General features: G+C 27.4%; 1 long non-coding RNA gene across 1 annotated transcript; it reads left to right on the top strand.

The window, feature by feature from the left end:
* The first annotated feature begins 23,716 nt into the window (after window positions 1-23,716).
* On the top strand, window positions 23,717-46,416 carry LOC122268980 (uncharacterized). The gene is made up of 3 exons (XR_006224834.2): window positions 23,717-24,436; window positions 38,925-39,008; window positions 40,987-46,416. It is a non-coding gene; the product is annotated as an uncharacterized lncRNA (long non-coding RNA).
* The last annotated feature ends 25,673 nt before the right edge of the window (window positions 46,417-72,089 follow it).

Raw genomic sequence — 72,089 nt, 5'->3', positions numbered from 1 at the left:
GATCCAGGAGTTTCCTTGTCTTCTGGATTGGGTTCGAAATTACAAGACTTCGGAGTTAAACATCGGTAGTTGTAAACCCAAAATTGGGTCGGCTGTTCAACGACGGTTGTAAAATAAAAAATTATTTAAAAAAATCCGTTTTTATTAACTTGTTTTTGGTATGCAGAAAAGGAATCAAGAAATAAAAATTCAGTCCGTTTCCCGACTCGTTAGAGCATTCAGATCCTCAACCGGAGGTCCGTTTCCGATGACAATGCAAATTTCAATCGTTTCAAGTTCGCAACAAATAAAATATATCGCGATGTTATCGTCAAAGGAAATTTATAGTTAATACAATTTCTCATACTTAAAAAAATATATACAGACTCAAATTTTGCTTAGAACTCTATGTTAGATGACGATATCAGTTTAAACCACCATGAAGAGTTTTTCCTTAAGAACAATCGTTCTTGATTGAATTGAACAATTGAACAATTGTCGTTAAACGGAATTTCGCCTCCCTAGAAAGAAATAATGAAAATATAATTATTTCCTAAATGTTGCTTGAAACATTTATCCCCTTTGATTATCGTAATTATGACAGTTTTTTTTTCTTTTGGTATAAGCAGATTAGTAAACAATTAAAGAGAAAAATAATTAAAGGAAATTAAAATTTTAAAATCTTCATTCCTCAATTAAAAGAATCTGAGTTGTATTTGATGCTCAACCGTTAAATTGAAATCTGATTATATAATTTTTAATGAGAATCAAACGAAACTTTAAACAAAAATAAGAATAATTGCCAGAACCAGATGGAGATAGATCGTGAAAGCCGTACTAGCATTTAATGATCAGAATAATAAGGATTTGGAAGGAGAAAAAAAAAATGCATCTCTATTTAAGAAGTCTTCTGAAATTACCAAACGGTCTTCAATCTGCTAGATCAAAATTTCTCAAGGTCAGACAACTGGTTCATTCATAAGACAAAACCAGTCATAAAATTACGTTTATAAAAGAATGACCGTTTTCAGTGAAAGGGAAAAAGATATAGGAAGAAAAAAAAAGGGTTAATAATTTCAAGATTTTTTTTTCTTTCGTTAATATTGAAAAGGATTTTTTTTATAAAAAATAAATAGACGAAAGCGAGTTTTGCCAGAACTGTTTTGAATATTAAGAAAAGCACAAGAATATTTTTATTGATTAATCGGCAGACAATATATTTTTAGCAGCAGACGATATATATATATTTTTTTTTTGGAATCTCAATTTATTTTATCTTAATCATTTAATACGTTGTTAAATCCATATCATGTTTCTAAAAAGAAATAGGAGAAAAAAAATACAAGCAGAATTCTTTTTAAATAAATAATCCCTAGAAACTGAAGCGCAAATATATACTTGATTAAAAACTTCCTCTGCTTCAAAAAATATGATGATAATACCATTTTCTTATTTTTGAAGCCAATGAATATTTTAATAAACTAAGGAATTCTTTTTAGTACATTTTAAATATATTTTAAGAACATTGAAGACATCTTAAAGGCATCTTTTTAGTATATTTTAAGTGACTAATAACATCAGCTTTCATAGAAAAAACTGCTTTATGCCAAAGAAACAACAATATTTGCGAAGCCGCCCCTAATTCAATGATAATCTCTGCTGTTGAAGAAATTTAGTCGTGTTGAAATTATTTTTGGATAGTTTTTTTCCTTTTAACAAGAGATTAAATGTTGTTCAAAGATTTGTACTACATTTTTCTTTATGGAAAATATGACAGCAGATTCGCTCATACTTAAACATTCGAAGACCGTTCACGCGAGTATGATATGCTTCAATGAAGTAGCTGGATTGTACGTAATGAAAAGCAGAACGGTATTTAATGATTTAATGTAAGATACATGTATTGATACATGACTAAGGAAAAAGAATGGTATAAGTCTATGAATGCTGATTCGAAGGAAAAAAAACAACTTTCCGCGCCGGCAGGAAATATTTTTAAAACAGTACGGTTCATCTTCATTGAGTAATAACTCTCGGGGAAAACCGATTTATTACGTTACTGATTTGTGAAAACTTACTCATTTTCAAAAGTTGTTGATTATATCGTCATTTTTTGTGAAAAGAGCGACTTATGCCCCATAAGTCGCTCTTCCCCCTTGGTTTTTATATGACTAAAATTAAATAATTTAATATTTTCATAAGCCAGTTAAATTTTTTAAACGCGAGTTTCCTGCAACCAAGGAATATTAGTAAAATAATAGTATGAAAAAATAAACAAAACAAAACAAGCACTGAAAAAAAGGGGGGGAATTAAAAAAAAAGCGAAAAAAACAAAGGATGAAAAACAAGTTGTTTAGAATTCATCTCATCTGTTGTTAATCTAAATTTGTTACATTGTATCTAGTTGAGCGAATGGGGCTCATGTTTTATATTCTAATTGGGATAAAACGGATTCTCAGATACTTTTAAAGCACTTACTGCCTGTTTAGAAAAAAGCGTGGACATCATTTTTTTTCTTCTCTAAAGTGCTTATAAAGATACATTGTAAAGAGTATGACAAAACTACAAAATTTCCAATGAAAATAAAATTGAGGATTATCTTTCTAAATTATGCATTATTCACGAAACAATTCAATTAAGGATTGAGTGATGCGAATGCATAATAGTTCTAATCGGTTTATTTTTATCATGCATGCATATTTGTAACGCTTTGATGCTTCTATGAAATATTTATTTTATTCTCGGGTTTTAAAATGATATAGGTATATTATATGTTTATGCAGACTTATGATCTGAGGCAAAGGGATAGCCTAAAAAGCAATATTAACATATTTAATGATACAAATTTTATACTAAAAATCCTAAATTCACAGATTTTATAATCAGGTTTTAAACTTTTTGTCACATTATATACTTCTGCAATTTAATTATATCGCAAAAAGAAAGCTTAAAAAGTGAGTTAATAGCTTATAATATAATAGCTTATTCAAAAGAAAAAAGAGCCTCAATACTAAATTCAAAATTTATCTAATTTATTTTTAAATATTAAAGTGTTATACTCATCACTTATTTTTGTATGCAAGCTTATTCTAAAGCAGAAAGAAAGAATATATAAAGTTACATAATATAGACGATATTAAATAATATCAAAAGCATATTTCAAAGAGAAAAAGTTAAATAATTTTAAATTCACAGATTTTAGTTTATAATTGATATCTATATATTTATAATTGATATCCATATATTTATAATTGATATCTATATATTTATAATTGATATCATTGATATCATACCAATATCAATATTGATATCATAAAGATATCAATTAAAAATATCTTATTATGATATCCTTTCATAGCATAAATTTTTCTCGTAATTTTCCATTGACGCTTTAAATTTTACATGTCTCTACTTTTAAATAATTTTTTGCATACTGTTTATGATGTCATATAAACGAGCACATTTAAAATAAAAATCCAAAATCGATCACGATAGGATTTACCAAAAAAACAAAAAAAACTATAACTAACTAAAATTTGATCGACTTTTACTAGTAAATTTCAAGACCATCCTTCGGTAAATATCAAAGCATACGCCAGATTTGATTTGATACTAACTTATTATTCGATATTTAAATATTTATTCTATATTTTAGTGTCCAATTATAATAGATTAGGAAAAGTATCAGTGTTGGAATACTTGGTGTGGAAATAATAACCGATATTCTATACCCTACGTTTTTTAAAATATATAATAAGATCTTTGCCCGGTATTCTCAACGCTGACGTTTTGCTTTTAAATTTCAGTGGTATTTCCTAGTATTTTCCACACTGGTGTTTTTTGTTTTTTCAATTAAGTTTCAACCGAAATGCCTTATATACTTTGTTCGGCATTCCCTACAATGATATTGATGTGTTTTAAAGTTAAGTGCTCTCTCCCGGAATATATTTGCCCAGTTTTTCCCACACTGATACTTTTTTAGGGTTAAGTGCTATTGTCTGGCATATATTTTCCCGGTATTCCCGAAACTGATGTTTTTCCAAAATGAACATTAAAAATATCAATGAATAAGCTAATATCAGATCAGACATAATTTTTCGGACATTTATAATAGCTTCTATATGATTGTTGACATTCACCGGTGAAAGTCTTTCCCGATTACATATTACATACAACAAATATGTTGACAACTTTCTAAAACATATTCAAATCATTCATGAAATCGGAAATATATTAGTTAAGTGAACAAAATCAACTTTATTTAATTACAAAATCAACAAAATTTTTACCGACAACTAGCTTTTAAGAGAAGTTTCAAAAGTTACTCAAAAATTAACTCCGTCAAATATCTAAAACAACTCACTATTTTCAGTTAAAAAGTATACAATTCATACACCTAAATATTTGTCCCATTTGTGACTTTCCTTTAATAATTAAATAGAAAGAGGGGGAAATTTTGTACTTTTAAGTATTTCAAAATCTATTAAAATATGAATTAATGAAATAATTTGTACGAGAAAAAACTTTCAATACTGAGCCACAAAATTACAAAATCCCAATGAGAGTTTTTCTAAATAGTTTTATAAAACTTTCATTCCTGCAAGTTGGTAATTTGAATTAAACTGCTGATAGAAACATTGAATAAAATTTTTAAAAAAATTGGAAATAAAAAAATTAACACGAAGAAAGAAAAAAAATAAATTTGAACTTGTTATTTTATTAAATGGTACCATGCCCATTTCCCTCAATAATAATTTTTAAAAAGTGAAAAAAAATGGTACAAATCAGAATTCTAATTGCAATTAATACTTCAGTAACTCCAATTCAACAAGTAATAATGGGATACCTGCAAGTGACGTAGTGTGGCTATGTCGATCTTGATTGGTTGTTGAAACATGGCATTTGTTTACGTTTGCAACTGTTATTTCCATTCTATTTCGACTAAATCAAGTCAGTCAAGTATCAATTTTCTCAAGTGACGCGTTCTATATTCTTTCGCAAAGATTTTAATTCTCTCTATATATATTTCTTACTTAACACAAAAACAGACATAAAGTCCTGTAGAACATAAATTTATTATGCATCGAAGTTTCCAGATACACAAAACAAAAATATATTTCGGCTACAATAAAATACATAAACAAATAATAAATCTAAGTTAAGTAAAAGACGCAGACGAAAAGGAGTTACGTTTCTATCAATTCGCTGTTCTATAAGATATTGTATTTAATTAACTTTACGTTAATTAACTTACGTTAATTAATATTCTAACTTATGTGGAGAAACTTTGCTCACTTTAACTCGCCATTTTGCTTATAAACGATCAGCTGGCACTGACGTCGAAGGTTACACAAGTGGGTATCCGTGATCTTTTTCTTGGAAATACAAGTACCCAATTGGGAAAAGTCTTCGAAATTTCAGTAAACATGTAGGAAACAGTTGAAGGGCTGTAACTCGTCGGCCAAGCATGTACGTCACATACTCTTATCGGATTGAAGTGAGGTGAGAGTGCAGGCCATTCCGAAAGGATGATAAATATATTCTCAGATTTAAGGGATTCGTTTACGATATTTGTTCAGTTTTTCATTTGTTTGCCTTCCATAAACATAAATTCTGCGCCAATGGCACCCCTACACATTGTGCTAGAATGAGATCCCAATAAATTTGATCTATCATGGTTCCTATTTGAACACGCATATCAGTTCTGAAGCTCAATATAATTATACCCCAAACCAGCAATCCTGCACCACCACAACAGCGTCATAGAATGATATCTTATGGTAACGGGTACCTGGCTTTCTAAATATGAATGTATGACATGAATCAAACTGCAAACTAAAACTGGACTTTTCTACACTGTGATGACGTCAACATTGCATGTTCTTTACTCCTGGTTAATCTCTGGCAACGGTTGCCGAAAATGGAAGACAACCGACAGGTCTACGAGCATACTAGACCAATATTTCCCAAACATCTGCACACGGTCTGCCTTGAAACTGTGGTACCCGTGGCTGCAGATAACTGCAAAGACAGATTGGATGCTGCTTTCTATTTGCTTCATTTGGCGATTTTTGCAAAATAACGTCTTCGTTCGGTGTTGTAACTTAAGAGCGACCTGTATTGTAACTTCTACTAACATTTCTATCCTCTTGGAATTGTTGTTAAAATTTAGACATGGTACTTCGGGCAATTTCAAGTTCCTCGGATTCTTACATTTGAGTACGCCCATATTACAGGCGGCCGATAATTCGACTACAAAAAAAATCATCCAGCATGCGTTCTCTGTATCATAATTATTCGGTTATGGCGCTTGTGAACAATTTTACTTCTTTGCCGCCATTCCTTTTGTACCCCTCTCTTACATTCTCGTCATTGTGACGTATTATCGACGTCATCAGGTTTCATTCCGTGATATGTATATTATTCTTGAAGATGTGTGTGATAGTTTTGCAGGGAAAATCTTTATTTCAGAGTTCAATTTCCACTTGTTTCTGAATTATCTTCAATTTATGGACAAGAGTGTAATCAATATCAAGTTTCAATCAAAATCAAGTTTCTAAGCTTTTTTTTTTAGTTTTATCGCAACAAAGCAAAATTTAATGTTAAGTGGACATCTGAAACAGTGGCGGTGACGGTTCTTATGATTCTTCAATTCAAAGCGAAATTTGGAATTCGATTGACATCTGTAAAAACAAAGCAATTAAAATTCGAAGTATACGACAGAATGATTTCCGTAGCAGATAGTGTCTAAACGGTATCAAAGTCAATACAAAATTATTTTTTATAAGACCTCAACGCTAAATCTATTGTCGTATTAGAATCACAATTCTGCAAGTTTGTCTACCACGGTTAGATAAAATTATAGCTGAAATCTAAAAGTGTATCATATGATTTTTTTTTAAATTTTTATCTCTTAAAATATTTACATTGCAGAACTAACTTGCAAAAATTGCTGTGAACGTTAACACAAGTTAACTTTTCCTTATAAAAAAATAAAAAGAAAGAAAACTTGAGATTCGTGAACCATTTTTTTTTGCTTAGAAATCCCTTATTTCCTTATATGGATTTAATATTAAAAAAAAAGGTGATCTTATGTTTCAAACAACAATTTTCTATAATAACAAATATCTTACGGATGGTCAATATGGGCTTTAATACGAGTCATGTATATTATATATAGATGACTCGTAATACTATTTCCTTTTTTTACTGTTTTTAGCTTCATCATCATTATAAAGTCTTAAAGGTAGGTCGTTAGCTTAATTGCGGTAATAGAATAAAATTAATTCGATAGAAGCTTTTATTTTTATGAAAAAGACACTAATTAACTCACTAAAAATAGGACATAAGGAGGTAACTGATAAGCCATCAATTTATTTCAGATAATTCTTTTTTATACATTCTTGATATGAATTATTGCTACATGAGAGCTTGTAGTTAATATTATACTTGTATTTACGTACTTATTATAGGGCAATAAATTAATTTTGTACCTACATTTTATAAAATAATTTTTTATTTATCTAGCAGATGTCTATAAGTTTGAATGGGAACAAGTTTTCTTTAATCACTATCTTTCCGCTTAATGCATTCAGACGTGCATAAGAACCTGATTAATGAAAGAAAAGTCATAATTCTCTTCTAGATTTGAATATCTATGACAATTTTCTAAAGAATGGCGTAGCAGTTTCCTCTAGCGCTGACAAAATAATTTGAATTAATAACACTGAGGAACAAATTTTTTGTTGCATTCATTCAAATATTTGATCTTGCCTGATTCGGGTGTGGGGATTTCAAATCTTATATTAGTTTTGCTTCTAAAGCTGCAGATTTTTTTTAAAATGACGTTTTTATTCTATTTTCGACGTAATGTTTAAAAACGTTGTATGTAACAGGAGGTCGCGTAAATGTTGCGACAAACTTCTAGAGGAGTTAGGACACATCATCAGGATTAAAATTGTTTAGTAATCCGTGCCTGAAAATGTCGTCGTACTCGCCTAGGGGCGCTTCCCTATTATGACCTATTCAGAAGCATAAGAGGAATTAGCTTGAAGAGAAAAATCAGAGATACGAAAGTATTTAAGATCTGTTAAATACTCTCACGTAACAGGAGAAAAAAATTGTTTTTTCGTGTTATCTATTATAAATAATAAAGGAAAATTAAAGAATTACTTGCAATATATAAGTGTCTCATTTGGTCTTTAGAATCGTAATGTTTGATTTTGTCACAAATCTATCGGTTGTTAATTTAATTCATATTTTTTAATTTGTTAAAAATCAGCTCTTAAATTGTGATTGACTTACTGACTGTTCATGTAAAACAATTGACAGCTTAAAATTGACAGTAATTTGCCAAATATTTATATAAAAAAGCAATAAGAATAAGAATAATAAATAAATAAAATAATATTCAACAAATAGTAAGAGTCAAACTTTTAATCTCAATATAGCAACATTTTTTAATCGTTTTCTAATTTTCAATTTTGAACCTTTCTTTTATTTTAATGTAATGAAAGATAATTACACATTTTTTTTTTGAACTATTGAAGAATAATTACGAATAAATTATTCTGCAATAAACGATTCTAAGTTGCGTAAAAGTTGAATACTAGTTTATTTTCTTCTTGAATTCTGATTAAATTCGATACATATGTGCCTGAATTTTCCAAACTAAGCGCTTATGAGTTTCAACTGGGAATCATGAAAATTGAATATAGTGGAGATATAGAGTGCTAAAGAAGTTTAGAAATAATATGGTTTACTTATCCTCTTTCTGGAATCTAGGAGCTATCGCGACAAGGGGTTAACTCTCAAATTTCTTATAAATACTTAGAGTCTCAGCCCATTGCTTACACCGTTTACCAACCTCCGTAACTACTTCATATTCATCTTTATTTTCTCTTAAAAGTCGATATTTCCCAAGCAACAAAGAATATTTTGTTAGTAAAATATAAACTTTTTAATATAATTTTATGAAAGAATATTTTGTTACGATGTAAATCGTAATGAAATGATATCTTTAATGGAAAAAAAAGAATGGCCAAAATGCTCATTGGCTAGTTAAATTAGCAAAAAAATACGATGATTTTATAACTTCAGAGCATAGCATAAAAACTATTTATTTGGTTAGATGTACTTTTCAGCTTTGTATTTTTTACTAAATAGAAGTAAAATTTGGAAAACCAGAATTTCTGGTAAACCGTTACAATATGAACAGGAAAATTAACAATTAAAGATTTAAATACCATACATATTTTTACTGACCAGTTGAAATTATTTTATCTCTTTATAAAACTTAAGAAATTTCAATATAAAATGCTATTGGCATCTCTTCATTTCGATAATTACTTACTAATTATAATTCATAAATTTTTTCCATAAAATTATCACTATTCCAGAAAATTCGTAGATCCCCGACTTTTGTAATCCCTATTATTCAATGAACGTAGTAAAAAAAAATCCAATCTTTCATGCATTAAAAAGTTTAAAATAGTTTTAAAATAATGAGTAGAGTTTCCGACAAACCAAATACAATCTTAAATTGTATATTTTAATAATGCTTTGTATGGAATTTGCAAGTAACTATGTTAAAGCAAACTATCAATATGCATGGTTTATATCACCGATTAGAATGAAAACTACATATAGTTAAAACATTCTGCTCCAATTTAAAGGACTACCCAATTCCCTTGTCTTTTGGATATGTAGTCTTAGTAATTACTCGTCCAATGCAAAATTACAATTCTGTTGTCCTCTTTGTAAATGCCTGAATGAATACCACTTACAGAACTAATAAACTGACTTCTCTTTCCATACTTTGGCGTTCAATTTAATCACCAAATCGGGATAGGGCGGAATTCGAACTGAGAAGTTAATGTTTTGAGTTCAAATGCTTGGTAGATTGTACTGTCTATTCTTAGGTTTGCAATTTCGGAAACTATGAATAATTAATTTCAAATATGAAATTTGATTTACATCAAATATTTCATAGAACAAATAATCCAGATGTTTTGCATAGAGTAAGATTAAATTGGGATGCTTTAGTGAGATATTTTTTGTTGGCTTTATTATGATTTTTTTTTTAAATACAAGAAAATTAACATAAATTAGGAATATTTTTCTAATCACAATACTACACATTTAGAATCCGTTTCGAAATATGCAAATCTGGAAGTTACAAATTCCAGAAACAAACAACAAAAAGTAGTTTTCATCTTCATCTTCAAATCAAAATAATTCAAAGCTCAAAAATGTACATTTCGTTTCTCTGTACTAATCAGATTGACTTCTTTTGCTTTTAGCATAAAAATAAAATTTTAAGGATTTTATGAAAGTTGTATTGATAGAATTTAGTGAAACTATAACAAGTGCATGTAAATTGAATTTTACAACATTTTAATTTCTAACCAAAAATTGAAATAGATATACCTTGGCTAAAGGAAAATATATCATAATAATAATATAAATAAATAAATATAATCATCATATAAATAAATATTAATACTAGAGATAAGTCAAATATTCCCGACACTTAAGCGTCCAATAAATATTAATAATAAATTGATAAAAACTAATTACATAATAAATTAAAATTATTTAATTCGAGTCTAAATCGGAATAAATAAGTAACTATTTTATTTGAAACAATAAATAGTTCAATGGAATTTACTCTAACAATACTGGTGTCGAGAATATTTGGCACTTTTGACTGATCAACCCCTCATGTTTGACATTTCTGATAGATCACTTTCAACATCTATAGAACGAGTTGTTACTCCCCTCGTTAACTTCAGTTTAGCACCCTTGTAGTTTACGAACGCGGTAAATCCGCTTTTACACTACTTCTTTAGAAATATTTTAGCATTGAAATATATTTATTTTTATTTCGATTGTCAACGAAATAAATTTAAAAAATGTAGATAAATTTGACGAGCTTTAATTAAAATTTATCGCTTGTGAAGATGATCTCGAAAAATTTAATGACATATAAAAACAATTTAGTATTACATATCAAATAAAAAACCAACAAAAATGTGGGCGAGCGTAAGCGAGTTTTGAACAATTTTGGACTCCATTCCTCTTCATTCAGCAATAAGAAAAAAAAATATTAAAAAAAAAATCACAATTCACAAACTCCTAAAATATGTAAGCAAGACCGGGATAGCCTGGTCGGTAGGGTGCTGGGCCCATGTCCAAGAGGTCGTGGGTTCGATCCTCGCCGACCGAAGACTCCCCGTGTAGTAAATGGTGACTGATGCACGCTAAATCTGTCGAGTCTCAAAGTCCTCCATGTTCCCACAACAAATCAATACCTCTGGGGGTACTGATCCAGGAGTTTCCTTGTCTTCTGGATTGGTTCAAAATTACAAGGCTACGGAGTTGAACATTAGTAGTCGTAAACCCATGAAATTGGGTCGGCTGTTCAACGACAGTTATAAAATAAAATAAAAAATATGTAAGCCTACAACTTACATGCTTATGAATGAAAGTGACAACTCCCGTTTTATCTTTTGCTTTAACTTTGACTTTTACAATTATAATCTAATTTAATGATTAAATTCAAATAAATTATGTGATTTTGTATGAAGAAAAATTTGTGTTTCATTTTAAAATTTTGCGTGGAATATCTATCAGGAATCCTATGTGTTTTCAATTCCACAATTCCATAGTTCTTTTAAAAGAAATTTTTTCCCAACATTTTCTTTCCCATAGCTTAACTTTTAAAAACGAAGAAATTAAGAAAATTACGAAGTTTTATTTACTGCGTATAAGCTGCAAGCATATAGAACTCATAACATAAGTTTAAAATGTAGAGAAAACATGGAAAATAATTAAGATTAAGTAGAGAGAAGAAGAAAAATTATTAAAATGAAATATTTTTTAAAAATATTTATAAAAAGAATTTCATTAATTTTTTAAGAAAACAAAATAGTTAAAAGATATAATCTCGTCATCAGCTCCCACGATTATATCCGCAAAAAGGAGTGCTTTCTAATATTGTATTAACACAGCCAAAGCAAAATATATCAATAGTGTGAAAAGCACTCAAAAAATTGAAACGAAAATAGAACACATTAAGTAAAAATATATATACGAAACAAAACAAATCAAGCAAATAACAGAAAATAAAATGTAAGAAAAATGCAGAACAAAACAATAAGGCGAGTAGCGAACTCACACGTACCGGAATCCTTCAATAATGATAAAAATATTTTAAGATTGCCAGATTACAAAATATGAAAATAGAAGCGCAAATAGAATTTGAAGGGTAAATAGAGGAATCTCTTACGGAGAGTTCTCACTACAGTGATAAAGCGCGTTCGATTTGTTAGTTGCCTTGGATTGGTCCGAAAATGGACGTGCGCTAGGTAATACTATTATGCTGGATAATTTAAAGTTTATAATTAATAAGATTGATATTTAATTATACAATTTTAATGATTTTAGAAACATTTGTTGAAAACATTGTTGTTAACATTTGTTGAAAAAAGAGACATGATTTGCCTGGTTTGCATAGATTTTTAGCCACAGATTTACCAGAACTGGATTTGCACATGGTAAAAATATAAATTTAGCAAGCAAAAAATTTTTTAGTAAATTAATTAATAATAGTTACAATTAATTCAATGATTTTATATAGAATCTTATTTTATTAGTTAGGTGTCCATTGCTTTTTTATGAAATTTTTAAAGAGTTCTTGTGTCAATTTTTGAATTCCTATAAAATTTAGAACAATCACATGTGGGTTTAATATTTACCTATTTAAACTTGACACCATTTTCTCTCTAACTACTTAAATAAAATAACAATATTATTAAAGAAGGTTTTTCTTGGGTTATCACTAATTATCTACCAATTTTAGAATTTACTAAACAAAATAAAATTAATTCTATTGCAAATTTTGATTTCTAGTATCTCTTCAATAGCATTCCCTTTTCAAAACTAAAAGATGTTCTTTTGAGTTATTACTATAATTGTAAAAATATCCTTAATTGCGATTTTGATTATTCGGAAATTCTAATTAATTTTTGTCTTATTAAAAATTGTCTTTATAGTGAAAAACATATTTTTATTTAAATTGGTGGAATATACAAGAATCTAATTTTTCATCTCTCTTAGCTAACTTACTTTATACTATTATGAAAAAAAATTATACTGTTGATAATAAATTTGTCTTTAGACTTATTGATGATTTAATTGTCTCTACTTTTCAAGATTATACAATTTTATTAAATAATATTTAGCCTGAGACAGATACGCGGCTATAGAAGGTAGGGGAGCCCTCATATATAAAAGATAATATTTATCAGTTTTTTAAATTTTTCATTTTTTCTAAAATTTATAAATAAACTAAACGGATTTTTGTATGTTTGCTTACTTTGAAAGAAACCTGATAATGAAACCTAAGTGTAACCTGAAGACTTTTTCATAACCTGAGTGTAACCTGAAAACTTTTTCATAACCTGAGTGTAACCTAAAGACTTTTTCATAATCTAAGCTTAATTCCTCTCTAGCGACAATGTAACGAAAAGAAGAAATTTTCATGAACTCAAATAAAGTTCAATTGTCAAAACATATAACAGAAATGTTACAATTTATGTTGCATGTCTGTAGTTATGCATATACTTTTTATTCTTCTTTTTTTATAGTTCTGATTGATACGAAAGCAAGTAGAAATTTTACCTCTTTTATCTAATATTTCAATCACGTGTATTTGCACGAAAGTGTTAAGAAAAAAAAATTTTTTTTTTCTCAACTCTTTATCCACGTTTTGAAGCGGCTAGTTTGAACACACCTGCTAACACCAATAGGCGGGAGAAGAAAAAAATTGTTGCCATTTCTCACTTTTAAAATCTTAGTTTCTTAACACCTGCGTGCCTGACCTATATCGTTTGCTAACTTCTTAAGATTGCAATGTTCTTAATCATACTTTGTAAAATAAATTGGTGGGCATTCCCTTGTCTGAAACAATCTCATCGACAAATTATCGTTTTTTTTTTTGTTCACCTCTTTCTTCGATTTGAGAATCGATTTTAAGAAAAACGAAAGGATGTGCATCAGAAAGAAAGCGATAATTAGAAAATGGAATTGTTGAAAAATAAGGGTTACAAATGGAATTAAAAAAATATATGTTAGCATTCGAACAAAGAGGGTGGCGCAATATTTAAGCTGCTAGAGCTTCCACTTATGATTACCGCAGGTGGTAAAGAAAAAAATGACATTCGAGAAAATTAAAAATTGAAAGCGGAAAGGGTTGACAGTGATCAGCTGAATTACCCTGCGGTGGCGGAAATATAAATTGGAAGATAGGCATATTGAATAAAAGGAAATGCATACTTTTAATGATATGGACAATTATTATTGTAAGGAACGCGTAAAAAAATAAAATTATAATCACTACATCTAATTTGATTGATGCTCCTTAGTTATAAAAATAAATATTTAAGAAACAAACACACTGCACAAATTGTTTTAAATCTCATCAACTAATCCTTATGCCTTTTTGTTTAAACCATAAGAGTCAACAGTTCAATAGTTCGACATCGGACTTTTCTGAGAGCTCGCGTTCGGCTTATATTCTATTAAAATTTTACCCGGATTCAAGTAAAGTATTAACGCTTTTTTTGTTTTTTATTTTCGATTGTTTTTGTAATAAAAAGAATTTTTTGACTTAGTTACAGTTAAATCTTTCGGGAGCGACGACTCTCTGTTCCACAGTAAAATGGCAGTTAATGGAGATTGGTCGTTCTTAGAAGTTACCTGCATTGTTTTCATAATATTATCGAAGATACATGATTTTCCCCAAAAGATTTTAATTTTAGTTAATGTCATTTTCTTGGAGCGGAAATGCCACTTGTGTTCGCGTCATGAGGAAATTTAGCGTCAATAAAAAAAAGATCTCTACTGATATGAGTATGGATAAAAACAAATTTACCAATTATGAATTATAGAACTATTTAAAATGAACAATTATATTTTTTGTTTTTTGTATTTAATTTTATATCATTAAATTAGTTTGCTTTAAAATATGAGAAGAGGTTTGATTATTAAATATGCTTAGTTTTTTATTAAAATGACTCTTTTTCTCAATTAACTTCCAACTCTAAAATAATCGTCTTTAGGGCACTCTGATTGCAACATGAAGCTGTAGATCCCTTTCAGAAATCGTCAAAAAATACTCTCTAAATACTTTGAATACATTTATATTTTGATTACACTTATTTGTATTCTAATTATTTTTGTTTTTTCGTGTTTCCTTATTTGGCCTTTTTTACATTTGATGCAAAGCTTTGCCCGGTCGCTGGGAGAGGTTTTGATGATCTCTCCTAAAGGTTTTCTTCAACATAAAACTTATTAAAAAAATTCCGTGCCTCCCAAAAGTGGTCGAAAGCGAGGAGGTCGCTACACAGAGGTGGTCTTTTCTGGAGTTCACTGTAAAATTTTGTAACAATTACACAAGTAATAAATCACAAAATGTTAAATATTTTTCTAAATAATTTTTCATCTCTCAAAAATATTCTAAATTTCCTTCTCCTCACTTGTAGGACTTAACTTTTAACTAACCGGAGTCGGAGTCGATTGAATACTTTTGACTCCGACTCCAGCAAAATTTTCTTCGACTCCGAATTCAAACCTGAATATTTAATTTTGGTTAAGTCAAGTAGATAAACACAAACTTCTTTAATCAGTATTAGTTATTCATAATTGATACACGGAGAAAAAATTCCGGTAAAATTACCTTACTATAGTAATAACATTTCTGGTAAAAAAAAAATTCTGATTAATAAAACCAAAACATATGGTTCACTGATTTGGTAATTTTTCCGTTGATATGGGAGCAGTTCATCGGAAATTCTGGTCATTAAAATTGTTTTTCGTATTACCACACATTTAGTAACAAGTGCAAAACTGAAAAAGACATTTAACCGTATAAATGTTGTTTATGCCATGTCCTAAGGAATTGTGATAAAATTACCAATTTTTACCATATTTACCAAATTTTAATCACATGTTTTAAAGCCATATTTTATTGTCAATTTTACTAAAATAATTACCAAAGCAATTTGGGAAAAATTACCTAGCTTTTTCGTGTTTCCATAGAGCCAGAAACACGGTAAATTTTCCATATTCCGGAAGTTATGACCATATTTTTTCCCAGCGTGGAATTCTTTAGAGCTTTTTTTATGTAAGCAGCTTTATCAGTTTATATTTAAAATAAGTGTTTCTGCTATTCCTTAAAATTTACAATCAAATCAAATAAAAGAATATTTCACATCATTCATAATAATAAAGAACAAAATAATTTTCAAGTAGTTGAATTCAGATTGTTAAAGCTTTATATTTAAAGCAACTCAAAATCAATCGATGATCATATAAAAAGTTGAATCATTAACTTATTATATTACTTTGAAAAAAAGTGTGGAAAAGTTCCTTGATAATCCCTAATGATTCTCTTAAAGAGTAAATAAATATCACATTTCTTGCACAAGCAAATACATAATTATACAAATAGTGCATAATTATATAACTATTCTATATCTTTATATAATATATAATGAATATAACTATTTATATAAAGATAATGAATATAACTATTCATTATCTTTATTTAATCATTAGAATTAAGAAGAAAAAAACACACATTTATTTATCTTTATTTCTTTATTTCACCACAATTATAGAATTAAGAAACACACATTTATTTATAATTCAAACAATATCTTGCTAGGCTATAAGTATTTTTATTAAAAATAATACATTAAAGTGAAAAAAGTAACTAATTCGCAAGATTAGTTTCATTTCAAAATCTCAGCGCATGGCAACACACATTTATTTATCTTTATTTCATTACAATTATAGAATTAAGAAACACACATTTAAGAAACAACACATAAAAACACACACATTTATTTGTAATTCAAACAATATCTTGCTAGGCTATAAGTATTTTTATTAAAAATAATACATTAAAGTGAAAAAAGTAACTAATTCGCAAGATTAGTTTCATTTCAAAATCAAGCGCATGGCAACACACAGGAAAAACTGCATAAAACTTCTTAAATCCAGTTTTTGTCGCCAGTATGGCTGAGACGAAAACGATGATGTATTAACGTGATTTATACAAAAATAAAAGAAAAAAACTCTGTGGAAAAAAATGGAATAAATTACTGTGAAAGTCACAACTGAACGAAGAGAGAGAGAGAGATGAACTTTTTTTTTCCAACTTGAGGCTAAGAAACCTTGACCTTGCATATACCGAACAGAAAGGAAGTATCTTTTAGTAAATAAAATATAATAATTATGGATTTATTCATTAGAGCTCTTCTTAAAAGTGTTAATGGCTTCAAAAGCCACGAAATGAAATAGAGACTCTGTAAAAAAAATTGTACACCGTTATCCCAATATCATGTTCTTCTTAATTTTTAAATTTATTTTGATTTTAGTTCAATATTCGTAGAGATTGATACAGGAATATGTTTAATAATATATGTTTAATAATATATATATATATATATATATATATATATATATATTATATATATTCAAATTAATTTACCTATCATTCAAAATGAAGATAATCGGTCACATTTAAATGGAAAAAAAATGCTAGAAATGTTCAAAATAATGAAACTAAGAAGAAAAAAAAATATGGTCAAAACTATCAGAAAATGGTAAAATTTACCGGGTTTCTGGCTCTATGGGAACACCAAAAAGATCGTTAATGATTTGTGACTGACAACAAAATATGCTAATTTTTTTGGTAAATTCAGAAATATGTTTTCGGCAATGATTTTGCTAAAATTAACAATAAAATTTGGTTTTATAATACGCGATAAAATTTGTACAAATGAGGAAAAATTGGATAATTTTATCTTGATACCTTAGAACATGTCATAAAAACCATTTATTTGATAAAATTTACTTTTCTGTTTCGTATTTTTTTATGAAATGTGGGGAAATAAGAAATTTAATTTTGAATATTAGAATAATTTGGTAAACTGTTACCATATGAACAAAAAAATTACTTAATAAATAGTTTTAATATTGTATATTTCAGTTTTGTTATGAAAATTATGAGGTTTTTTTTTTTCTTCTTCTTTTTTTTTTACCAAAAGCGTCATTACCAAGCAATACATGTAATTTTACTCGCTTTTTTTTATCCATGCAGAAATGACAGGTGTCTTCTAAAATTAAAATTTATAAAAACTTTGCCATCGTCTTTGCCATTACATGTTATGTGCTTTTTCACTTCCCTTTTTAGTTTTATATTTTTTACGAAAAGCGTGGTAGTAAGAGCCATAATTTTAAAAACCAGAATTTTCGGTAAACCATTGCCATATGAACGGAAAAATTACCAAACGAATGGTTCAATGTACTGTAAAATTTGGTTTCCTTAATTAGAACATGTTTTTTTTTTTACCGGAAATGCCTTTACCATACAGTACAGTAATTTTCAAGATTTTTTTCCTTATGTAAGTTCTTTTACCCAATTTATAAATACTTTTCCCACCCCTCTTCTTTACATGTTTTGCAAATCTGGAAAATTCTCTAAAATATGTTTCTGCCCTTAACTCTCCATACTGTAATATTTTTAAATACTGCTATTATAGGACAAAGATGGGGTTAATTTATATCATTTAAACAAATGTATAGATGGGTGGACAGGAAAAAAAATGTAAATACCTTTTTAACGTCCACTTTATTTTTTAAAAAAAATTCGCGTATCTAGAATTGTAAAACATGTGTTGTGGTCTGATCCGATTTTTTTTTACACAACTTTGTGGTTTAAGCTAACGGTGTTCTTGCATTACTTAATTTGACAGCTGTAACTGGTTACATTACTCTTCCTGCTTTGCGGTTTTGATTGTTTTCTAAAATAAGATGTAGATTTTATGATGTTTTTTTCTTCCTTTTTTGTGTTTACTTAATCTCATGTGTTGCGGTTTGGGATAATAATTGGTTTCAGCTAATTACAGTTATATGATTGAAATGATTTTAAACATACCATTATATTAAGTACCATTTTGTCACCTTTGATGTAATACATTAACACTCATTTTTTTTTCTTTAATGTTGTGGTTTTTCTGTCCATTATTTAGATCGTTCTATAGAATGACGTTACAGTTAGCTTTAAATTTAGCGGAATAAAAACAGAGCTTTTCAGATCTTGTTAGCTTGTCAGTCAAGCAACATTTTAATCGATATTTTTTTTTTTTTCATTATCTAAAGAGTGACTCAAAGAATACAACTTAAAAAAATATTTTCGATTTCTTAGCCTTTTTTACTATTCCTTTAAACTATTCTTTTTTTTAGTAATAGGATTTCGAAAGCTTTATTAGTTTAATTCAGTAAAATACTAAGTAAATAAAATAGTTAGCTAGTTTTTTCTTTGATGTTTCATCCTGAAGAAAATTGTGAGAAAAGAATATGTTGAATCCCTTTTCTCATTTCCAATGAAGAAATTGGTAAAAGTAAAATACGTACTTTAAAGATATAACTTAAATATCGTCTATCTGCACTAATACATTGGCATATTCGAGGTCATCCGCCTGAACTATTAAGATTGAGTCCTGGAACACGAAGATCCAATTATTAGATCAAAAGTTATTCAGGGTGGTCCGTTTTTTATTTTACGTACTGTATATAAAATACTGTTGTGTCCGATAATTTAATGCCTTAGTAATATTAAACGTCTATCGCATTTTAGTAAAAAGAAAAACATTAAAAATTTAAAATCATTAACTCCATAACTACGTCACTTTTTGAATCACGTGTTCGAAATGCATTCTTTTCTCATTATGAAACTTAATAAATGGACGAATATCAGGAAATTTTAAATATTCTCCATCAAAATGCCTAGAAAGTATAAAATTTGAAATACAGAAAATATGCAAGTAAATGTTTCTTGTACTTCCATTCTCATTAAAGAACAGGTTTAAGAGTTTCAGCAATTAAATATACCTATGAATTTCTGTAGTATTTACTCCAAAGTAGCAGTTAAAGATTTAAAAAAAAAGAAAAAGAAGCTTTAACACTCTTTTTGAGTCTCTTTCGTCTCATGAATAATATGCTATTTTACTATCGTTCTCTTTACTTAACAGTTATTCAAAATTGTTCAAATTTTGTCACCCTATAAAGAGCGTTTCTTCTACTAGACCTGAAAATTTAAATGTTCAGTTAGTAGCCAGTGGCGGGTAGACTTTAACTTAGTAGCAGCCACATTTCCCCCTTCGCCTTCCATGGCTGATTGATGCGAATTCCGCACCCGGCTCTCACCGACCACAGTGCTGACCTGAAATATCCTCAGTGGTAGACGGATCATGGGTTAGAGTCCCCTATTGCCCTCAGGCTAACCATGGGAGGTTTTCGTGGTTTTCCTCCAAATGTAACGCAAATGAGGGTTAGTTCCATCAAAATGTCCTCCACTAAGGCAAATTTCTCCCGATACTTGATCCAGGAATTCTCCTGTCTTCTGGATTGGGCTCAAAATTACAAGGCTACGGAGGTAAACATTAGTTGTCGTAAACCCAACAAATTGGGTTGACTGTTCAACGACGGTTATAAAATAAAATAAAAACCTTTTGAGTTTGTATCTGATATCGATAGATTCTTTTCATTTATTAGCCACTTTTCTTATACTTTATTTATTTATTTTTTTTGATTAATTTATATATATTTAAAAAAAAATCATATTAGAAATAATCTACGACTATAAAGAAATTTATTTTACAATAAAAATGACATAAAAATATGACAAAATTTAATTAAACATACTGATTTTAAGGAAATCTGTTTAAAAATATTTGGGGAAGTGAAATACATTTACATGTATGCAAGACAACTTTGAAATAAGTGAATTCTTAAAAAAAAAAAAAAAAAAAAAAAAAAAAAAAAACTTTTTTACCACACGAATTTTTTCAACACAATTCTAAAGCATCAAAATTTTGATCTAAAGGAATTCTAAAAGTATCTAAAGGATTCTAAAGGATCAAAATTTTGATCTAAAGGAATTCTAAANAAAAAAAAGAAAGAAAAAACTCTTTTACCACACGAATTTTTTCAACACAAATCTAAAGCATCAAAATTTTGATCTAAAGGAATTCTAAAAGGATCTAAAGGATTCTAAAGGATCAAAATTTTGAATGGAGTCATTGGATATCTTAATGAAAATTTTGTTTTCCAGAGTCTTTCTGCATTGATCATTAAACTAGTTGATCGTTAACTATCATTAAACTATTCTCAAAACAAATAAACGAATAATAAATAAATAAGTAATAAATAGAAATGAATAAATAAGAGCACTGTGGGAAAAAGGGACCAATTGTTTATTTAATTCTAGTCGACACTTTCTTTTGTTAACTCGCCACTCGGCGAGGGGTTATTTTCAGGTCTTCCTTATACTGATGAAAATAATATCATGAAATGTCAATATAAAGAGAATCCAGTTTTATTACCTCGCTTTTATTTTATTTTAAGAAAAAGGGGGGGTTGGAGGAGATAGAGGTCGCATCAGGTCTACATTTTTAATGTTGAAAAGTCATTAAATTATTACATTGCTTTGTCTCATAAAATCATACAAAGGGAAAAATTATTGTTTTTAATAATTTTCATTTAATATAAAAAAATTTCAAAATTAATTTTAAATATTTATTGTTTTAAAGCCAAGTCAACTAATGCTAAATAATATTCTATAATATTCTATAGCTATTTCATGCTAAATAATATTCTTTATGTTCCACTGCACTCATAATGACAATTTTCTTCTCTAAACATGATAATAAAAGATACTGAAAAATTTGCCGATACTATTATTCATGTTATTTGGGTATTATCGCGTAATAAAAATTTCAATATTCATATTTCAATATTTCGAACCAAATATTATATTCATTTTGCTGAATTTACCGTAACAGTATAAAAGACTTAGAAAAAAAGATAAGATTTCATTTAAGCTACACTATCCTTGTTTCCATAATAATAAAAAAACTTTATTAAAACAAAGTTATTTTGTTTATTATCCACATTATTTGAATCTTACCTAATAATAATTTAAAAATAACAGAAATCTGAAAANTTTTTTTTTTTTTGAAAAGATACATGAGTATAAAATTAGAACTTCACTTTGAATTTAAGGTATGCAAACTTAGATTTTTATTAATTTCCTTGGCCGAAAAAAATTTTAAAAAACAGTCCTAAGAGTCCAACTTTAGAAGATACAGGCACTATGTTAAAAAACAAAGCAAAAACAATAAATATTACTTAAAGAATATTATTTCATGCTAAATAAATTTATGTTCCACTGCACTCATAATGACAATTTTCTTCTCCAAACACAATAAAAGATACTAAAAAATTTGCCGATACTATTATTCATGTTATTTGGGTATTATCGCGTAATAAAAATTTCAATATTCATATTTCAATATTTCGAACCAAATATTATATTCATTTTGCTGAATTTACCGTAACAGTATAAAAGACTTAGAAAAAAAGATAAGATTTCATTTAAGCTACACTATCCTTGTTTCCATAATAATAAAAAAACTTTATTAAAACAAAGTTATTTTGTTTATTATCCACATTATTTGAATCTTACCTAATAATAATTTAAAAATAACAGAAATCTGAAAACATTACACTGTACTCGCACTATTTATTATACTATATTTTATTTGCTCAACTACTTAAAATTTTTTCTATCTTACTAGAATAATCATTTTAACATGTTTAGAATATAACGCTTAAATAATCAGTAGTTATTGTACAAGTTACTTCAAGAAATAAAGAATAATCCGAGCCTGAATGAAAAATATCGTATTATTTTTCTGATTAAATATTATATTTCTTCTCACGATGTCTTAGTTGCATCAGCTAAAGAACCTAATAATATTGTATGAGTCCCGCAGCTTTTTTTACTATTTTACTTTCTTTCTAAAATGTATTAAGATGGCGCTAAAAATAATCATAGTTATCATTTAAACTGTTAAAGAATTAGTCAGTAATTTAGAATTGATATAAATCTAAATATAATTCTAATTTTTTTTCAGGTTGAATAATATTTTTATTTTACTTTCTTTATAAGACTATAATGACGCTAGATATATGCCATAGATGTTATTCAAACAGCTTAAGGAACATTCAGTAATTTATAACTGATTCAAGTATAAATATTCCACATTATTTTTCTGAATGAATACTATCTTTATACTATACAACTTTCCCAGCATTAAAATAACGCTAAAATGTGCCATAGATGTTATTCAAACTGCTTAAGTATCATTCTGCAACTTATAAATGATTCAAATCTGAATGTTCCACATTATTTTTCTGAATGAATATTATCTGTATATTTTACTTTTATTCCAGTATTAAAATGATACTAAAATACACCCTATATGTTATTCAAACTGCTTCAGAACTATTCATTATTTACAGCTAATTTAAGTCTAAATAGTCCCCATATAGTTTATAGTTATAATAGTTTTTTCCGAATAAAAATAAACTTTATATCTTACTTTCTGTCCAGTATTAAAGTGATGCTAAACATACAACACGTATATTATTTAAGCTGCTTAAAAATTCAACAATCAAAAACTGAATATACCGCATTATTTTTTGTATGACATTTATCTTTATTTAAAAAAGAAAGAAAAAAAATTTTTCTCATTCCTTAGATGAAAATTCCCTATGGAATTAAAAAAAAAAAAAGAAGAAGAAAAAACTGGAATTCTGACGTTTTATGCTGCATCAAAATCGTTCTATTTTGCATCCGCTACTGCCTAGCTGACTTCTGGCCACTAAAAAATGACCTTGAATCGAAAACTTCCTCCATATAACGGAGATAATAATACAAGTATAGACGAGGTCCGAATTACGCCAGACGTTCTTTCTCCACACACACATGCATCCATTCATCTGGGCACACTGCAGTACTACATCTACCTCAAGACGGCGAGATTTTCTTTTCATTTATTTATTTTTTATACCTCCCAATCTCCATCCAAACCCTCTTTCCGGGTCGAAAGAGTTGAAATAATGCTCCCACGGTTGGAGTAGCCAGCATCTTAGAGTCAGGGGGGAGGGGGGAGAGAAAACTCATAAAACCTTATAGAAGAAAGTGACTTGGAAATTATTTTGAATAAATCGTTTGCAGATTTCGAACACTAAATTTGAGATGCGTTTCTCTGGAGGAATTGGGTCATATCTCCTTCGAAATCTGGTATTGTCACGTGTTTAACCTTCACCGCGATGAGTGGGGAACGAACATTCCTTCCCCCAATTTTATTTACAGGAGGGTGAAGTTAAGTTTTGAAAACTTTAATGGAATGTGTTGGTAACAGATTTTGGCAGATGTTTTAAATTGGAACATGTGTTTGAAGGACTGCCGTTTTAAGAAAGGTGTTTTCTATTAAATTTTAAAGAATTGGATGTGGAAAGGGGTGTTATGCATCAACGGGTGAGTACGTATAGTGGATTTTTTTCTTTTTTTTCTTTTGCAAAAAGTTGTGTAGATCACTTTCTTCGTTCATATCTAGTCCAAGTTCAAAAATTTCAAGTTGAGTGCCTTATTTGTTGATTGATTCGTGGGACGTTTTCAGATCTGAATTTAGTATTTCAATAAAACGAGGAATGTAATGATTTTGTTTTTAAATTAGAATATTGTTAGGACCAAATTAAACTCGTAGTCTTCATGTAATTCAAGGATATTTCGCAATTTTTAATTTCGGTTTTTTTTCTTGAAGTATAATTACTTTAATAATATATTTATTTACACTTAAAGATTTAGGATTCCGTCTGGTAATTATCATAGTGATCAAACTATTCATATTTAAAATTAAAATCATAAATCTTAAAAATCTAAATAATTTGAAAAAAATTATGCTTTTAGGTTTTATTCTACAAAAATGTTTGATGAATGTATAAAACAAACTAAAATTCAAAGATGTATTTTATTTTGCAATAAAAAATAGATAAATATTTTCTTTTCTAAGAACAAAGAAATTTTTAAATTCTTCATTTAAGTGTTTTTATTCTTTATTTAATTGTTAATGATGATCTTTAAATACTTTAATTGTTAATTGCGATACGAAGTCAAATTCTCAAGTTTAATGTATTTTATTACAAAATACTGTTGCTAGAGTTCGATTAAAATAGAAAAAAAATCTATTAAAATAAAAACATTCGATTAAAATAAAAATGAAATACATTTTATTGAAATAAATAAATAAATTCCAATAAAATAAAAAAATATAAATTATCTTGAAATAAAAAATAAAATTAATTCTATTAACGTAAAAAAATTAATTCGATTAAAATAGAAAAAAAACCATTTAAATAAAAAAGATACATCTTATTAAAATCAATATAGTAATCTTAAAATAAGATTTATCTTTATATTGAAAATAATATTTATCTTTATGTTAATTGTTTGGTATCTTTTATTAGTCTTTCACTATACAGTAAACAATTTAAGTAGACGTGTAAAATAAAATGTTAAATCAAGCATGAATTGCTCTCTCAGGGAGTTAAGTTTTTGAAAACTTTTCACGATTTTAGATTATTTCTTTTTTTTCATTTAGACTTCCTTTATTTTCTTACAATTATTTACTACTATTTTTGAAATTTCTCCGATTAATTTTTTCATTAATCTCAGGTTCATCAATATTAATATAAATGAACACCAATATTTAAGGTACATCAACAAAATTTTCATGTTTAATAATTATGATATAATTATAAGTCTAGTTTTTCATATATAATTGGAAGATTAAAAGGTAAGATATTGCAGTTTTTAGCCACTTCTTTAATTTTTAGATAATTAATGCAATTATATAATATACCTGCAAAATGATTTTTTTCAAGCTTTTCCTTAATTAATTACCATTTTGTTAGAAGAATTTATATGTGTATAATGTTTAGCAATAATATCGTTTTAATTATGTGACATCTAATATTTTGAGGACGTTCTCTAAATTTCAATTCTCTAAACTTTAATTTGATGAAACAAAATTCAAATCAAATTTTTTTTTAAAAATGTATATATTATTCTAAAAAAGTTGCAATTAATTCTAGAAAAACTAAAGAATCCCAATTACAATAAAAGTGGATAATTCTTTTCTCTGTTAAAATAGGAAATAGATATTCAGGTTAAGATTTTTTTTACAAAAATAGAAAATGGGCAGATATTTTTGCATGTTTACATCTATTATATTGTTTTTAATATACACTCAAATCACAATAAACAATCACAAGTGAGAATTCACTATTTTAACATTCTCTTACCATGAATATACGTTTTTGGAAGAAAAAACTATTTTATAGGTGCTTAAAATAAATCAGGGGCTAAACTGTATTATGCAATTCGTGCATATGAAAAATGAAGCAATGCTTTTTCATTAGATATATAAATTTTACTATCTGAAGTAGTTAAACAGCATTAACTAGAAAAAAGAGTTTTAAAGTGAGACTGCAATATGAATCTTGACGAATGGAAATAGTATTTTTACAAAGTAGTAAACAAAATATTAACCCCACCCTCCTTCATTCACAAAAATAATTTACATCTATTTCCTTTTTTTTCTTTTTAATTATGCTCCAAAATAAAATATTTGAGGATGTTACTTCTCTTTTAGTTACTTTTTATAACAATTTATAATAATATAATTTTTAATTACACCAATACGAGATAAATAGCGATTTAGAATTACTTTAATTTACCTGAAATCGCCTGTAATTTGTGCATTTTTTAGTTAGAATTTTAAAACCTAAATGTAAGAATTAGTATTATAATTCTTGTTCAAAAAAGTTTTACATAATATATAAGGATATCGGTTTTAACTAATAAAATTGTTTTTTTTTATATATATATATATATTTCTTGTAAAGTGATTTCAGTGAAATTTTGTAAGCCTGTGCCAGATAAACTATCATTTTGTCTAGCAATTGTTACAAGATTCACCAGTCTTTAAAGAATCGTTTACTATAAAATTACAAATCTCAATGATCGCCATACATGATATTTTATAATATAAGGTATTAATTGATTTTGAATTTTTATGTACTATATTATCTAGTAAGAATTGTCAAGTTATACAATTTTTCAAAAAAATAACAGAAATAATATTTAATTATTATCAATTTAATAATATAAAAATATCAATTTATTATGACAATTAAAGTGAAAAATGTTTCATTTTCGTTTATTAAACGTAAATAAACATTGATTATGTAACATTAGTTATTAAGTTTAAATAAAATATTTTTGCAATTTTTTAATTTATGTACGCAAATGAAAAGAACTTTAATCCCGTAAACCACCATGTAAAACTTAACTTGCAATAATACTCCACTTTATCTGATTTAATCTACTTAGAAAGCTTAAAGCTTTTTATCTCAAATTATGTTATATGTTTATCATGTATTGTCTAATTCTCTTTAGTTTTATCCTAAATAAATTCTTCTCCTATCATACTGCTAGTTTTTTTTTTAAGACTATAATAATTTTTGTTCCAAATTATGATTTTTTGTGTTTAATTATATGAATAATTTTTGTCTTAAGTTATCAGATTATATAAAATTATCGTTTCATATTATACGAGGCAAAAGTAAAAATCTCCTAAGTAAAACGTCAGTGTGAATATTCAATAAAAATATATATTTACTATGTGTTAGAATAAAATTTTAGTCGATTTTAAGGTGATAAGCTTGGTTTTTCATATTTTTAAGGTGATAAGTTACCTCACCCAAGCTGTGACTATGTACCTCAGAAAACAGTATTTTTAAAAATTTCATTGCCTTTTAGAATAAAGTTTCAAGCACCACATAAAAAGAGAATAGTGAAGATAAATACAATCTTTTATGATATATCCAGAACGTTGCGGTTTAAAAGATACATACATGTGCAAACAAAACGGGACGCAAAGTCATCTCGTTTTAGAATGTTAGAATGAAACAATTTAAAACAAGATATTTATTGTTTAAATTTAGCTTACGAAATGAACAGATTAGTTTTCATGAAATTTAAGGCATTTATGTTTTGCTTCAAAATATAAGATTAAAAGTTTTTTTTATTCTTGTTTTGTGATGAATTTTTTCCTCATCTTAATCACTCAGTCACGTGTTATGGAGGTTATAAAAGTCATAAATATTTTTAAAAAATGGTTAAAAATTTAGCACTAAATGCATTACTTATGTTTAGTTAAGATTATATTTAGGATGCATTATATCGTTTTTTTTATAACGTTTGTAGTTTTAAAGACATTTTTCGTGCAGGATGTCACCACTTTGTACAAAAAATATTTAAAAAATATATATGCATTAAAAACTACAATAATAAAAAGCATCCTGTTAATTTTTAAATGAATCGGATGAAAATTTAAATTTATGTAGTTCGTAATTAGCAAATGAAATAGACAACATTTCGAAGAAAAGAACATTTTATTCTGGAGTTCATTTCTAATTACTATAGCCCGGATTTTAATGACCTAAAAAATCTCAACTAATGCCCTTAAAAAGTGCAAAAAATGCCCTTAAAAATGCAAAAATTGCACAAAAATACCTTAAATAAAGCAAAAATATTGAATTAAAAAAATATTTTGGCCTTTAAAATTATTATGAGTCATTTAAAAAATATAAAGCAATGCAATACTTGTTCTACGTTCATTAAAGTTTGAAAAATATGTTTTATATCCTAAAAAACAAAAAAAGTAAAATATATTGACACCAAACAAAATATTTTTATTTTGTATAGAAACTTTAATGGATATAACAACCTCCATCTCATAATATTTCTAAATATCAGAATTACATTGGATTATTAAATGTTTTTTGATGACTTGAAATGTAAACGAGCGTCTCTTGTCTGAAAGTAAATTTTCATTCCTGCAGAAGCTTCTTTCAACGTCTACTGATGTTATAGGTGTGTACTTGAAAAAGACGGTCTCACTTACTTACAATTCTTCTTCAATTTGAAAAGATTTTGCTTCACCTGTTAATATTCCATAGATTTTCTTCATTGTTTGGAAGCCAGTGTAATAATGAAAATTGATAAAAAAACAGTAAAAATTGGAAAAAATTAACAAAAAACTTTAAAAAATGCATTAAAATGCAAAATTCGCCCCAAAATTTAAAGAAAAATGCCCTATAAATCTAAAAAAATGCTCTAAAAGACAAAAAATGTTCAAAAATTCAAAAAATGCAAAAAAATGCAAATGTCATCAAAATCCGGGCCTTACTAATTACGTTATTTGGGTTTGGCACTTCTCTAAGACTGCGCCCGGGGGCAGATATCCCCCTCTAACTACGCCATTGTAAGCATGGGTTAAGAAGATTGAAATGTCATTATTTTTTGAATATAAACACAGTGACTAAGAAACGCCTTATTTCATTATGTTACATCACCCGTGTGTTTATAGAAAAGAAGGCAAAATTATTCATTGACCTTGACTCTAGTATTTCTTTTAAATCGATGCCCTTTTTTTAAAAAAAACATCTTTCAGAGTTAAAAACTAAGATAAGTTTGTTTTAAACTCATGAAACTAGGGAAGTATTCCCAAAGGATAATTTGAATTCTAATTTTTTTTAAATGTCATTGAAGTTGAACTACTAGGGCTCCCTATTTTTCTCTAATACTGAAGCTAAAATGAATTGTTCTTATAGCTTTTTATTTTTTACGGCTTACTGTTTTTCTAAAACTTAAATAAAAATAACAAAGTTTTTCCTTCCTTATTTAGATTAGAAATTTTGAATTTTTATGGTTCTGTATTTTTTGTGATATTACAAAATAGAAATGTTTCCTCACAGTTTCTTAATTTTCACCTTTTTTTTTAATACTGAAACAAAATAGAAATGTTTCTTTATAGTTTAAAATGTAAATATATGGAGTGCTAAATTTTAAAAAAATTGATTACAATTACAAATCGAATTTTTTATTGATCAATTAATAAAATAAATCAAATAATGTTTCTAATATTTTTATTTTATTTTTATTTATTGTTTTATTTTATTTTATTTATTTATTTTTGTTTGATTGGACGTCTGTCACGCGTAAAAGAAGAATCGAAAAAGCATTGATAAATCCAGTAATAATGAATTTTTAAAAACATAAAAATTACTTTTTTTTCACGAAGTAATTTAAAATATATTTTGAAATATCAAAATCTTTTCTTCTTTTAACGAAATGTGCTAAACAATTTTCAGGGAAAATTATATATAACGATAACAGATAAACAAATTTAAACATGCTTATACATTTGATGCATACATATTTATTTAAATTCAGAAGTATGCTGATAAAATAAAATCAAGAAACAAATTTACACAATGCATAATTTTTATGACTATTTATTTTTATGAAAATGAATGAAAAAAGTTTGCAAAAATTACAAATATTTTTGTTTCCCTTTCAGTATAACTTTTAAGTAATAAAAATCTTTAAAAAAAAATTGTTAAAAGAATAAAAATTAGCAAATTTCAAAAGCATAAAATTTTCATTACTTTTTTCTGTGAAATATAATTTCAGAGAAATTGATCATGTGAAGATCAACTGACAGAATAAAACAATTATAAAAAGCAATAAAAGTCTAATAAATTATAATATAGTAAACTAAAATAAAGCAAGATTATAAAATATTATTTTAATAAAACTTCAAAAAAAAAAATTTTATCTTTAATTTTTTAAGAGAATTTCAGACCAAATTTGGAATAAACAATTGTTTCAAAAATGGGAAAAGTTATTAAGTTTGTTCTTTATAATATTTATAAGAACTGTTAAAAAATTGATACCACGCGTAAGACTACGTTTTACGTGTGGTATTTTTCTCTCTATTTCCGTAATTATGTAAGTCTATATTCATGTAATGTTAATATACATACATAGCATGAAACTTTTGTTTTTAAGATTGAAATTTTAGCCGTTATTTAATAGTATTCTTCGCACTACTTTTATTTGTTTCTCTAAATTTGATCTTTCATCCTATTTATTGCATATATTGTTGAATGAACTATATTTTAAAATCAGAATTAAATATTGTTCTCGTTAAATAATTAAAAACATTTCTGATTTACAAATGTCTATGTAAAACTTATTGACATGTTAATATGGGTTATAGTTTTAGTATATTCTGGACAACTATTTTTAATTTTGAGAGTAAAAATCCAAGGTTCTAAAAATGAATTTTCAAAATTAAAAATTCTGTGGACTGACTGATGCAGAGATTGAATTACAAGTAAACACTGAAATTAAATTTTCTGACAATTGAAAAATTAAAATTTTAAATCGAAAATTAATGAATTGTAATCTATAAATTTGTGGTGGGCCTAAAAATAAACCGACAACGGATAAATGCATAACACTGTTGAAAATACATTTATCTATTTTATAAAAGTCAAAATATGGGAACTTTTTTTCTCATTTAAACATAGAATTTATGATTTATAGTAATTTCTTTCGGTTTATAAAGTTCAGGTCAGTAAGCAAAAAATCTCATTTTTACTGTACTAATATTTTAATATTTTATAAAATAATTAGTAAACAATATTTTTCTCTAATTTTTTGAAAATGTATGTTTGGAAATAATTTCTAAGCAATATTTTGCTTAATCATTTTGAAAAATGAGTGATTTGTATAAGAATTATTTTTGAAAAATAAACTATTGCTGTAAAAATAATATTTTACTAAAAACATTAAATATTATATGCCTCCGATTAACTTTAAAAAAATTTGTATCTTTTATAATTGATATGCTAAACAAAAGTTTTTATAAAGATATTTTATATATAAGTTCACAAACATGCATTTAATTGTAAATCAATTAGAAAATTTTTGGACATTATTTTTGATGCATAAAAGAACAAGTTAAAATAAATGCTATAATTTTTGCTGTTTTGCATTTAACAAGCTATAAATATTTTTCGAAAACTTATTTTTGTTTTATAATTTTTTTTCATTACTTGCAATTAAAATCTTCTAAATTCTTGTTTGCCAGCAAAAACCATGATTGATTCTTGGTAATTTTCTCCAATTATTAAAGTTTATTTCTTTGAGATTTAATAAATCTATTTTTCTACTTTTCTTCTTTTCTTTCTTTTTTTTCACAAAATCTTTCTTTCAGTGTTATTATTATTATATGCATTATGCGTTGCTTATTATTATTAATTTTTTTTTTATCTTCAACTGATAGAAAAATAAGCATGGTAAAGTAGAAAATAAACAAAAAAATGAAAAAATAGGATAAATTTTAAAGAAAAGCAACATTTTCATTAAAATGTTAAAGAAAAGCAAGTTATTAAATTAATTTTAATTTTAAACAATCTCTTTTCTCCATTAAAATTTTAAAAATTTACATACAGGAAGTGATCTGTGTTTTTTTCTTTTTTAAAACATGCGCTAAAATGTTTTGCTGGAAAATATTTAAAATTTCACGAAATGAAATAAATTGTTGATACTGTAAAAATGTCGGACATTTTTGAAACCATTTTGAAGAAGACAGCTTGTGCATTTTTATGAAAATAATAACTTGTGCCGCCATCTGTCGTCGATAGAAGAAAAAAAGCCTTATTCTTTTGGGAAATACGAAACCTATTTGGCATTAGTTAACGCATGCGCTCTTTTATAAAGCAATTTCGCTATAGGATTTTGAGTATGTATTAAAACTTATTAAAGCTTGTTTAAAACAAGGGGAAAATAAAGGTAATTAGGAGAAAATTAAATTCCATCGTTTGGAGCTGGCCTAAAATTCGAAGAAAAACTTATGAAAGGTATCACTAAGTATAATAGTATCAGTAAATGAAGAACAAAATTTTGCATTTTTAAAATAATTGAAACCATAGACATATTTAATTTCTGTCAATTCATGATCAATACAGTGCATATTTAATTATACTTTTTGTAATTTGAAATCGCAAATTCTGAAATAATTTTATTTTATGCAAGAAGTAATAAACCAAATCGTAACAGAAAAGGGACAATTTTCTGAACTAAGAAATTATTATAATTATATAATTCTTTGAAAAAATATTTTTAAATTTCTTAAAATTTGATAAATTTGTTTCAAAATATATCATTTAATACACAAGAGGTAAATGTAACACAACTTCATTCAATTATTATTTCAGAATTACTTTTTTTCTGAAAATCTTTTTTCTTTATGTATAGTTTTCTTACATTGTTAATACAACGTTATGACACGAAAAATAATAACAAGACATTACTCAATTTTCATTTTGGATACATTTTTAATTTCTCAATGATATACCATAATTTTCATCAGATTGATTTCCATTTTATAAAGGAAACTTTACAACCTAAAACGAACTAATTAAAATGAACTATTAAAGAAATATTCTTATTAAATCGTTCTTATACTATTCATTTTTAAAAGTGACAAGTATTCAACATAGTTTCATTTTTTATCATGTTCATCAAATAAAGAAAAAAGGAAATCGAAGAAAAAAACNGCAAAAAATCTCATTTTTACTGTACTAATATTTTAATATCTTATAAAATAATTAGTAAACAATATTTTTCTCTAATTTTTTGAAAATGTATGTTAGGAAATAATTTTTAAGCAATATTTTGCTTAATCATTTTGAAAAATGCGTGATTTATATAAGAATTAGTTTTGAAAAATAAACTATTGCTCTAAAAATAATATTTTACTAAAAACATTAAATATTATATGCCTCCTATTAACTTAAAGAAAAATTTTGTATCTTTTATAATTGATATGCTTAAACAAAAGTTTTCATAAAGATATTTTATGTGTAAGTTCATAAACATGCATAAATTTTACATCTATCAGAAAATTTTTGGGCATTATTTTTGATGCATAAAAGAGTAAGAATTTACAAATTATAACTATTTTTCGAAAACTTATTTTTGTTTTATAATTTTTTTCATTACTTGCAATTAAAATCTTTAATTTCTAAATTCTTGTTTGCTTAAAACACCATGATTGATTATTGGTAATTTTCTCCAATTATTTCAGATTATTTCTTTGAGATTTAGTAAATCTATTTTTCTTACTTTCTTATTCTTTTATTCCTTTTTTTTTTTTTTCAAAAAATCTTTCTGTGTTATTATTATATTATATGCATTATGTGTTGCGCATTATTATTATTTTTTTTTTATCTTCAACTAACAGAAAAATAAGCATGGTAAAGTAAAAAATAAACAAAAAAATGTTAAAAAAATACATAGGACAAATTTTAAAGAAAAGCAACATTTTCATTAAAATGTTAAAGAAAAGCAAGTTATTAAATTAATTTTAATTTTAAACAATCTTTTTTCTCTATCAAAATTTTAAGAATTTACTATATAGGAAGGGATTTCTGTTTTTTTCTTTTTTAAGAATTGTGTTAAAATGTTTTTCTTGAAAAAATTTAAAATTTCACGAAATAAAATAAATTCTTGATACTGTAAAAATGTCGGACATTTTGGAAACCATTTTGAAGAAGACAGCTTGTGCATTTTTATGAAAATAATAACTTGTGCCGCCATCTGTCGTCAATAGAAGAAAAAATGCCTTATTCTTTTGAGAAATACGAAACCTATTTGGCATTAGTTTACGCATGCGCTCTTTTATAAAGCAATTTCATTATAGGATTTTGAGTATGTATTAAAACTTATTAAAGCTTGTTTAAAACAAGGAAAAATTAATGTAATTAGGAAAAAATTATATTCCATTGTTTGACCTAAAATTCGAAGAAAAACTTATGAAAGGTATCACTAAGTATTTTTGGAAATGAAGAACAAAATTTTGCATTATTAAAATAATTGAAACCATAGACATATTTAACTTTTGTCAATTCATGATCAATACAGTGCATATTTAATTATACTTTTTGTAATTTTAAATCGCAGATTATGAAATAATTTTATTTTATGGAGGAAATAATAAACCAAATAGTGACAGAAAAAGGGCAATTTTCTGAACTAAGAAATTATTATAATTATATAATTCTTTTAAAAAAGATTTTTAAATTTCTTAAAATGTGCTAAATTTGTTACAAAATATATCAATTAATAAACAAGAGATAAATGTAACACAACTTCATTCAATTATTATTTCAGAATTACTTTTTTTCTAAAAATCATTACATAGTTTTCATATAAGCTTTTCTATGTTTCTAAAAAGAAAATTTCTTTATGTATAGTTTTCTTACATTGTTAATACAACGTTAAGACACAAAAAATAATAACAAGACTCAACTCAATTTCATTGTGGATACATTTTTAATTTCTCAATGATATACCATAATTTTCATCAGATTGGTTTCCATTTTATAAAGGAAACTTTACAACCTAAAACGAACTAATTAAAATGAATTATTAAAGAAATATTCTTATTAAATCGTTCTTATACTATTTATTTTTAAAAGTGACAAGTATTCAACATAGTTTCATTTTTTATCATGTTCATCAAATAAAGAAAAAAGGAAATCGAAAAAAAAATTATTATTATTAATGCATATTTAATAATACCCAAGATAATGCTTGCGCTTATATAATTTTTATTCTTTAAATATCAATTAGATTCTCGACAATTCAATAAAATAGAGTTTTTGAAAATATTTGTATTATATTTTAAAGATACAATAGAAAAATGAAGAAAAGAACAAATTTTTCGAAAATTATTTTTCATCCTTCTGGAAATAAGACTTAGTGAAGAAATGAGTTTTTAATTTTAGTTTTGTTCAATTTTTTAATTAAACTCAATTTAGGGAATACTATAACGTTTTACTGGAACTATAAGAAAGTTCAATGACATATGAAAGAATTATTAGCCCTATATGTTGGAAAAGACAGCTCATCCATGAATCCTAGATATCAATTCTACTTGTTTTTATGTACTTGGAAATCATACATCTTTGCTTAAATATGATGGTTAAATTAAAAATTTCCTTAGGTAGTACAAAATCATAAAATCAAATTTAAATAACCCTGGAATTACATTATGCTTGATATCATTACCATTTAACCTATCTTAGTGAAATTGTAATTTAGTGTTATTTATAATAAGAATAGAAAAGCTTTGCTGCTTATAAGTAAGCAATTTATATAAATGTATGAAACTATTTAGAATTATGAATTTGAGGAAAAATTTTATGAAATACTAATCTAAAAATTTGTTACGAATGAACAAAAAAGCAGTTATTTCTTACTTAAATATTTTTATTAGTATGCTTATGTCTTATAGACATAGCTATTGTAGACTAATATACTATTTTTTAATTTAAATTTGAATTGAATTTAAATTGACTGAAATTTAATTGAAATTCAATTGAAATTTGATTGATTTTTGATTGAAATTTAAATTGAATTTAAATTTTATGTAAGTCCCGTTTATTCCGTCCTTGTCTCACTAAACCATTTTATCTTACTTAGCTCTTCTTCAACAATTTATGTTGCATCTGATAAAAAGTTGCATTGTGACACATTTGCTTTTAGAAAAACATCAAATTTAGTATTATATAAAGTTATCGTTAAAGTATATAATTCAGTTATTTCATAGAATTAGGGGTCGGAATAGGCTGGTCGGCAGGGCGGTGGACTCACTTTCGTGAGCTCGAATCCAGCCTTTCGACTGGTGCACGTTAAATTTGTCGGGTCACAAAGACCTCCATTTTCTATAACAAATTATACCTCTGGGGGTGCTGAATTGGAGATTGATCGTTCTGTGGTTCAGGTCAAAATTACGATCTGTGGATGAATGAATGGATGTGAGAATGGGTCAGCCGTATAAAACGGGTGTGACTTATGTGTGTGGTAGAAGTCGAATTATTGGCCATAAGATGGCGCCACTATAAAACAAGAACAATGACACCCCCTCTGCCTTATTGAGCGACGACAACAACAGCATTTCAGAAAATAACTTGGTTTTTCATGAAGTAACTAGACAAGTTAGTTAAAGTATATAATAGATAAAAAATTTCATACTTTACCTATTTATTCTATGAAATATTTAATGATGACCGTTAATTTCAAAGTTATTTTGTAAATTAATTGATCATAAATAGTTAAAATCCCCCGAAAAATGCATTTTATCCCTTTTGCGGATGATTAATTGATAAATAATAAGGAAAAGTAGGTGATATAATTTATTATTGCTTATATTAATAACTACGTTATATTAAAAGCAACGAAATGACGCGCACCTACACTCACATGTCCTTGCAAAGCAGCTTTAAGCTGTTCAAAATTGACTAAAAGCAGCTAGAACCGGTTCAAAGAACTTTCTAGTGCTGTATTTCATACTTTAACGATCAAATAATCGTTATTCTATAGAATACCTGGATAAATCGTAAAATTCAATAATTTTATATACTTTATCTGACTTGCCTGGTTATTTCATGAAATAACCAGTTATTCTATGAAATAACGGGTTTCACACTTTAACGGTAACATATATATTTATACTAAAAATATTATAATGTTATTTTTTAAAACTTATTTATTTGTATATTGCATATTTATTTATTGTACTGTGTACATGTGACGGCTATTGCCCTTTATTTTTTTCTGTAAATGGGAGAAATAATGGCGGTAGTGAGAAAAGGAAAGTGAATTTGTACAGTCGTATCAGTCAAAATGATATATACTTTGATATTTTTTTCTCTCTAATTTTACGTATGTAATGGCATTTGTTAGAAAATAATACTTTTAGAAGTAATGAATTATTTTTAAAATGATTCATAAACATATCTAGAGAATATCCGTCTTTTAATAACGGAGCCAGAATGTTTGTATCAAAATTTCTACTACACTGTTGGAATTTTCATTTTGAAATTATGGTAAAATAATCGGCAGGTTTACAGAGAAGAAAATTTTTTATCTTTACGGTTTTAAACCCGTTTACAACTAGTCCGGTTAAAAAGCCATGAATTAAAAAAAATTACGGTTTTATAACCGTTTATAACTAGCATGGTTTCAAAACCGTAGAAAAAGAGAATTAACTGGGCATTGGATAGATTTTAGCAGCTTTATGGTGCTACCATCTAGGCGTGAATGAGATTATCGTACTCTAATAGTTCAAGGATAGAATTTAGGGAGTGTAAGATACGGGAAACTATTCATGCGTTAGAGGAAATATTATGATGTCAACGCTGAAACTGGAACCCCCGATCTGCCGGTCATCAGATAAACATATTAGCCCTCTCGGCTATAATATGTATCAATCAGAAAGGAACTAAGTGGCTTCATTAGGTGATCCTAGTTGGTACGATAAAATTCTGGTTGTGAAACCATATTAGGTGAAAGCAGTTAATAAACGGTTTTTCTCACAGTGAACAGTTTGAATACCATCTTTACGGTTATTGGACTGTATCGTTTGAATATGGTAAAGTAACAATTAAATAGATTGTCATTTAACCATTTTTTTTCAAGAAATTTCTAACATTGTAGAGTGTTGGCTAAAGATAAGATTTAGACAAAACTTCCATTTGTTTCTTTATAAGTTTTGTTTTGCTTAATTCTGATCTCAAAAAAAAATTTTTTTAATTAATTATGGAGGATTTTCCCTTGCACTTATTTTCTGCTTAAATATTAAATAAGTCGTGTACAAATAAAAAATGGTTGCTACAAATCAAAGATTTAACTTATGCAACAGAGGTTCCTGTCAAATACTAAAATTGTCCTATAATAGAGAAATATTATGACATAATTAAAAAATGGTTATTTGAAAAAAATCAAACAATTATAAAAATTTTCCTTGTATTGTTTTGATATTCTGCACCAACACTGTCACAAAGAGACAACATAGCATTAATTAAGTTTAAAAAAAATTAGAAAAATCAAAATTTAAAAAAAAAATTCTGTAAGAAGAAAGAAAAGCTTTATGATAAATCATATCTCTCTTATCTTGATATTTTAAGTTAAGTTGTTTACATAGTGCTCACTTATTTGTTTATTGTTTACTAATTCGTATACAATTGTCTTCCTGCTTTAGGTTTTATTCTGAGTTCGAAATTTTATTGAAAGAAGCTAAGATTGAACGGGCAATTTGGAGGAAATATCAAGGAACAAGCAGAAGGTGATGGTATTCATACAGATCTTAAACAAGGATTTAAAAACGCATTTCAAAATTATGTATTTAAGAAACCGTGTGGGTAATTAGAAAGAGTAGAAACTTTGCTAAAAAATTGCAAAGGTATGGAAAAAGCTTTAAAAAAAAATTGGTTTACAATTTTGTCACCAGAGGGCGAATTAATGTTTAAGAAAATCTATTCTGCAAATGGAAAAGTGTGCTTTAAAAAAAATTTATTATATAAAATCTCCTGGCTCTGACTGATTGATACTAAAATAAACCATAGACGAATTAAAACAAAATAGCCACATCATGATTTCCATCAGCACAATAAGTGATTTAAAAATATAAAAAATAATATAATTCACATAGTGGGACCGTCCATGAAATACTTTATTCGGACGCATAGCCTTATCCGCATGATTCATCGCTTACAACTTTTTTGGAAATAACGTCATTTTATAAAAACAAAACTTAATTACCAATTTTACATCATCAAAAAAGTAATATAGCATTTGTAAGTTGTTTAAAAAAATGTCCCGAATATTTCTTTTATCCACTACAAGGCCTGCACTGGTACAGTTCAATTAAATTTTTAGGACTGTTAATGTTTGAAAGATAACGTGTCTTTAATTTGCTTAGTATGATACATAAAAGCGGAATTGAGACAAATTTCGAAAACAATGTTTTAAATTAAATGAGTTGAGAATGATAGCTAAAAAATTAACATATTTATACCTACAGGAATTATGATACAATTTTTTAAATATGCACGGAAATGAACCATTGCTGCTTATTTGAAAAATTAATGTAAGATTTTCTGGTAATTTGAAATTTAATTATTCAAAGTAAAGCTTATTGGATGAAAAAAATTTCCAACATTTAAAAAAGGGGAGAAACTAGTGAAAACATAATACAGTCGAAAGATTTTATAAAAATGTAATAATTTTTTTAATTATTATTGAAGTGTGGTGAAAATCAACAAACATGCTTAGCGTATGGGAAAGACAAAGCATAAAACCTTTTTTTGGGGGGAGGGCTTTACATATCATCTGTTATTACACTACAGTGCAAATGTAAATCTGAATTCTTCAAAAAAGATAATTTAAGACAATTTATAAATCTAAGGTTTAATCATTAATGAAATTGCTTTGTTTTTTACTCAGAGTACTGTTTGATATTTCTACAAAAACGTAATTTTTCTTAATAAAACCAAAGCATACAGTATTTAAATCATTAATATGCCTATTTTTCCGGTCCGTTTACCAGAAATACTGTTTTTGAAATCATAGTTCTTATTACCACACATTTTGTAAAAAATATAAAACTTGAAAGTAAATTTAACCGAATAAATAATGCCAGGCTCTAAATCATGATAAAATTACACATTTTTATTATATATTATATAACTTTAGTTAATTATTAATTTTACCGAAATCATTACCAAAATGCTTCGGTAAAAATTACCGAGCTCTTTACTGTTCCCATAGAGCTAGAAACACGGTATATTTTGAATTTTACCATATTCTGGTAGTAACATCAATCAGAAAATCGGAGTGAAAGGAAAGTAATAACGTGTGTGACTTTTCTCATTCATAAAAGTGAGAACTTTTATTGCAGCATTTAATCATTTTATTGAAATATATGGATGGCAGAAGAGCCTAAAGTACTGCAACAGACATAAATAGTACTATGAACTTAATGTAACGAAATAAAATAGTGTCACAAACTAAATTTGAAGCAAAAAATGTATATTTATTATTACTGGGAACTATTTTAATGTGCCCGGAGATCGTCGTAAACTTTGAAGATCATTTATCCTTATTTTCATAACACTATCAAGCAAAATGTCAGCTATTTTGTTAGAAATTTAACAACATATGGAAATGAAAAGTTATGAGCAAACCTCTATTTATATAAAAATTTCCTGTTAAAATTCCAAAATTTAACTAATCAGAAACGTGTTATGACTTGTATCTTTCAGTATCTGACTGGATCACCATGTAACCTTTCGGGATGTGGACCACTTCTCAAGACAGAGATATCCTTTATAATTGTATTTGTAACGTATTTAGTTTATAATCGTATTGTATTATAGTATTAGTATATTGTATTATCATATTTTGTTTTCGTTCGTATTCCACATGGAAAAAAAAAATTCTGGTAAAGTTACCTAACTGTATGGTAATAAAATTTCTGGAAATAAAACCACAATTCCGGTTAATAAAATCAAAATGTTCAGTATTTAAGCCACTCATTTGGTAACTTTTTTGTTCATATGGTGCTGATTTACCGGAAATTGTGGTTTTCAAAACCATAGTTCTTATTATCCCACATTTTATTTTTAAAAAATACAAAACTGAAAAGTAAATTTAACCGAATAGAAAAAAATTATGCCATGCTCTAAGGTATCATAATAAAATTAAAAAAAATTTAAAACATATTACGAAACCATATTTTACTATTAATTTAACCAAAATCATTATCAAAGCGCTTTGTAAAAATTTACCGAGCTTTATGGTGTACCCATAGAGGCAGAAAGACTAAATTTTACTATATTCTAGTAGTCTTGACTATAATTTTTTTCTCAACGTGGAATTATTAGAATAATCTCGTTAACATTTAGTATAGTACGAAGATAAATCCTTTGGTCTAAGTGCTAGCTTTTACCCCAAAATTCTAATTTTATTTTATAGCAACATATAGTACATAAACACCTTTTCGTCTCATGTTAGCAGTTAGAATATATCAGAATACAAAGTGACTTACATAATTGAGATAATTACAGCTGTATTGGGAAACAATTTGATTCCCCTCATAATGAAAGTGATATGCATCTATAAATACTAAATTAAGACGTCAGAAAATGTTTACAGTGACTGATTTATGACTGTACTTAATGTTGTAATTTATATATTTCATCACTCGATTCATGACTGCTCAAATGATATTTAAAAACTTTCTTCTTAAGAAAAATAATTATTAAAAGTCTCAAATTTTCCACAGGCATTTAGTAATATTTCTAATTATGTAATATATTTTAGCACTAATTGTGCGTCAATATTTACTGACAATTAAATTTTAAAAAACGTGAGCTTTTACCAGGATTATAAAATAATAATAGTTGAATTTGTATATGCTTGAAATAATAGAATTGATATAGAATTTATAAGTCCTTTATTTTTGATGTAATTTGCATATCCTTGAATTGCCACCTTAAATATGGATTGGTTTCAAAGTTCAGGGCCATTATTGTTTTCCGAAAAATATCCTCTTTGAGATGCAAGCAATTTTGTATTATTCTTCTTTACATTTTAAGAATTAGAAGATACCCTATAGAGCAAGAAATACAGAATTATAGGGAATTATTGAAGATAGAATATTATTTTAAAGAAATTATCGTAAAGAGAATTGAAAATATAGTTGTTCAAAACATTAAAAACAAATTGTTTTCATCAAAGTTATTACCAGAAACGAAAAATTCTAATGAAAACAATATTTTAATGCAATTATCTGATTTATAACGGCGTTAAGTACTTTAAATTGCATTCTAAAATTGTTATATTAAACAATTAATAAAAATATAAGAATTTGCATTACTTAAACTTTAAGGAAAATGTCACATTTTCAAATATTTATATCTCAAGATAAATTTGATCAATTTTACATTAAATTTTGAATTTTGTCATTTAAAAATAAATCGATGAAAAAGATATAAAAATTGTATTTCTTGTCTGTAAATAAATAAAATACTGAATAATTATATAAAGCAATTATGTTTTAAAAAAATAAATATTATCATTGCGTAAATTAATCTTTGATTTGGAGAAGAAATTTTTGTGCCTGATTGCGCAACTTGATTAATAATTAGCTTTAACTAATTAGAGTGTTAAAGTTTCTTTAAATCATTAAAAATGGTTTATAGAGCATGAAAACTTATTAATAAATGTGTGAAAAAGATTCAAATGATATAAAATAATTAATTGTTCTTTAAAATTACGTATACCTATTTAACAATTTTTTATCCGGTTTCCAAATGACGCTGAATTTCACATAACAAAATAAAGCAAAAACTTCTAAACTGTGTTAAATTAATTATTTAAAAAAAATTGTTATGAATTAATTTCCATTGTACAAAATTTTTTTCTTCTTTTAAAAGATAAAAATAAGGTAAAAGGCATAAATATTTAAAGAATCAATATCCACTTTTTCTTAAAAATTTTGCTTTACATCTATTTTACTTCAAAAATGTGCAGACGTACTAGCAGTTGAATTCAATACAGCTTATATATTAACCAATATGTAAATCTACTCTGTTAAGATTTTCATTCTAAAATTATTGTAAAACAACCTGCAGCAGTCTGGCCATCCAATAAACCGTAAAGATCACGGTAAAGAGCATTTTTTTTTACCTTTGCGGTTTTGAAACTGAATACAAGTATGGTTAAAAAATCATGAATACAAAACTATACGGTATTTTATGCTTTTAAAACTAACATGGTTTCAAAATGCCGGAAATGATAGGCTTTTTGTGTTAAGCATTTTTATGGTGATGTTATCTATGCGTGAATAAGAGCATCGTATTCTAATATTCCAGGGTCACAAATTGGAAATTGAAAGATAATGGAAACTCTTCACGTGCTGATGGGAATGGAAGAAACATTGTGTGTCAATACTGGGACTCGATCCCCCGTTCCGTTGGTCACGAGGTTGACAGATAAACCCTCTCCGCTGTAATATGTACCCAACTGCAAGGAATTATGTGGCTTTATTAGGTGGGCCTGGTGGGTGCAATAAAATTCTGATCGTTTAACCATATTAGGTGAAGGCAGCTAATAAACAGTACTATTAACGGTACACATAATAACAGTTTGAATACCATCTTATTTATGGCTATTTGACTGTTTTATTTGAAAACGATAAATGACAATTAATTAAATTGTTATTTAATCATTTTTTCTGAGATATTTCTTACAGTGTATTAGGGTTTCCAAATAAACTTTACCTATATCTTTAATAGAATGCATAACATTGTAACAAATAACACCTCAATAACTCCATCGAGATATTACTGTCATCCTCTAACACTTTTAGTGAATACTTTAATGAATCAATTTTGCCCATCGGATTTATACCATGGGGCCATAAATGCCAATAGAAACATTTGCAGAAAACTTCTTAGTAAGTGTTTTCGGTTGTGTTATTGTCAAAAAAAAAGAGATTATGCAGGATGTTCCATAATGACCACCTTTAATACACATTTTTAGAATCATTTTCTAAAATGAAGTTGAAAGCAGTATAAATGTAAGGAAACTAAAAGTAATATTTTAATGGGGGAAGTAATAACTCTATCAGAACCTAATTAATCATTATTGTAAGAAAGTGGAAATGAAAACATTCCATTCCTTGACGTAAAGAGAGGGAAAGTACCTAATTTTATCTAAAATAAACATTGCTTTTAACTTTTTCAAAAGTTATAAATACCATAGCTTCTTATTTAATGAGCCTGTTTAATTAAGCGGCTGGATTCTATGGGTCATTTAAGTGAAAAAAGATACTTCACAGCACTAAAAGCTTACAAATTAATAAATCCCTTTTTTTTTTGATTAACTTCATTTAAAACTGGTAAACTTTAGATTTTTTGAAGACCTACTACAACTACTTCTTTAAATCAAAAGTTAATTTTCGATTAAAATATTAAGCATATTGAAGTGTAGGACATGATTTGTAATGTTTCCATATTTTCTTCATTAAAAATAGAGACAATTTAATTAGTAAAGCTCGTCTGATAGATAACCCAGGGTAAAGGAGAAATATAAGTATAAGCTTGCAGAAAAGGTTAAGAAGACGTCATTAATCACTATTTTTTGTTTCAATGATCTTCGAGATGCAATTTTAAATTCAAATAATCTAAAGTAAATAAAAGATACTATGTTTTTTAAGGTATTTTTTTGGGAATTATGGAATTCTCTTTCAATTTATAAAAACATGTCCCATCCCTCTTTAATGCATGTATGTGATAGGACCTTTTTCTTATAATTTTAATCTGTTAATAAAGCTATTCTTTTAATAATCAAATTTACCTCATAATTACTAATTTATAATTATATTTAAAATTATTACTATGTTTATCATCGAAATTATATTTAAAAATATTAATATGTATATGTTTTAAAAATAAGAGCATTTTTTAACTCTATGTTTGAAACTTACTGTATTTTAACAGTAGAAATAAAATAATATCAAATATTTTTGTGATAGATGTCTTGTCAGTTTCTACTGACTCTATCTAAATTATTTTGCAGTATTAAAGTTTTATATTAATTCGTACAAATACAAAAGTGTTCGTAAAATGCTTACTGTTATGCACAAAGCTCTTGGTTTAAAAAAATGTGGAGCAAAATATTTTCATGAAAAAGTAAGAAAAACAGCAAAACTTCCTTGTCAAAACCTAGTGAGTCATTATTTTAAAAAAATATTTTTTCTGATAACAAATCATCATTATAACTTTAACATAATAACTGAATATGAACTCCATGGCTTAAATCAAATATGCATTTATTGTAATTTGAAAACAGAAACCTGTTTTGTTATAGTTGAAAGAGTTAAGACGTTTTCATATCCTCCTATTTTGTGTCTCCTCAACACAGAAATGTATTTTTTTTAAAATAAATAATTAATTCTAAATATTTGATGAGGATCTGTGGCTACATTAATTTGAAAAACTAAATATTGCTCAATGAAATCAGTTTCCTCATATAAAGTAAGAATAATACAATCATGGTTTCAAGCCAATTATCTCTCTTTTATAAGAACTTTGAAATGGTCGCAATACATCTATGAAATAAAGGTCTATATTATTCTATTTTAAAAACTAAAGTTTGCCTTTCAAGTTTAAAAAAATTGGAGTACCTTAAATTTTTTTTAACAAGAACCTACGTTCCTCAAACTGGTTTTGATAACTTCAGTTAAATTTACAGTGGGGCTCTTATTTATTTTATTAAAAGGGAAGAGGGCGATGGTGGAAGTAATTTTTAATTCTATATGCCATCAAGTGTAATATTTATTTTTACAAAAAAAGTTGAAATTTTTATTTATTATGCTTTTTATAAACATGACTTTTTAACTTTTATCTTTTTTATTATGAAATGCATACATAATAAAATAATTAGGCAAACTTACATTTAATTTGCAAAGGAGAACATGAAAAAGCAGATAAAACATGGATAACTTACCAAAAGAATTCGTGATAGTATATGCAATTATCCACCACAGCACATTTGTTGAGCGTTCCATACAAATGCAAGACGAGCTGCATGAGTCTCATTTATGTGTCAGTAGTGTTCTCTTTTAATATAGTTTCGATAAATCATGTTTCTCCATAGAGCAACACCAATAAACATTTTTAAAAACACATCTATGTCTTTTCTTTTACAAAATCATACACTGTGCATATTATAAAAGTAGTTACCCTGCATCGATAGTAAAAATACATGCTAAATCAGAAATGAACTTATAGCATTGAAAATTGATGGTCACTTAATAAAAGCACCATCAATATGTAAAGTATATACACCGAAGAGCCAATAAATTATGACCACCCTCCATCTATAACAAAGGGCTCGCCCAGGTTTTCATGATTTCTCGCCCAGGAACAATGTTTTCACATTGTTTTCACATGTGCACATTAGGACCCATAATCTTCATAGAACAATCCCTGACGTCTGTAAGCTACTCGAACATTGTTGCAGACCAGGTTCACCCATTCATGGCAACAGTTTTTCCTGCGGGGGATGGTGTTTACCAACAGGATAATGCACCATGTCATAAGGGTCGAATAGTCATGGATTGGTTCGAAGAACATTCCAGTGACTTTCAAATCGTGTCTTGACCCCCAACTTCACCTGACATTAATCCAATTGAGCATTTGTGGTCCTACTTGGAAAACCAAATTCGTGCTGCCACGCTAACCCCTCGCAATGTGAGGGAATTACAGGACCAGTTGGTGAGCGCTTGGTACCAGATACCTCAGACTACCTATCAGCACCTTGTGGAATCAATGCCACGGAGAGTGCTAGCAGTTTTGAGGGCTAAATGTGGTCCTACATGTTATTAGCAGGGTGTTCATAATGTAATGGCTCTTCGGTGTGTGTTTATATATATATTTTTTGTTACTAGCGATTTCTGTACATGCACACTCTTAAGTACATCTGGCACTTGATACTACAGAACAAAACAAAAGGTCCTAGTCTCATTTCACATCAACACTAGTGAAACTATTTGATCTACACAACCCAATTAAACCCAAGACTCCTTTAAATATAAAACTATCTTTAGTCACTTCATATATTCACAAGGCTGCAAAATACTTCTTCCTACGCGGTAGGAGAGGAGATGATTATGTGCCTTACGGCAGGGCTGATTGTGCACCGGAAAAATTCCGGAAGTTTCCGGAGATCGAAGGTCCAGATGTTTCAAAGAATCATGGGTCTCAGAAGTTTCTGGAAATCAAATTTTCAAAGGTGGAACTTAAAAGCGCAGTTTATTTTATTTGTTTGCAAGGGAGAGCCAGAGAGATACTTTATAAGCTTATATTCATGATTAATATAAATTTTTTATCAGTAAACAGTTGCTATAATCATAAACTCAGGAAAGAAAAACATATTTCTAAATTTTAATTACTTCTCCAGGTCATCATAGATATGTGTAAATGGTATAGGTATGTGTAAAATTTTAAGGAAACTAAGAAATATTGAGGAAAAGGGAAAAAAACCTTGTTTAAATTTTTTTCAATTTAAACTGTCTTTTTTTTATAATTTTTTAAACTCAATTTTCCGGAATTTTAAATTGGGCTCACTATTACCCCTGCTTACGGACAAGATAGTAACATTGACGCATTGATCTCAGACGCCATGTGCATTGAAGTGCAGAAAAAGAAAACTGTGATGTTAATAGAAAAAAAGTACATCGATCTCTCTTGAAAAAGAAATCTTAAAAACGAGCACAGGAAATTAGAATACTTTTGTAACAATCCCAGGAAAAAGACACATCACTGGAATGTAATTAAGATGCTGAATAATCATGCATCGGAAAGAAACCAAGACCAGCCTACTACCGAACTTCATCACCAGCCACGTAAAAGGCACAACCTTAACAGTAAACTCAGTAACAGTAAGCTCACCTTCAACAACACAGATAAATTTCTTCTCAAGGCCAACAAAAACTTAAATGTACCTTTACAAATGTAGAACTAGATTCTACCATTTCCGACTACTGGAAAGTTGATAACTATCTGGAAAACCTTTGTCGTAAATCCAATTTTCAAACCAAGCAAGAATGCATCCAATTTACAAAAGCTATAGTAAACCTATATCTCTGGCCAGTAAGCTTATGAAACGACTGATTCACTGCAGACTTATGAATTGGTTAATCGAACAAAAAAAATCCACTTCTATCAAGCTGAACATATTAAATATTTTTCCCAATGGTACAAACTGGAGCTCATGGTCTTCTATGGAGAAAAGTACGTACTGCGGCGTCATCAGGCCAGCATTAGAGTGTTTCCCTGTCTGGGAAATTCATCAGAAATATTTGAAGCACATCTCCAACAGAGCAGTCAACTCTTGGGTAGAAACAAAATGACTCCGCAGATCATCAACTCTACACTTGGACATAAGACAACAGGGAAATCACGAGCATTTCTCTATAAATATCCCTTCAGATCCTTATATTTCCATCAAACCACCTCTTAAGACTTTAATGACCTTGCTCAAAGAAAGAACCCAATCAAGTGCTATCAGAAAGACAGTGACACAATCAATTCATTTTTCTAGAAAATTGAGTAATAATCTATGTTCTTCTGATAACAACTTTAATAGAGGCGGTGCAGACATCCTTATTACTCACCCTTCTGGAGGAAGAGCAAGTCAAACTTCCCGCTGTTCAAATAGCTTCGAATTCCATTGCAAATTGATTTCAATTAAAGAATCTCTTACGCTATTTAGAAGACCAGACAGAAGGAGTGATCATTCTCTCTGATTCGAGATCAGCACCAATGGCATTTTGTAATGGGGAAACAAATTTCACCCAAAGCAACACCCTTCTAAAGCAATTTTTAAAAAAAATACCAGCACCCTCCAGTGGATTGTTATCCATAAGATTTCATTGATGGAAATGCGTGCGCAGACGTCTTTCTACAGAAGCCCATGAGTTGGGACCAGTCCCGCTTCTTCAGCTATTGTAATAAACTTCTAACCATGTTGGCTACCTCTGAAAACGCAAATGCGGTTGTCGCGCACAAACTTTTCAAGGAAACTTTACGAAAAAAAACTTCATTCCAGATCTTAACTGTCCTAAAAATCTCTTACTGGCAATATCAAGACTCCGTACTGGACATATCAAGGTCATGAAGATATCTTCAGATAAAACCACCAGATACTATGCTGACATTGCCCCCAAACCCAATCAATGCCAGAACACATTTTCAATTCACAGGCTATTTTATCTACAATTTTTAAACTTAGTTCACCACCAAAAGACAACCTAGGAGCCAAATAGCAAAACTCATCCTCTGAATTTTCGGAAATATTTAGTTACGAAATAAACATAACATTATTTTTTTATTACTATTGTTTGAAAATTATGGCTGGTAAAAATGTTCAGGTATAAATATTCCGATTGGGAATGGAGATACTATAGATTCAAAATATTTGTCATACATGATTTTTTTATTTACAGCTTTTCTTTTACTCTATAACTCATAACAAAGGAAGTGTACATTTGCATGTATTTGTAGCACCATTTTTCCGTTCTTATTATGTAATTACATTAAAACGCACAGTAATGTGTAACGAAATTAAAATTATATAGAAAAGCAATATTATCAAAAAATAACTATATTTTGAGATAGAAAAGCAACCTATTAGCCTGATATTAAATGTTATTAACTCTGAGTTCTAAAGAGTTCTTATTAGTTTTTTTTAATAATAAACATAGATTTCGTATACTTTGCATGTATTTTCTTTTCTTTTGATTAGAATATCCCGAAATCATATAAAAAATCAATAACTAACTTGAAATATCTAGTTTTCAATTGTAAAATTGTAACTGTAGAAATAAAAATAGGTAATTAAAATTAGTAGCATCAATAATTACTCCCATAGTTGAACCTGAAATGCAGCACACAATATTGCTCTCTCGCATTAGAAATAAAACCACCACCAAATGCAGAATACAATTTGAAGTTACAAAAGTATGGGATAGTTAAACATAACGTACAATTTAAAAAAGGGTTTCTTAAAATTGAACAAAAAAGTGTCAAGCTCTGAAGCAAATATAGTCGAATTTGAAAACCCCAGGTATTCAAAATTGAAACTCATTTTAGAGCAAAATGCAATTTCAAATGACATGAGGAGACATTTGTTGGCTGCCAACAGGATTCGAACCGAGAATCTCCGGGCTCGCAGTAGCATGCTCTAAACACCGTACACACGATTCCGAACAAATTTACGACGTGGTTTTGCGTTAACAGCCGCGTCTGTAAACATTTGATATAATTCAGTTTTTTTTTTTAACAAAAAAATTTTATGTTTAATCTATAGTTTTGTTTTACGAAGTTTGAACTGTTTAAGTTAACTGTGTTTTATAAAATTACTAGTGGACTGAGCCCCCTGCTCGCTAACGCTCGCCAACCCTCGAAAATTGCAACGCAATCTCATATGGTTTGCTTCGCAAACCAAGCTCGCTTCGCTCGCTACTAACTTAGGTACATTGCAAATGCACAAAATTCTAAGAATTCAAAACAATCATTCAAATCCGTATAACAACTTTTTTTTAAAAAAAATTACATCTTTTTAGTAAATACTAAGTCATTAAAATTAATTTGAATTCAAATAAATGACATGTAATTCGTTAAACCTATTAGAAATGTGATATAGTATAAAATCTTAAGATAAAATTTCTAAAACTGATATCTCATTAAAAAGGTTAAAATTTTGGCTATAATTAAGTCTATTAAAAATTGAAATAAGTGAATTGCAATGGAAAAACCTGCATAAACAAATAAATTCTAGTAAAACAAATAAATTCGTGATATAAATCAAAAATCGTCAAATAANTTTTTTAAGGTAATGAGAAGAAAATGTATTCTTTTGCTTTTTGCTTATTTCTTAAATTCATAATCCTTCAAATATCCACGAATTTATTATAATTGAAATAAAGCTTATAAAACGATAAATATAAGCGAATTTCTTAATCATGTATAATAAAAGAAAACGATTAACTCCGAGTCCAATAGGTATTCAGATTTACTATCGTCATGGTCTCTGTGAACTTAAAGACAAAAAAGAACTGATATTTTTGGTACTTAGAGGTAAAAAAATTGGAAGAGCCCGCTACATGACGCAGATGGAGCTGCTCCAAATCGTCAAAGTAGTACTAGTAACCGTTGTCATACTTCAAGAGTTTACAAAGTTTATTCAGTTTTCAACAAGAGTGTAGAGATATTCCCCCCTTCTCTTCTTATTTTTTTTCTCTTATTTATTTTATTTAATTTTTTTAAAAATGTTTTTTGAAAATAAACGATTTAGTTTTTTTAAAAAAATATTTTATCAACAAACTTTTATTTGTAACACATGGTTGCATGTATCTTTCATTGAACCTTTTTTATAGGAAGGAAAATTTGTTTTAAATATGCGTAAGGAAATTGAGAAACTGATTGACGTAATTTAAGCAGAAAGACCAGTGCTGATCCAGGAAGAATTTTTATTAGGTTTCTAAAAACAATGAATCAAATATTATATTTTTCAGATTTTGATCTTTTTTTCATATTCATTTATTGAATTGTTGATTAAAGAAATATTATTAAAAATAGAATTATAACATCGCAAAGTAACCATAAAATGAACTGATAAGCAATTCAGGTATCTGTATCGCGGAAAGAGCTCATTTTTTTATAATACCATGTAATTTAACTTATTTCAAAACGTAATTTAAATTACAAGTGCGTAACGTAGAATTTAGATATCAGTTTTCAGAAGAAATGATATAGCAAGGAATACTTTTTATAAATTCATATTTATTACATAAAAAATAAATATCGGAATGGAAACTATGCAATAAACGAACCTCCACATTCTAAAAAAAATTCTGTTATATAACAGAAAATTTCTGGCAGAGATTATTCGTATGTTAGAGAAAAAGCACATTGACAGAAATTTCCGGTAACAAAACACTACAGAAAATATTTTTATGCATCAGGTATTTTCCGTAGGTAGGGGTACAGCAGAGAAATTTTGCATAAAGATAGGTGTTTTTCGTCTGTTTTGCAAAATTTTTAAAATTTTGTTTTAAAATTTAAAGTTTTATGATTTTTTTTAATTATTCAACCATTCCGAAGCGGGATACAAACCCGGTCCCTTCCTGGCATGAAGCCGACTCTTTGACTGCTATGCAGACAATTCAATGTATCAAATAATTTGTTGCCGTTTTGATACCAAATTTTTCCGTATTCGAAACTGAAAAAAATTCGTACCCAACGGAAACAATCTGAATGTGTTTCAATGGCTGCAGATTTTATTTGTTAACAGAAAAAATTTATTTTTTGACAGATTAGAACGTAGTTTAACTGTAAATTTTTCTTAAACATATATTCTATGCAGAGTATGAAACTTAAAGTTACAGTAGTATAAATTTGTTAAATAGTGTATATACCATATTCAGTAAAAAAAAAGTTGCATTTTGACTTAAAAGCAGCCTCTGCAAGTATTATTTACAAGTAAAGTGTGCAAAATAAAATAAAAAAAACTCAACTTTTTAACACATAACTTTTGATCTAACGATAAAATTGTCATGCACTAAAATTAAATTTTAGCATTTAAAGGGACTAAACTAAATATGCTAATTAATTTGTGCTGAAAATATTTTAAATTACGCTATAAAATTAGATGCTTATCAATTACAATATGAGGGACTATCAACACTCCCGAAAATATGTTTATATTAATGGAGGTGGTATATTGCCGAGATTTTGAACCCCCTAATGTTAATTTCACTTTTTGTGTATTTTCTCTTATTTTTGGAACTATTTAAAAAAATCTTTGCACGCGTTTTTAATGCACTCGTTTGTCAAAAAAATTATTCTACGCAAAAAGGAAGAAAAAACACTTTTAGAATTATTTATTATTTATTTAAGCAATTTTTGTAATCATTACGTTTGCAAATTTTTGCATTGTTTTCAAGTAGGTTTTTAATGGCAAAATAGATGATTTTAGAGAAATAAGTTAAGTTTCTGAATAATTAAATTTGAAAGAAATCGAATTTTATGAGTAGTCATTTCCCAATTAATATTAACATTAACTTTTGCCAACTTTTACCGTCTACAATATTAAGACCATATTTCTCAGAATGATACCATTCGCTCTATTTTGATAAACAAGAATTCGAATCCGTTGAAAAAAATTAAGTTTATTCAGACGAAGTACATTTTTGTGTCTGATTTCGTAACCTAACATGTAGTCAACGTACAAAAAAAACTCGAAATTTAAACAAAAAAGTCTACAAAAAAACATCAATTACTTCCAAAATAGATATAACCATAATGTAAAATTTGAAGTTGCAACTATAGAAAAGTAATTAAAGTATTTGTTGAATAATAGTTTAAAGATATTGTGCTTTGTATTAAAAAGCAACAACTGCAATAATTATAAATGAGTATATTAATTTTATATAAGTTAATCCATTTTAATGATATACATTGAAAAATAATTAGTATTACATAAGATCATTTAAGTTTGATAAGGATTATTGACAAAAGTAATTTCTGTAAAATAGTTTCCTCGTATTTATAGCAATTGTGCAAAGAAAATCTTTTTACTGAATCTTAAATAATATAGGGAGAGAGTAGTACCTTGGACCAGTATAAATACGTGGGCACCCTCGTGGAAAAATTCTGCATTTGGTATCTGTAGTGTTGACACCTGTAACTAAAGGTACTATCCAATGTATCATGCACCATTTCAGGTTTTTCAAGCATGTGCTAAAGAATTTTTTTAAAAGAGAAGCAACTGATATGAAAATAAAACCCATCAAAAATTACAGTTGAAAATGGAACTAAGGTAGATAAGTGTTTAAGATAAAATACAAAAAAAACATTTTTTTTTTAAATATTTTTGTTAGGGTTAAAAAAAATCAAAAAAGTGCATGCATGATGTTCCTTGGTTCAGTCTCTGTATTATAAAAACTCTTTTAAATTCAATTTTTTAAAAATTTTCTTTTAAAAAAATATGGCGTTGTGAATTTACTTAGGTCTTGACACATTTTAGAAGTGTCATTTATAAATATAGTCTTTACATCTTTAGATTGTCCTAATTTGGTGTGTATTATGATCCGGCATTGTATTTGGACCCAATTTCTTTGAAAATACTGCGGTAATGCTGTAATAGTGAAAAATGTTCGATATCGTGAAATGTTAACTAAATCTTTTTTAGCCTAAACTGAATGATAGGAATCAAGAGAATATATGATTGGAACCGGACGATGCAAACCTCATTTTGCTAATTAAAGGATTGCTTAATTGAGACAAATAGTTTTCGAAGAATCATTGCAAGAAATCGCGATTGCCTCGAATGGATCTTTATAGCCATTTGTGGATCTCACTACGTGTAAAGCCAGGTTTGTAAAAGCAATCCACAATCTATTCCAAAACTAAGGGAGGATATTATTTGTTTTATTAGGGAGATAGAGACACAGTTATGTCAAATTCTCATCCAAAAGGTTAACAAAAGAGTGGTCATTTGTTAGATATTATTTTTCGTTTATAAATGCTATAGGTGATATTCAATTATCAATAAAAACTTCATTAAAATCAATATAAATATCCAGTTTTGTTGAATATTTAAAAATTCTGTCTAATTTGAAAGACCCTTTACTTTGGAGAGGTCCAAAGTATGTGATAAGGCCCAGTAGTTAAGGTAATGAAAATTTTAAAATGCAAGAGTAGAAAATTTAAAAGTAATTAAATAAAGTAGTTATCGTGTTCTAACCAAAGAAGTTAAACTTTTGCATTAAGAAAGCAGCAACTGAAATCAATTTTAATTAAGTACATAATTTTTTTTCCCAAGAAATCACTAAATTTATCTTTGAGATATAACTTTACGTTAGAAAATGATAATTACTGCATAAAAATATTTTAAATCTGGTGAGGACATATACAAGAGCTATTTCTGTAAAAATCGATAATTATTATGAAGAATAAACGTAGATACTTAATTTAAAATAATTACAACTCATGAAAAATTCTTACAAATAAAAAAAAATCTTCCAATATATATTTAAATTTTAAATTTTTTTCTTTCTTAAATATAAAAGTATCTAAAAATCAAAATCATTTCTGTTTACCTCCTAAAACAGTGTCTTATTAATCATAATTATTTAAAGAATTTCTTTTATTAATTATAATTACATGTGTATGGTACATAAAATCATACATTAAATGTAGATTTGCTAAAAATAATTTTTTGTATTTATAACTAAGTACTATCAATTTTTGAGTCTACTTCTGTTATAATGTCTGACATTAATTAAATTGTGCAAAGTAATTGTGTAGAGTAAATGTCGTCGATAGACAAATGAAAACAGATTTTGAATTTACAAATACTTTTAATGAATTCATTTTTCCTGTAGAATCACGTAAAAAATGTATGTTAGAAAATTATAACTGCAAATGAATTGTTACTGCGGTAAGGGTATGATTGAGAGCAATTTCTGTAAAAGTAGTTTCTCCGCCTCGATAGTTACGATGCAGAGAAAGCGTTAATGCTGCCCATAACTGAAAAAAACAACGTTAAGTGCCTCTCGGTGGATTAAGTCGAAAGCGCAACTTTCGATAGAAAAGTGTCTTGGCACCTATTTTATTTCTGTTGCTAATACTATGAAAGCTAAAATAGAATTTCAAGAAACTGATAAAACGAAATTTATTTTAAAGAAATAATCTTTTGCAATAAGTAGCTAGCTAATCATACAAAAATGAGAAATATATTAAAATCTCAATTTTGAATTTTTTTGTAGCTTACGTTGAGTTTTCTTTTGGCCAACAGAATGTTGGTTCTGTAATGATTATAATGTGCAAAAATATAGTTTAAATATGACAATTGTTGAAATCGCATAAAAAATCCAAAATTAAATAATGTTTCTCATTAATTTCGAAACCCAAATGTACGATATTAAAACCATTTATTTGGTTATTTTTCCGTTTATGTGGCAACGGTTTACCAAAAATTCTGTTTTTCAAAATTATAGTTCTTACTACCACACATGGAGTAAAAAATACAAAATTGAAAAGTAAATTTGAATATATGGTTTTTATGCCATACTATAAGGTATCATGATAAAATTATTTATTTTACCGCATTTACCAAATTTTATCACATTTTTAAAGCCTTATTTACTATTAATTTTAAGAAAATCATTACTAAAGAACTTCGGTAAAAATTACCGAGCTTTTGGTGCTCCCGTGGATTCAGAGACATGGTATATTTAACCATATTCTGGTATTTTTCAGCATACTTTTTCTCTTTGTGTGTAGTTAACTCAAAATATACTATTAAATTTTCTGAAGATGATACTTCACTCTAAAAGTTACCAAACTGGAGAATAAACATGCCTTAAAAATTGATCTGTAAATAGGCCGCAATTTGGAAAATATTATTATAATTCAGGCAGGGAAGAGATAAAAAATTTGGGCCATTTAATGTTATTTTCTCTTTTTTCCTAATTTTTCCATATCTCTGAAAAAATATTTGAGAAAAATGAAACAATTATAAAACTCATTTATCTGAAAGTAATTTATATTAGAAATATGGTTGGATAGTTATTTATTATTTTTTATTATTTATTTCACTCTCGTGTGACACTTTTAACTAAAAATATATAAAAACTTTTACACAAATTTCAATTAAGTAATTTTAAGTGACAAAATCCAAAATTTGAATAGAATCGGTTTAATAGTTGTTGAGAAAAATAAATTAAAAAATGCGACATTTTTGATGCTTTTCAGTAAGATGGAGGTGAAAGTGATGTTAAGGGGTCCTAAGTCTGGATCTATATTGATCAATTCAATGCTTTGACTAATGGTTTTTAAATATCTTAACCTAAACCAGTGGCTCCCAAAAGGTGTTCAGTGAAAAGGTCACATGGGTTCCGTAATAATAATTTTTAGCAATTTTTTTAAACAGTAAGGATTTTTGAAACCTATAATAAGTTTGTATTCAATCAATAATCAATTATTCATTTAATAATTAGGTTATTATAATGAAATTATTTAAATAAAATGCCAACAAAAAGGAAATAGCAAAGTTAATGATATACATTTATATTTTCTTAATAGCAATATATTGAATAAATCATTAAAATGTTATTCATTTATAAAAGATTGTAACAGTATTACTCATCTCACTTTATAATTCAAAGTGAAATGACCGAATTAAAAAACTGCGTATTATTTCTTTTCAATAACCATTCTCATATTATACTTCTTTTCAATAACCATTCTCATGCTCTTATTCAATTTCATTTATACATACGCTAAATGCTAATAGACTAAAAGCTAATAAAATCTAATTTTAAGACTGTTACATATGAAATAATGAAAACATTTTATTCTTCACATTAAATGCTTCTAAATTAATTATTATTTTTTTGTTAACAGTCAGGTTTCTGCCGATCAAAGTTCGATCGTTCGTGTTTCACTAAGTGCTCCACTCCGAAATCAAGAATAGTTCCTGGTGTAGTGAAACACCTAAAATGTTCCTTTACGCTACTTGGTGTAAAGTAACCACCTTAAAATTTGTTATTCCGTAACGCAAAAATTTATAATTACAGTAATATATGATAAGAATCAGTAAACTTACTTTTAAGATACAATTTAAAATGAGCATCATAAATTTAGAATGCATTTATACAACATTTCTTAAAATAAAAGTAGGTCGTCAATGCTCACAGCAGAGACGGAATATCAATATAAATTCGAACAAAACCAAAATGAATAGAAGTTAAATATTATAAAATTATTTTATACAATTGAGAGATTTAAGTAAAACTTATGAGACCATAAATATTTTTATTACACAACTAAAAACATGCATGCATTTTATAACAATTTATATTAGTATTAGTTTTTCAAATAAATCCGAAAAAATTATTGAAATTATTCTTGGAAAATAATCGATCACTATTAATATTTTTATCAATCATTAAAGAAAATTGATATTTACATGACCAGCTTGTCAATTAAATCCGACAAGAAGCACTCATATTTCCCCAATACACTTCATGCAAGCAAACCACCATCATGATTGCCATATTGACAACATTCAAGCAATTATTTGCCTTTAATTTATAATAATAGTCCCAAACCATTTGTTATACGTTTTAAATATACCCTTCTGTCATTTCACACTAGAGTTTAGTTAAATAGTTTGAATATACGATAATTATTCACCAACTTCACGGAGTTACGAAAAACATTACCTTCTTCCCCAACGAGGATCAGATTGGCGTAAGCTTTATGAATCATTGGTTTTAAGATTCAGCTGTACCCTTTTAAGTGCACTGTTAGAAATTTCGAGGAAAAAATGGTTAAATAACAATTTATTCAATTCTTATTCTTCCATATTCAGACGAAACAGTTAAATGACCATAAATAAGATGGTATTCAAAGTGCTAACTATGAGAAAAACCGTTTATTAACTGCTTTCACCTAATACGGTTGAAAAACCAGAATTTTATTGCCCCATCTAAGTCCAACCTAATAAAGCCGCTTATTTCCTTACAACTGCGTAAATATTATAGCCGAGATGACTAATCGTCAATCTCATGACCAACAGAAGTAGGGTTCGAATCCCAGCGTTGTAGCCACAATATATCTTCCATTCTCTTCAACCCATGAAGAGTGTCCGGTGTCCTGAGCTCCCCAATTTGCGTCATGCTCTCTCCAATGACCTTTACCTAATGAAAAGCCTTCTTCCAATATCCGGTTGAATTTCTTTTTTACTGTTTTGAAACCATGCTAGTTGTAAATGGTTAAAACCAGCATAGTTTCGCATTCACGGTTTTATAATCATACTAGTTAAAAACAGTTTCAAAATCAGAAAAGTAAAAAATGTTCTTTACCGTAAACTTTACGGTTAATCGGATGGACTGACTGCTGCCGGTTATTTCACCATAATTTTAGAATAAAAATTCTGACAGTGTGCGCAAGAAGGCTCTATTTGATTTTAACTTGAAATGGAGTAATCATTTGCAAAAGTTTTGGAATTTTTAATACTATATTCGTATTGGTATTAATTTACGGAGCAGTTTTTGCAGTCTAAAGATAATTCCACTTGAAAAATAATTTTCTATAAATATTTATAATATTTATTCCTTATATAAATAATAAAAATTTCCTTTTTGAAGGAAATGAGTTGAACAGTCTCTGAGTTGAGCAGTAGCGCTTCAAAAAAGTTGTATTTTGAAATTTCTTTTTCTCGAGAGCTATTGACCGTTTTCGTTCAAATTTTGGATTCTGATATTTAAATGATGTAGAAATTTAGATATCTTACAATTAAAAATTTTCAATCCTTTCATAATTGTGAGGAAAACTCTTTTTGATTTTTTTGAATAGTTCCCGATCTGAACACGTTGAAACTGAAATCAACTATTTTTTTTTACCGCAATCCTAATTAAACTATTAAGACTTTATTTCCCAGATTACAGCTACACTTTATATTTTGTGGGTTGAGAACCCAAATACATAGTAAAAACGGTGAGTGCATTCAGAGAAAATACGTATTTGTGTTTGGATTCGTAACTTTAAATATCTTCTGCACAAATTACTTAGCATATTTAAGAATCATGAATAAACAATATTAGTGAGTCTCAATTAGATCTTCAGATCAAATATTGTACAAATATTGAGTTTTGACCTAGTAAACATTTGAGAAGAATCAACTTTAAAAGAAAAAAAAATTATTCAACGCTTGTTTTTAAGTACATAATACACTGAATTGTATTTTAATATTGTTTTTAAATAGTAAAATGAAAAATAAATTGTAATCAAATGATTGAGTAAAATATCATTTTCGAAAATATTGCTCCTTTTTTTTTCACACTGAAATGAGCGCATTTTTAGTATTTCTAAACTAGCTTGGCACGATGTTTTCCCCTAAATAAAATTTATAAGCATAAAATAATATTTTTTTTAGTTTTGCGCACTTTTATGGCACTGTAGAATTGAAGTATTTTTTCAAACATAAATAATTAAATCACAAACGGTTTTCATTTTTAAAAAATTGTGGCATTTTTCCGTATTGACGTTTTTCACTCCATAAAAAGCGCTTGCTAAAGATGGACAAAACAAAAACCTTACATTCAGAAGAAACTCACTATAGCAGCAAAAATAGCATGTTATTGGCAAAATTTCATATGACTGCACAGTCTTGAAAAAGTATCGTTGAAAATTGCGATGATATTACAAGAGACGATTTCTGTATATGTAGTTTCTCTGCTGTGATACTTTTCACACAGAGAAAATGCATGCACCTAATATTAAACGAATGCGAAATTTTAAAAAAATGCGTTATAAACTTTAAAAAATCAGCCGAGAAAATAAAGTTCAAAATAAACCGTGCAATGTTTTCTAAAATTACATATTAGGTGCATAATGGTATCTTAAAAAGATAAAATTATGCATAAATAAGTGAAGTTGAAAACCTCGTGAAAATGGTTACGATTAATAATACTTAAAATCTAGTTTATTTCTAAGAAAACAATTAATTATATAAGCGTGTTAAAAGTGTTTCACTATTCAGTATTTCTATATTTTTTTCTTTTATTGACAATTAATATGAATTATTATCAATAAAATTAAAATTATTAGAATATTAATATAGATCTATGTTTCAGAAATCAAATATGCCTCTAATTTATTCCAATAAAGCTGCACTTACGTTTAAAAGACAAATAGTTGCACATGAATTTGAAACACTTGAAGTTATGCTACTGAAGTCAGTAGGATTACCATCAAGAAAAAGAAATAGAAAGACGTGCATGATTTAATAAATATTATTTAAAAAATGAAATTCTCACTTATTCCCTATACATTTTTCACCCAGAATCTATTTGTAGCAAAGTTAAGTTACTATTAAGTTCACTTCAACTCTATATCATCACAATTTAATCGTGCGCATTGATATATTATAATAACTCTCGTTACTGCGATGTTTGGTATTCATTAAATTTACTAAATCTAGTTTAGCAACTACCAAATTTCATCAATATTTGAATTTAAAAAAAGAGGTGGATTTAGAAAATGGTTTATGACATGGTCAATATATTCATTTCCGTAACTTTAACGATATATTACTTTATTCTGTCACCAAGTCAAGCTTAAAAAACAATTTTGCATTGAGTGAAAGGAAAACTACGAAAAAAATCCCCATTCATAAAAACCTTGGAAATACTAAAAACGTGAATCGTTTGACAAGGAAGTTATCCGATATATCACTCGCAGTTCAAGCTACATTTTTATATAGTTAATATTTCTGATTACGAAATAATATATATTAAGCACTTTGTCTATTTTTCATCCATTGAAAAGATATAAGTTATTAATTATAAATGTAAGTTATATTAAAATTTTTTTAAAGAATCCCCGAAATTTCACCGATTCTGGGTGTGAATTTTAATTTAGCTAATAAATTTTATTAGAATTATGCAGGAACTTTTGAATTTATCACTCAAAACAATAAACTTTTTATTATTTATTATATTTTTATACTTTAATTTCATTCTATTTTATACTTAAATTTAATCTTATAAATTTAGCCTTTTAAACGTAAATATCGAAATTCTTGATTAAGAAGAAAATTTTGAATAAAAGTATCCTTTTATAGCTAACAATTTCCTTCGTCTGCGAAATTAATTAAGCTTGGTGACGCAATGAGCGAATTTTGCGATAATTAATAATTGTATTTTGCGATAATTAATAATTGTATTTTTTGATAATTAATAATAATATGCACTTCGAGTTTGAAATTATTAATATTATGCAGAACCCAAAAATATATCTGTAACAAAATAATTCAACCCAATAGACGAATAGCACTTTGGGCTTCCTTCCATGTGAGGAAGAAACGATTATTCTATCATCTGAATTACCCAAGTTGCGTAACTTAATACCTATCGTATACATCAATTTATTAATCCTCATGATTTCCTTTTAGTCAAAATAATTTAATATAAAGAAGGCGAGGAAACAACGAGTTTCCATTATTACAATTTCAGTAGGTTTTGGAAAAAAATTTAAAATAAATTTATCCAAAAATAAGTAATGAAACATACTTAATTTCTCAAAAGTATGTATGTTTTAAAAGTGTATTCGGCAGTAAACATTTGCATTCAACTAAAATACATAAGAATTAGTTAAAGGTATGCCAATATTTTTGTGTTTTTCACAAGTATCATATAATGACAGACGTAATCTGAATCAGTACAGTAGTACAGATCAGTACAATCAGTACAGATGGTGTTTTTTTTTCTTTTTAAAAGCATCGAATCAAAGAATTTTGTCTATTTATGTCTGTTTCTTAGGTTGCTTTGTGGGGCCGTATTCTTTTCAGCTCAAAATATGCTTTTTTTTTAATTTAATGATCTGAAAACAAATTATTAAAATATTTATTCGATATAAGATAATTTTATTTTTCTTATATGATGGCTTATGGTTTCTTCGAAAACAATCTATTCTTAATATTTGCTTTACTTATATTTAGCTAAATATCGCTTTACGACAGTTGCTATTTAAGTTAGCTGCTAAAATTTCACTGATATAAAATGTATGTATTATTTTATCGACTTAAATTTGAAAATAAAATTACTTTTAACACAATGACGTGTCGTGTCCTGAAAACGAATGTTTCGGTTTGTCATTAATTATTAAAAAAAATAGATATTTGACACATCGGGAAAAACTAAATATTTCTTTAATCTGTGTTCAAATGAGTCACTTTAATTACAAATGTTCGAATTTGCTAATTAAAATTTTACGTCCTTTATGGCAGAAATTCATGTATTTTTATATTTACGTCTCTTGATTTTACATGATTTACAGACTTCTAAAATTCATAGAACGCAAGTTTGAGCTTGTATTTATAAACAATGACTCCTGGGAAGAAACCATATATATTATACATCAACTTATATATTACAAATAAAGCTTCCTTTATTTATTTTTCCTGTACTGCTTCCATTTTCACATAATTATCTCTAAGATGTCTCTCTCTATCTCTAGAACGATTATCTCTAGAGCGAATGTTTTAAGTTATTCTTACTGTTAAAATTTTAATTCTGAAATTATTGTATAATAACCGGTAGTAAACTGTCCATCCGATTGAACATTAAGTTTATGGTTCGGAACATTTCTTTACATTTACAGTTTTGAAACAGCTTACAACCGGTACGGTTAAAAAAAAAACGTAAATGCAAGACTATACGGTTTTTGTAACCATTTATAACTGGCATAGTTTCCGAACCGTAAAAATAAAACTTAAATGAACATTTGATGCTGTGCCACATATGCGTGAATGATAGTTCCGTATTCTAATGGTCTAGCTAGGGTCTCCAATTGAAGAGTATAGAAAACTAGAGACTAGAGAGAAATATTAAGACTTTCTAATTTATCATAAACTGAAAAAGCTTCCTCTAACTCTATTATATTTATGGTTTCCTGTTTTGAAAGTTTTTTTACGATTTTAGTAACCAATGTCGAAGCTTACTTTTACTTGAGATTTTATCTCTTTGAAGACAAAAATATGCATGATATCTAAGTCTATTCTATTTATGAGCTAAAACTAAATCATCTTTTAACAAATTGACCTATATATTATAAATTGTTTGCAAATAATCTTTTTCTTCTTCTTCAAAATAATAGAACGAATGCTCATTAAATGCATTTTTGATAATTGAAACTGAATTTTAAAGTACGCAGCCAAATTGAAATTCCACATTTTCAAAAAATTTGGTTACAATTTTTAGTTAAATAAAATTTTTGTAACGTTTTCTGTATCAGATTTAATGTCTGCCCTTTTTTGATCGATCGCATTCACAAGTAACATTAGATGCCACACCTACCTGAAGGACTTCCTGCTAGTAAAATATTTGTTTAACAGATGGCGCTTTCGAATGCGCGAGGTACTAGAAATTAAATATGCAAAGAGATTATTACGCTCCCCTCCTAATTTAAAATGCCGGAGGTAATTTCACTGGCTGAATAATCTGGGGGATTCGCCTCGTCCCAGGCCTCTTTCGAATATTTGATATAGCCGCATTTCATTAGTCCTTGAGATAAGGGTGACGTCAAACTGACGTTTAATTTTCGACCATTTTTGATGGATCTAATTTTAATTACTGTAAAGGAATATGTGTTCTTTGAAAATCTGATTTATTTATTTGTTAATACAACTTATTTATCATTTAAGTCATGCAGTAGAATAGAATTAACATTATTCCTGTTATTTTTGAGGTTGTATAGAACGCAAAATTCTTCTGCTGAATTAAGCTTAATTTAATCCTTTGGTGTGTTTTGCAATCTTTTAAGTGAGATTGACAGTACGAATTAGTTTTTCAAAACATAAAGGATTTTACACGACTGTAATCCATTTTAATTTTTATCAATCATTAAAAGAACAATGGAAGAAAGGCTTACAATATCTTTTTAATGTTTTAATTCTATTTTTAAGCATTGTTTGATACTATAGCGACACATAAAAACATAGCTCAGGAAAAAGAAATCCTGAAGTAAGACAGCAGGGATGCAGATTATCACAGAATCGGCAGATTAATTTTGTGCTTTGAAATGAAAAGATGTATTATTTAAATATTATCATTTGCAAGTTATTCTTTTTGTTAATATTTGTTTTTCTTTTGTGATTTCTTCACTTTGTTAAGTTCCTTCTCTTCAGCAGAATTATTTATTTTTAATCATTTCTTCTCCTTTTAACAAATCTTTAGGATTGTTTCGTATCGAAATTAAAATTGTGAACTGACAGAACTGATTTATTCCATTTTTTTAAGCATCATACTAAACTCAATGTAAACATCAAAATTTTTATATACAATTTGCAAATATCTTTTCTTTGCAAATTTTGCTATAGACATTTTAATTTAAGCTGGTATTTTACAATAATTACCTCTGTTAGACTATCTCCGGGTCACTAAATTTGAGTTTATGAAGGTGCACTGAAAAAAAAGTTTTTATTTAAAGCTAGCAGAATACGATACAATTTACCGTATTTCTGGCTCTATGGGAACACCAAAAAGGTCAGTAATTTTTACCGAAGTGCGTTGGTAATATTTCTGATAAATTTAACATTAAAATATGGTTTATAATGGGTGATGAAATTTGGCAGATTTAGTAAAATTTGGTCACTCTATCTGATACCTTAGAGCACAGAATAAACACCATTTATTTGGTTAAAATTTACTTCTCAGTACTTTCAGTACTTCAGTTTACTTTTCAGTTTTTTACTTCTCAGTTTTTTTTTTACTTATTTTTTACTAAATGTGTGGTAATAAGAACTATAATTTTGAAAAACAGAATTTCTGGTAAACCTTTACCATAAGAATGGAAAAATTACCATATGAATGGTTTAAATAACGCCTAATTTGATTTCTAATACCAGAATTATTTTGTTGCTTTTTTCACCAGAATTTTTTTCTCTGTGTAGTGATGCATATTGGCACCATATACGTCATCAGAAATTACAGCAAGATATCATCCTTGTATAAATATCCTTTCGATATCATTCCATGGATATCCTTTTTATCAAATTTTTCTCCCTCAGGTGTAAGAGTTTTGATGTATTATTGAAATATTTAAAACTGTAAAAATGGCATTTTCTTTAAATCTTTTAAAATAATTGTGTTAAATTCTAGACAGACTGTGCAGGAATGCAATATTGAAGTTTTCCATGTTAAGTGGGAATATCATTATTTCGATGACCATCATTTTTTATGACAAATATCTACTGTACGAATATCATTTTTTGTTCATGTATCCTTTTTCATTTTTAAATTTCAAATCATTTTTACATTATTTGAATTTAACGTTCAAATTTTAAAAATTATTTTTTAAAAAATTACTCTAAAATGTATAAAAAACGATTTTGACGTTTTTTATAAGGCCTTAAGCAAAGTCTAGAAAACACTTATTAAAGCAATTTAAATATGGATAACATCATTTGATAAATCATTTTAAAGTTCTGTATACTATGATTCTTTGAAAAGTCTTTTAAAAAATGTTTGCACAAAATATTACAAGCGAACATTAAATATTTTGATTTAAAAAAATCTGAAAAAATTTAGCTAGAATGCTGAAAATCCTTTTTTACAGTAATATCGACATTTTTAAAGTACGATATAAGTGGGTAGATATTCATGTTAATTTAGCTTTTATAAAAGCATGAACATAATCAGAAAACACCTGCCTTATGTATTATATACGAGATAAACAGCAGTATTGTCTTGTCTTATTAAATTATGAATATCATTTATGTAGAAATTATTTTTTAATGTCACGGTATTTTTTTTTCACCTTTTTTTCGTAAACACTTTTTTGCTATGAGAAAAGATATAAAAACAATTGATACACATGTTTCCAAAGTAATATATTAAAAATTTTATCTCACACGGAGAAAAATATTCAGGTAAAATTACTTAACTGTATTTTGTAAAATTTTGATTTTTCTAAGTAAAAATATATCTGTTTAATATTAAAAAATGTACGATATTTAAACCATTCATTTGAAATTTTTTTATTATAATACCTTTAGATAATTTCCATTATTTCATTTTAAATTATTTACTATTATTAAATTAAATTAAGTTAATTCTGTACTACTTTTTATATTTTGTAAACTCGTTTAAAAAAACGGCTAATCTGATTATGATATAATTTATATATTATCGTTATAGCTCGAAAGTCGTTAATATGCACATTATCTAGTTAATCTGCAGATTGACTTGAATGATCCATCAAAGTGAGGTATCAAGAGTTTTTCACAATTGACCGAGGCTATTTGTATCTTAACGGTCTCCACATTGTTAAAGTTAAAATCTTTGTTTCTCTTATTCTTTAAACTAATTCGTTGATTCACTGTAAAAAATTTCAGAAACTAATTTTGACTCAACAAAAATGTCTCAGAGAACTTCATTTAATAGCATGTTTTCGATCAATTGAGAAAATTTTATTTTATTTTAAAAATTGCAAAATTGAATCGCTAGAGGTTTCAGAGGTTTCCTAAATATTCAGAAACATTTTTAAAAATTACATGCACCTTAGCTGCTTCCATATATTCACAAAAAATTTCGGGATATTTTTTAAGAACTGTTTTACTGCATTGACATGATTCTTTATATATGGTGAAATAAATAAATGACATTGTCTTAAGTTCTTTAGTTGCAATTCTACAGTTGTCACTCTTCCGACGAAGATCTTATTTTTCCTTTAAAGAATGTGTAGCGGGTAATATGCAGATCATTTATGTTGTTTGAAGACTACCTAAGTAGTTTAAATGAAAAATTTTTTATCCAAGTTAATATGCACGCTATACGAAGAAATAAAAATTCCGTTAGAATCACTGTACTGAATAGTAATGACATTTTTAATAAAAAGTAAAACATCATAATTCCAGTTAATAAAACCAAAATATGCTGTAGTTAAACAATGCATTTGGAAATTTTTCCGTTCATATTTTAACGGTTTATGTAAATTCCGGTTTCCAAAACTATAGTCCTTATTACCACACATTTAGTTAAAAATACAAGACTGAAAAGTAAGTTTTACCGAATAAATGGTTTTTATGCCATGCTCTCAAAAAAGTGGAAACTCTAATATTGGTACGTTAAATCAAAATATTACCGAATTAAGATTCCGAATTATAGTGTGAATTGAACCATGTTTTCGTTCAAATTGAGCCATGAATTGAACCATGTTTTCGTTCAATATCATGTAACTAAATTAGAGGTTGTTCAATTTGCGCGATAATTGGCTACAAATTGGCAATCAATCAAGACTGCAACGAGGTATTATGGTTTAACTCCTTTCAAAAATTTTAACAGTGTAACATCTCTATTACTTAACTTAACAACACTTATCCCTCCATCATGCATCCCTCTTACTTACTTAATAACATCTTAAACTGACTTTATATATCAGTTTATTATTCATAAGTAATTTATGAGTAATCAACCGATTAGTTTACTGAAAGAAAAAGAATTATCGTCAAAACTACCAGAATATAGTAAAATGTACCGTGTTTCTGGCTCTATGAGAACACCAAAAGGCTCGGTAATTTTTAAGAAGCTTATTAATAAGGATTTTAGTAAAACTGACAACAAGATATGGTCTATTAAGATATGGCGATAAAATTTAGTAAATGTGGTAAAATTTGATAATTTATATCTCAGTATTTGAAAGCATGAAATAAAAAGTATTTATTCGGTTGAATTTACTTTTCAGTTTTGTAATTTTTACTAAATGTGTGGTTTAAGATGCAATGCTATATTTTTTTATGCCATAACCATGAATTTTACACTGATTGATAGATTCTGAAACGCTGATAAGAAAATAACACTTGACACATCATTTTAGAGATATTGTAATAAGTACTTAAAATTACTATTCTAAAATTACCATTCTTCTTATGGATTACAAGCCATAGTATAAAAAGAAGAACATCTTAATAACGGAAAATATAAATATTGGGTTTTCACATACTAATCTGCAATCTTAATGATTCGAGAGACATTAACCATTAAATAAGTCACAATATTTGTGCAAACAGTGTTTTAAGTTACGAAATTCAGCACAAAAATAACGCATTTCCTCTGCATAAGCAGAACTTTTCTTTCTTTTTTCCTTCTCTTTTTTGTTTCTTTTTTTTTATCCTTTGGATTTGGATTGGACTCTCGAAAATACAGAGAGCAGTGGTGACCTGGAAAGTATGATCCCAAGAGCGTTCAAAAGTCTGAGCTTCATAATTCCAATTTCACTTCTTTACGCTGACTACGATCGAAAAAGTTGAATCCTTTTTACATTTGTTTCACCTCCTCCAACTGAATAGTATCAAAAGAGTCGTATTCATGAATTTATATTTCTCCTGAACAATTTAAGTGATTCCTTTCGAATTTTGTCATTTAAAATTATCTGCCATGCAATATTTGATGATTGATGAAAAACAATTGTAAACCTTATAATTCCAAAAGTATTTATCCATTGTTAAAATAGCAACAAATTCTTTTGATTTGCTTAAATAGTTTCGGTTTGGTGAAAAAAGCAAAGAAAAACAAGTAATAATAAATAAATAAATAAACTAATAGGGCAAAATTTTTGACTGCTCTCTTGCCTACACTATTGAAACTTTATTTTCGAAGGTGAGAATAACTATAATATTTTGAGGATAATTCCGTCAAAAAAAATGCATTGATGCAGAGAAATTACGTTTTCATTGCAGATTTCGTAACCGTATGATTACCGCACTGCATGGTAATAGCATTCCTTAAAAAATAATAAAAATAAATAAATAAACACAATTTTGATAACAAAAACCAAAATATTCGATATTTAAATCCTTTATTTAGTAACAAATATAAAATTGATATGTAAGTGCTATGGTTTAAAGTATTCTAAAGAAATTACTAAGTTTTGACACATTTACCAAATCTTACCACGCATTATAAAACCATATTTTATTGCTAATTTTAATATAATCATTACCAAAGTGATTCAGCAAAAATTACCGAGCCTTTTGATGCTCCCATATAGTCAGTAACGCGATAAATTTTACTATTTTCAGATAGTTTTGACCCTACTTTTTTCTCAATGTAGATTTAGGAGCTACATTTGACTAATATATTTTTGACTACTTATAATTGTTTTTGAATATCAAAAGAACTATTTTTATACATTGCTTGTGCAAAACATGATGTTTTAGGTTTTTTTTAATACTTTAACACTGAGAAACGTGTATGCGAAGTCTATCTGAAAAAGCGCAAACTGAAAAAAAGTGCTCAATTTTGTTTTAAATGAATTTTCCGGAAAATTCTTGATAAAATATAAATAACGAAAGGATTGTGTAAGATTCAATGCCCTTCAAATAGATATTTATTTAAAAATTGGTATTATAAACTACTATTTATACATAGGTCACTCATAAATGAAAATTCATTTCATACATATCAAAAATAAAAATTTAATGCAAATTAAACTTAATTTCAACAGTTTTAAATCCACGTCAAATCATTACATTTTTCCATTGTTTCAGGTGATGAAGGAAGGACCTGTCACGACGAATTAAGCGAACGTGATTTGTCAACGCGTTCAGCCAATCGGAGGCGACGATTTACCAGGATTAAAGGAGAGAATTTAAATTCCGAACATCTTGCAGCTCTTTAACGATTCCTGCCTCTGTCTTATCTTCCATCCATTACGATTCTAAGGATGTAATTGCAGAGATTCGAGAGTTTGGTCATCGCCATGAGACTGGGCATGGGCTTGGTCAGGGGGGGCGGAAACGACACGAATGCCAACTGTTCCGTCTGTAACTCTATAACTAAAGGGAGAGAACTTGCAATATGTTGACATGGTCGACCGACATTATGTAAAATGTTACTGTGGAAGCTGTCTCTATTGTTACAATGTCTCCAATTGATGAGAAACGATTAGTTAAGTTGTAAATGCTCTCCCTGTACTTTCATTAACATGCTTGAAATCATTAATCAATCATACTTTAATCACCGTTCTTTGAGATATTTGCATCTATTCGTGAACAACATAAAGGGCTATAGATCTGCTGAAATCTATATCTGCTAAAAGCTCTATCTATCTAACTGTTTAGTAGTTCGTAGCTAAAAAAATAATTTCTAAAAAATAGTTCAATCATGATTATTTTTTGATCGCATTTTTATTTGAATTTCACAATAACTGTTAATAAAAGATAATTGTTAGTAAAAAAATATTGTTTGCCTTAATTTTGACACGAATTATAAAATTTCTGAAAATAATTTGAATAGAAAAAAAGTTAAACAACAGGGTTCCAAACCAAAAATTTCATAATTCTTTTTTAAATTTTTTAAATGATTTGTGCAGCAGATGGTTTGTTTGAATGAATATGATATGATAAAATTTATCGAAGAATATGATAAAATTTATCGAGTTTCTGGCTGCTCTATGGGAACACCAAAATCCTCGTTTATTTTGATCGTAACCCTTTGTCAATGACTTTGGTAACATTAACAATAAAATCGGGTTCTATATTATATGATAAAATTTGATAAATGTGGTAAAATTTTATTATTTCATCATACCTTAGAGCATGGTATAAAAGTCATTTATTCGGTTAAATTTACTTTTCTGTTTTTCATATTTAATAAATTTTGCTTTGCAATTTTTTTTAAGGTTTTTTTACTTTTCAAAGCCTTAAATGGTATCTGTATGATTGTATTTCTTAAAGGAAATTTCTTCTTTATGTAAAACTCTTTTTTTTTAATCTTCGAAGATAGTTAATTAAGTTAACTGAGATACTGAAATTAATATTTTGATTGCTGTAAAAAATTGAGAGGTGTTGCCTTCAAAAAAATTTATCTTCTCTTTCAATTAATTTATCCTGCCTCTTATTTCGTTCTATAAATTGACTCTGACTCATATACACTTTGCTATTTAAAGTAAAATCTAAATCCTGTAATTATATGATTTAAACTATTTTAAATACATCTTATCAATAGATATTTAAAAATTGAAACAGAGAGAATGTTTAAAATGAGAAGGTTGGAGAGGATAATTATAAAGCTAGCAATTTCTTTGTAAATAATCTTTAATGGCTTTAATTTCATTGATATCTATCAACTTTCGTTTTTTGATAGTTTTTGAAAAGTAACGAGATCTAAAATAAAAATCCCTGCAAAATGCGTTGATATTATTTTGATCATACTGTTCATGATACAAATACCTTTTTTTTTTTTTCTGAAATAGAATAACAAATCTAATGTTTATAGTAAGGT

Source organism: Parasteatoda tepidariorum, chromosome 3 (genome assembly GCF_043381705.1).
Source record: "Parasteatoda tepidariorum isolate YZ-2023 chromosome 3, CAS_Ptep_4.0, whole genome shotgun sequence".
In the NCBI taxonomy this organism is placed as follows: domain Eukaryota; kingdom Metazoa; phylum Arthropoda; class Arachnida; order Araneae; family Theridiidae; genus Parasteatoda; species Parasteatoda tepidariorum.
Note: the sequence above shows the minus strand (reverse complement) of the source record. Positions and strands in the feature narration are given on the sequence as shown.